The following is a 72089-nucleotide window of genomic DNA, read 5'->3' as shown; positions in this document are numbered from 1 at the left end:
TGTGAGATGAAATTCTTCTTTTTAATTCTAGAACCAACTAAATTTTAAACAGAAAAGGGAAAGTGCAGTGTTCCCTTCAACTTACAAATTGGTTTTCTTACAGTAGCTCTTATTAGCTATGATGAAATGGGAAAAATTAAGTCAAAAGTGATTCCAATGTTTCTATACTCAAATGACTACATATCAAATGACTTTAAGAGTATTGAACTCAGAGGCTCCTATCATCTTACAAAGTGCTTTGTTTACATCCTGTTTCAGATGACTATGCAGGAGAAATTCCCAGTGGGGGATGTGGTGGCTGGTGAGTGACACCAAGTTGTCAATTATTAAAAAGCACAGCGTTTGGTGTGCCCTCTTCATCTGCAGACGTGCACCTGGAGTCAGGGTGAACTGCCTAAGGTATTCCCTGTCTCCTATCGTCTGCCCAACAGCCATGTGAGTCGCGGGAGTCTCCAAATTTTCTCTGTCATGCAGTACTTTTCAAGGTCAGATACAAAATGCCAGGCTCCTTTGTTTCAGGCCCTTATCCATTGTGCCACAGCTAACCTAGGACTCCAAGGGTGACCACCGTCAAAAGAAGTAAGACCTCAAAGGTGTGAGTAGCTAAATCTCTCCTTGTGTGGTGTGGACTTCACTGTCAGCAAGATCGGCTAAAACACAACTATGACCCTAGTGAGATACAAGGTCCGTGAGGGTGATTCCAATCAGAATTCACTGAGAGTCAGATCTCCTTTCAGGTAGACAGTAGCATCAAATGGGCTGGCATCCCAAAGTGAATAAAAAAGGATACAAAAGGATGCCAAGCAGAAACACTCATCTCTCATTGCTCCCAGACAGTGAATCAATGTGCATTCCACATCACAGTGGAATCCATTCCTTCAAACTATGAGCTAAAAAAATGCTGAAGTTGTTTCATGTGGATTTGCTACAGTGATAAGACAAATAGCTAGTGTGCTTTGCCTGAAAGTCCTGACAGATGTATACCTCTGGGGCGCTGATAAGAACAACACCTACTACAAGGTCACACAAATATTTCTTCTCTTTGTCAGATGGAATTGGGGTGTGTTTTGCATCTTCTGGACTGGCCTCTGTGTGAGATACATTGCTTTGTCCATTTGACATAGTCTCCAGTCACCTGAAAAAGAAATCTTAATTGAGGTACTACCCAGGTTGGACTGGCCTTTGGGTCATATCTGTGAGGAACAGTTTTCATTATTACTTTATGGTAACGGTGGGTTGGGCTTTCTTACCATAAAGTGGTAAGTGGTAGTGGTGGCGCACGCCTTTAATCCCAGCACTCGGGAGGCAGAGGCAGGCGGATCTCTGTGAGTTTGGGACCAGCCTGGTCTACAAAAGCTAGTTCCAGGACAGCCTCCAAAGTCACAGAGAAACCCTGTCTTGAAAACGAACAAACAAAAAAGAAACAGAGAGAGAGAGAGAGAGAGAGAGAGAGAGAGAGAGAGAGAGAGAGAGAGGATAAAAGGAAGAAAGGAAGGAAGGAAGGAAGGAAGGAAGGAAGGAAGGAAGGAAGGAAGGAAGCCCAATCCACTGTGGGCAGAATCATTCCCCATGCAAGGGATCCTTGTCTATATGAGAAAGCTAGCTGAGCGTGGGTCTATGAATGAGTCAGCAAACAGCATTCCTCTGTGGTTTCTGCTTGAGTTCCTAGCCTGACTTCCCTCAGTGATGGAAGTGTATTATTTCTTGCAAGTGTAACGCAGATAAACCCTATCCCCTTCCAAGTTGTTTTTGGTCACAGTGTTTTATCACAAAAATGGAAACCAGACTAAAACCTTATGCATCATGACTTCATCTAGAAACTGCAATCACAATTTGCTACAACTCCAGCTGCCCAGAGAAACAGAAACTGCTCTGAGAGGCAGGACCTAGTGAAAGGCACGAACCTGAAGGCTAGAAGAGGAACACCTAGAGAGAGATTCCCTGGCAGGGGATGGAAAAGCCCAAGCTGGACCTAGAACTGTAGTAGGACAGAGGCAACATGTCAAGGTAGTTACATGCAAGGAGTAAATCATTAGGCTAAAGACAGTTTCCCAGGAGCTAAAAAGAGGACAAGACAATGAATAAAATACTGTGGAGTTGGTTGAAACTGGAGTTACTGATTTGAGGTCATAGGTCTCCACATAGACAGACTGTATCCTCATGGATAGAAGTAAAGGCATGTGTGAATGAACACATAAATGTTATACTCAGTAACAAACTTCCAACTCCAGCCCCCAGTATGAGTCTCTCAACACAGGGATCATGGCTCCAATATGAGCCTCTCTCCTAAGATGCACCAACCTCTGGGAGAAATGGCTGGCTTGAAGCTGAAGAAGTAAACACTAGAGAAGAGCCTGGTGTGGTGGTATGTGCTTTGTAATCACAACATTTGGAAATTGGAGGCAGAAGGATAAAACATTCATGTCCACTATTATATATACAGACTTTGAGGCCAACCTGGCTTACATGAGGCCTGACTCAATGAAACAAAAGAAAGTATAAATGAAGCATACTATGGTAGAAACAAAGTCTCAACAAGTGGGGTCAGGACCAGAGGATGAAGAGGTCAGTGGGAAGGGCACACCTATGAAGTATAAGACAACAGTAACTTTGAAATAAAGATTGATAATTGAGAATTGTATTAACCTGCTAAATGAAATGTGAACTGGGCATCTGTGTTAATATAGATTATTAATTGTTTTTAGAGACAGGATCTCTCTGTGTAACAGCCATGGCTGTCCTGGAACTCACTCTGTGGACCAGGCTTGCTTTGAACTTACAGAGATCCACCTGCCTCTGCCTCCCGAATGCTGGGATTAAAGGTGTGAGCCACCAACGCCCATCTCTTAGGATAATAAATGGAGTATTTAAGCCAAAGTACTTAACTAAAAATGTTTCTTTTTAACTTAGCATGAAAACTGGCAAAAAAATCCCCTCATTTGAGTGATGATGATGACAGTCTTCTCTAGACAGATGGAGAGGAACACACACCATAACACTGCCAACGATGGGTAAATTAAATCTAATGCAGGAAACTAGCAAGGAAACCTAGTTTCTATGTGTTCAGTGCTCTCCACCTTCTTGAAGTCAGGGAAGCACTGGAGGAATGTTCTAGTCTGGAGGAGGCTGATGAGAGAGGGCAATGAAGGCATTGGTGGTCCTGAGCTGGCTCTCCTACTAAATTAACTAGCTTTGTGTTGTTATGATAAAAGACCATGACCAAGGAAACCTGAATAACGAAGTGTGTATTTGGACTTATGGTTCCAGAGAGATTTAGAGTGATTCTTCAAATTTCCATGGAGTTAAGATAGACATGACAGCTCCCAGCATCATGACCACTGGGCAATATGAGGGGCTATGAGAGAGTGGTTGCAAATGAACTTCTCTGTTGCACTGCCACCTGCTTTTGAGCCCTTGATGAAAGGCAATTATTCTCAGTGTCATCCATCTGTGATGACACATACATTGGTATACATTAGTAAATTTACCACCTGGTCTTTGGCAGGAAGGGAATGCCACTAAACAGTCACAAAGACATCAAAGGATGCCAAGGTCTACTAAAGCAGTACCCCTACCCCATCATCCACGCCGGTCCTGGGCCTTCCCCCTGGGGACTGATGAGCTTTCTCTTTTGTCCTTGTAAGAATAGGTGTGGCCTTGCTGGAAGAAGTGTGTCACTGTGGGAGCAGGCACCGAGGTCTCCTATGCTCAAGCTATGCCCAGTGTCTCCTCCTGCTGCCTGCAGGTGAAGATGTAGAACTCTCAGCTCCTTATTCAGCTCCATGTCTGCCTGCATGCCACCATGTTTCTTGCCATGACTACATGTCTGAAACTGTAAGCCAGCCCCAATTACATGTTTTCCTTTTTTAAGAGTTACGTGGTCATGGCATCTCTTCATAGCAATAAAAACCCCAACTAAAATAGTATCTAAGTAAAATATTTTGGCACTATCTGAAGTGTTTTGGGTTTTGCTTTTTCCAATCTGAGTTCTACACAGTGCATTTGAAGAATGTGTGCTGCTATTATGATGTCGGTTGTGGCCATGCATACCCCTGCAATACTCACACACCAGTCTGCAGCCCATGGGCTCTAGAGGATGAGTGAGGTCTCTGTACCAAATACTGAGACCTACAGTGCTAAACTGCAAACCGCTCTTAGTCAATAGAGCCATCACAAAGGATGAAGGAAAACTCAGGTGAGCAGGAAATGTTGAATGAGGCTCTGCACCTGCCATGCAGAGCTAGAGACATGAGTATCAGGAAACAGGGAGACCATTTCTCCTCACTCAGAGCACAGAAAATTAAATGCAGCAATAGTGATATTGCTGAAATAAATGGGCACTTGGGAGAACACAAACTGGTACAGCTTCTGGAGGGGACGTGGATAATCTCTAACGGAACTACACACTTTCTATACAGCATCTGCATATCTAGGAATTTACACTGGAGTAGTATAACTCATCAATTCACAATTGATTATAAGAGAAAAATATTTAAAAACAGCACAAATATTTTAGCATATATACATATGTGTGTGTCTGTGTGTGTGTGTGTGTGTTTGTGTATGTGTGCATGTGTGTGTGTAGGGGGAGGTGGATATGAAGAGGAAATACTACCCATTTCTAAAATAACAGTGGATTCTTCCTTGGAGCATGCGTGGAGCTATTTCCAGTATATGGTGTCATGCACACACAAACAAACACAATGGCTCACATTGTCCTTTCCACAGCACTTGGCTGCAATATGTCATTATACCATCTTCTAGTCATGTGCAAAGGCAGACATAACTCATTATGGACTTACATTTTATTCATTTTTATTTGTTTGCTTATGTGAGGAAGACATAGTTGAGTATAGGGCACACTCATCCGTTTCTGCTAGTGGCATTCTACTCCACAGAGGAATAAGGGTGTTAGATTTTCTATCTAGGGAAACCAGATTTACATGGAAATCCACAACCTGTGACTCATGAAACACATAGCTACTTAATCATTTCCTGACAAGTCAGACTTTGAAGTGTTAACCTTAGTCATGTAGTTTTCAACTTGAATAAAAAAACTGTTGTATTATTGTATTAACAGCTATTTGCTTTTCTTCTAAAAGAGACTGTACATCCGTTTTAATTATCACTTTAGGATAGTAAGTTATTTGACAAATAAGTAACAAAAGTCCACTTTTTGTTAATGGTTCTTTGCCTCTGATGACTTAGCAATAAAGTCTGAATAACTAGTGACTCATGTTAAGAACACAAATAGTCAATAATGGAGAGATGTCCTCTGCTTTATCAGTAGCTTAGAGGTAGAAATGACTTTTAATCCTATGTGGCAATAGGGAGACATGTTTAATTTAGCAATATACTTTTGCATAAGTTCTACTTACAACTTATAATGCTACCAAATTGCCTGTTTATTGGATAATTTAGGTTGAGAAGTCTGAGCAAATAGTTAGCATTTGTGTTCCCTGGGGTTGCTTTCTCTGTGGCCAAGCTGCCCAGGCCATTTGTCAAGTCAGGTGTCATTCTGGCTTAGAGGCTGAGGAGTTTCTGTCCCTGAAGACACAGTCTTCAGGGTGTTGATGACTTTTCCAATAGACTAGCTCAACTCCAGCATGCTCAGGGCCTAAAGCAGACACACAAAATCATTAGCTCATTACCCAAAATAAAACTTAGACCCTAGAACACAGTGTACACTGGTTAATTTAATAACAACAGCACCAATTCCACCATCACACACTTCCCCTCCTCACTTTCCCCACGACAGAAGTGGCTATCATTTCAAATTGCAGCCTATGTGGTTCAAGGATATTGTGTATTGATTACTTTTGTCATGAGACCAAATTAAAAACCTCAGAGCCACATACTGAAATCACACCTCTTATTTCCCCCTTGTTTTTGTCATGTAAACCTCATTAGTTATCTATTTTTCACACCTGCAAGTAGAGAGGACTGTTTATTGGAGTAGGAACAAAGATGGCTTTCTCTGCATAAACATCTAACTGGAGGAGAAAATTAGATTCATGTGAAGCATCTAAAACTCAATTCTAAATCAATAACCTCAAGGACAAGAGTCACGCGGAGCATACACACAAGACTGGACACTTGGTTTCAGAAAAGGACTGTTACAAAAGTTAGTCAAAGAACAATTTGTGGAGTAATTCCTTTAGTGACTGGACTTTGGGACAAGAGTTTCATTTGTGTTGCAGGATATTTGATCACCCTGCGAACCTTGAGATTGTGTTATTTACTGGGAAAACAACTGTTCCTAGTTGTGATGTGGCTCAGCCCTGGCACACACCCTTAATCCAAGAGCTTTCTTCTTTACTATTGTAAACAGAATTAAATAAAGGCAACTATAGGTCAAGAGGTGGAGCAAGCAACCAGTTGACAGGAAGTGAACATAGGTTTATTAAGAAAAAAAACATAGAGAGTAAAAAGGAATCAGGAAGATGGATAGAGAGGCACACAGGAAGTAGAAGGGAGGGACACTGAGTTTGAGGAGAGTGGTTTGAGACTGTGGGAAAAAATGAGAGGTTTATGGGACATTGGCTGAGGAGGAAGGTCATCTGGGTTCTTTCTCTGCCTCTCTGAGCTAGCAGGCTTCCACCCCAACATCTGGCTCCCAAGACTTTATTGGTAAAATGGATTGATTGAGATTTTGTTTAAAAACAATATATTTGTGTATACTGTTGTGATTATAGGAGGAAAGGCATGTTCAAGTGTGTGAGAAATCTGTATGTGCACACTAAGGAAATATCTGGGATTGAGTTTGGGGCCAAGACTAGACAATGATATACCAGAACAAACTTCTTCTGATATCTAATAATAAGGAGAAGTAAGCTGAGACAGCAAGAGAAAGGGCCGGGTTTGTGTGTTTGTGAGTGTCGTGATCTTGTTGAAGATCCCTGAAAGGTTGAAGAGATGTGTGGAGTCATGCCATGGAGATTGTAGAAGGGTCCTAGTGTGGGGCAGGAAGCCAAGAGAAATCGCACAGCAGTGTAAATCCCAGAGGTATGCACAGAAACTCATACAACAATCTTGTGCAATTGCTCAGTGGCACAGTGGTGGTAACCACTGATACAGAGTGTTTTGCTGGATGGAAACTGAGCTTCCAATGTGAATTCCATAGTAGAGTATGACAGAGCAGGGGAACAGCAGCTGTCCATTCTTCCCAGAAGGCAGGTCAAGTGACAAATGTACCTATTTGTAAGCGGACCCATCATGAGAAATGGTGGGACATTTAAAAGCATCCATTACCTGTTCAATTAACATTCATCTTACAGACTTTAAGGATTTAATTAAGCAAGGCAAGTTAAAGAAGCCAAGTGATATTGTTGTTGCTGTTATTGTTACCTCTCTCATTGCTGTGACCAGACCTCTGACAAGATGCAACTTAAGGATGTGATGCTTGGGTTAACAGTTGGAAGATATGGTCAATCATAGCAAAGTCATGGTGATATGAGCACGAGGTGGATGGTAGTCACATGGCATCGGCCGTCAGGGGACAGTGAGAAGAATGTTGGCTCTCTGATTTCTCCCTCTTGTTCATTCTAGATGCCAGCCCATAGGATGGCTTTGTCCACATTCAGAGTGGGTCTTCTCTGCTCAGTTAAACTTTTCTAAAAATGCCCTCACAGATCCATCTAGAGCTGTGTTTCTGTGGTTATTCAAAATTAAATCATATAGACAATGAAGATTCACCACCATCCCCAGAAAACCCTCAAGAACTCAGTTGTAGGAAGAGCTTTTCTTTCTATTTCCTTGTGTTCATGTGACTGTGAATTCATGTATCTTTGCATGCACATGTGAAGGCTTTATGTCAATGCTGGATGTCTTCTGCAATGGCTGTCAAACTTACTAGTATCAGTATTAATTAGTACTTTGAGACAGGGTCTCTAACCAAACCTGTGGCTCACCTATTCAACCATACTCTCTAGTTAGTCAACATTTGAGTCTCAACTATCAGGTATCCCTGGCTCTTTATATGAGTGCTGGGCATATAAACTCAGGCCCACATACTTGCATAGCAAGCACTTTAATCACTAAGCCATTTCCTCAAACTTGCAGTATAGCTTTGGATGAGTGAAGCAATATCACAGAACAAAATGTGCATTAATCTACTGATTAGGTGTTTTGGGCATTCCTGTTTTGCCTAAGTCCTAAGGTGCACCATTATGTTATTTGTTTGGGATTTCTTTGACTTTTTAATGTAAGTGCTTGTAAATATGAATTTTCCCTTTAGGAATGCTTTATTATATCTTTTAGGTTTTGGCATTTTGTGTTTTCATATTTTCACTAGATTCTATTAATACAATTTTTCTTTCTTAATTTCTTCTAAGACTTATTCATCAGTCAACAGAATTTTGTTCAACCTCCATGTTGCATGTTCTATAATTTCTCTTGATGCTCATTTCCAGTTTTATTCCATTGTGGTCAGATAGAATATAAGAAATTGCTGGGCAGTGGTGGCACACACCTTTAATCTCACCATTCAGTAGGCAAAGGCAGGCGGATCTCTGTGAGTTCGAGACCAGCCTGGTCTACAAGAGCTAGTTCCAGGACAGCCTCCAAAGCCTCAGAGAAACCCTGTTTCGAAACACCCCCCAAAAAATAATAAAAAGAATATAAGAAATTATTTTAATTTCTCTATGTTTGTTAGAAGGTTTGTTTTGTATTCTAGAATATGGTCTGTTTGAGAGAAAGGTCCCTGGACACCTGAGAAGAATTCTACAGCCTTTATGAAGAAGATTCTGAAGATGTCTTTTGGGTTCATTTGCTTGATGATGTCATTTAACTGAGATGTTTGACTGTTTTTCTTTTGTCAGGATGACCAGTCTGTTAGCAATCAACCAGAACAAAGAATGAAGCTTTGTTATCCACATGAAAATGATGCCACTGAAGACAATCCCACTAAGCAAACTGGGCCAGTCTAGAAAGACAAACATTGTCTTCTCTTGTTTGTAGTTCCTAGAGTTTATAAGACAGTCTACATTCTGTATAGATATATAAAACCATGTATGCATATATGACATGAGGATAAAAATGAAATTGTCTAAGGGAACAAAAGACATTAGTGATGAAGAAAAAAGGCAGAGTAGGAAGATATTAAACATACACACAAAGTATGTTGAACCCTTGTGTGTAAAATCCTTATATAACTCAGTATCATGTGCTATAAACATACATGATGATAAGATTTTGATTATATACTGTGTATCAACAAGCAGTAGTTCTTGCAGGCTTCTTTAGTCCTGAAGATTTCTGAAGATCTCTCTGAAGTAGGCTGTGAAGGCAGAGCCCGGAGGTGGGCTGTGAAGATGGGCTGTCCACATCCTTCCTTATCAATGAAGGCTCTTGTCACTTAGGCCAATATCTTTAGAAAATAAATAAGTCATATTTCTCATATCCATTTTGTAACACAAAGTTGATAGCAAAATGATATTTGGAAGTTTCTAGAACTTAAATGCATGTAACTGGTCACCAGTAAGAGCTGCAGACAACTAATTAGCTCCCAGCTTTTAGTTACCTTCATCAAAAATCTTTGCATAATTAAAACAGATTGGGCTAACACCAAAAATCTGTATTGTGTAAAACAGATTGGGCTATCATATTGGAGTGGACCTAAAGGAGAAAGTAGCTGAGCACATGGGTTCATATCTCTCTGCTTCTTGAATTACAAGTACAGGAGAATATAATGAAAGCAACATATTAATTTAAAAATACAGAACATATTATTTTGACCACTGTTGCAATATTTCATTGGAATTAAATTATTTTAAAGATTATTTTTCATAAATCATTTTACTTAAGGATACTTTTAACTTGACAGAATTTACATTAGTAATTGGTTAATCACAGCTCATTAAAACTTTTTGTATTTCAGTCAGAAAAGTTGCACACATCATCACAGTGTGGTGAATTCATGGCATAAGCCTGTCTACCATGTCCTGATGGAGACACACCTCAAAACTGATTCCAAATAGTTGTACCACAGCTCATTTTCATATCCTGTGGGATTCTGAGCTAAGAAGGCACAGCACAAAAACACCTTTGGTCATCATCTCATTGGTGTGTAGATACACCTGTGACACCTGGAAAGTTAGTGTACATTCCCAGACATGTTCAGAAAAAGCTAGACTCTGTTCATCTTTCTCACAAGCACCTAGCCTCAACCGCCATCCAACAACATGGAATGAGATGGCTGGCTGGAAACTGGCAGTTCTGTCTGTCTTTTATAGAGACAGAAGCCGAAAACCCCTGGGTTTTATGAAGACTGCTTGCCTTGGTGAGTTTAATTGCAGAAGCACATCTACCCGCTTAAAGGGAGCTAAGTGCAGTGATCAGGCAGGGCTGAGCGGCTTCGAAGTAGCTCAAACCATGACTCTCAGCTCATTGGCAGGGAACCCAGATCCTTGCCAGCAGCCAGGGCACTGAGGATGAGTCTGTCCACACATCCAGGCTGTGTAACAAGGGCCTTCTGCATGCAGAGCTGGAGCATGGCCCATCTCGGTACATCTGCTGCCTCTCTCGAAGCCTCTGTTGGCTCCTGTTCTATAAAGGCCTTTAAAACCTGGGCTGAAATCCCATCTTTATCTGGGGCAATTTGCCTCAGGGACCTTGTTCTTTACTTCAAATATCCTCTGACACTGCACTCACCAGGTTGTGAGGTGGGTTGGCAAAGCCTGTTCAAGTGGACTAATGTTTTGCTTCTCTGATGATTATGATTTGGTTAATGACCCCAAGAAACAGCTGGGAGTGTTTTTCACATGGCCTCATTGTTTCCTGCAGTATTTTAATATTATTTATTGTTTATATTTGGTTTTTCTTGAAACAAGGTCTCATGTATCCCCGGCTGGCCTCAAACTTGAACTCCTTAGCCTCTTGCCCGGAGCTCCCAAGGGCCGACAGGTTCCCATAGAACAGCTCCTTAAGCTCTGAACACACAGTGGCTTTTCCATCCTGAAGTTCTAAACACTTAGATGCTTCCCCAAAACAACATGGTCATGTTTGTCACGGCAATACACCGAAATCCTGGTACCAACTTCTGTCCTAGAGAGGGTCTTATTGCCGTGATAAAGGCCATGATGAAAAGCAACTTTGGGAGCAAAGGGTTCATTTCAATTTGCAGCTTCCAGCCCACCTGCTAAGGAAGCCAGGGCACGAGTGAAGGCGGAGACCACAGAGGAAATCCACTCACTGATGTCCTTCATTTTCTCATTAAACTCGCTCTCATGTTCAGCCCAGGCCCGTCTGCCTAGGGACAGTGCTTCCCACAGTGGGCTGGACTCTCTTACATCAATTATAGCAATCAAGAATATTCTCCACCATTGTGCCTGCAGACCACGCCAGTACACGAAGTTCCTCAGCGGAAGTTCCCTCTTCACAGGTGTGTCAAGTTGACAACTAAAATTAGCTGCCACGGACGTGCATAAGAATACATTTTATCGTCCTTCCCTTTCCGCCAACTCATCACAGACCAGGTGAGTGACCCCCTGCTTTTACCCAACTCCTGTCCTAAGTGCCATTCATCCAGATCCCTCCAGGCTTGTCCCTGCTTGAAACAGACAGGCCCAGGCAGGGAGGAGCTCCCTGAATCTGAGTACAGAGAGCAGGATGAGAGATACCATATCAGAGGGAGCCACTATAGGTCCGAGAAGAGATCTGGAACTAGAAAGATCTCCAGAGACCTACAAGGATGACACGATCTGACAGTTGGGGCAGTGGAGGAGAGGATGGCATAGAAGCCCCTCCCCTAGAATGAGATTGATAACTACTCTCTATGCTATCCTAGAGCCCTCATCCAGTGGCTGATGGAAGCAGAGACAGACATCCACAGAAATACACTGAGCTGAAATCTGGAACCTAGTTGAAGAGAGGGAGGAATGAAGAACAAAGGGGTCTGTACCAGGTTGGAGAAACCCACAGAAACAGTTGGCCTGAAAAAGGGAAAGCATATCGACCCCAGACGCTCTTTGGGAGGCCAATACGGGACTAATCCAGCCCCCTGATCATGGATGCCATCGGGGAGGCCCCTGCACTCCTGGGAGCCTCCGGAGGTGGACTGGCGTTTTGCCCTAGTGTGTGGGGGGGGACTTCGAGAGCCCATCCCACTTGATGGGATGCGCTCTGTCTCTGAACACATGGGGAGGGGCCTAGGCCCAGCACAGGAAGATTTGGTGGACTTGGTGGAGCCCCGTTGGGGGCCCTACCCTGCCTGGGGAGTGGTGGGTGGATGGGGTGGGGGGTAGGTTGGAGGTGGGGGAGAAGGAATGGGGGTGAGGGGAGGGAGAGGGAGAGGGGAATTACATGTGAAACAAGCCTGTTCCCTAACTTGAATTAATAATAATAATAATAATAATAATAATAATAATAATAATAAAAAGAGAAAAAAAAGAAAACCACACAAAAAATACATTTTATCCACAATTTCAAATACATGGGTGACACTGATGTTATTTTTATTAAATTTATATTAGATTCCCTCCAAGTACCAAAACAAATTAACACATATTTGGTGGCTTAAAAGCACATTAGTGTTTTATTTGGGGCTGGAAAAATGGATCAGCAGTTGACAGTCCTTGCTTTTTTTTTTTTTTTTCAAGAGGATCAGGGTTTTTCAGTGTTCGCAGCACCCACATTGTGGGTGACAACCTGTCACACCAGGAATGCACATTGTGCAGATTGTACACACACATACATGCAGCAAACCACACTTGCAAATAAAATAAATAGATCTTTTCAAAGTATTTACATTGTCTTCTGTGTATGTGTATGCAACTGAGTGTGAGCCGCATGCACAAAGTACCAGCAGAGGTGGAAAAGGGCGTCCGATGCCCTTGTGTGGTGCAGGAACCAAACACAGGTTTTCTGAAACAGCATGGAAAGCTTTTATCCATTAAAATGTCTTCAGCCATTTCTCTAATCCCCCAAACAAGCACATCCTTTCTTTTTTAACAATCTCATAACATTTACTTAGAATGTTATTTGTCTGTACAGGATATTCCTGAAAGAAATTTCCTTCCAAAATCAACCCCAAATTCTGCTTCACAGGTTTTCTGGAAGTTTGGAACCTTGACCTCTGATACAGAACTTGGTTGCCCATCACTGCATTTTTTATTTATTTATCTTAGAAGCATTCTTATTTTCATATCCATTGCCACATTCCCTCACCCCTCAGCATCCCATGCTACCCACCGAACCCCCAGCCCAGCCCCCACCCACTCCCTAGGGATAGTGAGGCCCTCCTGTGGGGACATCAAAGTCTATCACATCATTTAGGGGAGGGCCCAGGCCCTCCTTCCCATATCTGGGATGCAATAGTATCCTCCATAGGGAATGGGCTCCCAAAGTCGATTTGTGCTCTAGGGATAAACACTGGCTCCACAGTTAGAGGTCCCATAGTCTGCCTTGGCCTCCTAGCTGGCACCCACATTCGGAGGGCTTGGTTCAGTCCAATGCTGGTTCCCCAGTTTTATGACTAAGGTCTCCGTGCTCTCACTAAGTCACGTCAACTGTTTCTGCGGGTTTCTCCAACCCTGTCTTGGCTCCTTTGCTCATCCCTATTCCCTCTCCTAAACTGGCTCAGTGTTTAGCTGTAGGTGCCTGCTTCTGCTTCAATCAAATACTTGGTGAAGGCTCTAGGAATGGTAACCACAGTAGTCATCAATCTCATTATAGGGGAAAGGCATCAAAGGCAGGCTCTTCACACTGCCTAGATTCTTAGATGGGTCAATCCCTGTGCCAGACCTCTCTTCAAACCTGTACTGGCTCCTCTATCAAGGCATCTCCTTTCTAGTCCTCCTCTACTCCTCCCCTGTCTCAGTCCTCCTGATCTCTCCTGTTCTCCTTTCTCCTGCCCTTCTCCCCTCCCCTTCCCACCTCCTTCTGCTGCCCCCATGCTCCCAATTTGCTCAGGGTCTCTTTTCCCCCTTCCCTTCTTCGAGGAACCATACATTCTTCTCTTGAGGTCCTACTTGTTACCTAGCTCCTCTGGCTGTTTTCTAAGCTGATAATACTTTGCTGTGTATCTGAAATTCATATATGAGAGAGTACATACCATGTTTGTCTTTTTGTGACTGGGTTACCTCACTCAGGATGGTTTCTTCTAGTTCCATCCATTTGCCTGCAAATTTAAAGATTCCATTGCTTTTTTTCTGGCTGAGTAGTATTCCATCGCATAAAAGTGCCACATTTTCTCTATCCATTCTTCAGGTGAGTAGCATCTAGGTTGTTTTCAGGTTCTGGCTATTACAAACAATGCTGCTATGATCATGGTTGAACATATGTCCTTGTTGTATGAAGTGCATTCTTTGGGTATATGCCCAACAAAGGAATTGCTGGATCTTGAGGTAGACTGATTCCCATTTTCCTGAGGAACCCCCATACTGATTTCCAGAGTGGTCTTACAAGTTTGCACTCCCACCAGCAATGAAGGAGTGTTCCTTTTTCTCCCCATCCTCGCCAGCATAGACTGTCATTGGTGTTTTTTATTTTAGCCATTCTGGCTGGTGTAAGATTGTATCTCAGAGTTGTTTTGAGCTGCATTTCTCTGATGGCTAAGGATTTTGAGGACTTTCTGAATATGTCTTTCAGCCATTTTAGATTCTTCTGTTGAGAATTCTCTATTTAGTTCTGCAACCCACTTTTTAATTTCACTGATTGGTATTTTGGTGGCTAACTTCATGAGTTCATTGTATATTTTGGAAACCAGCCCTCTGCCAGATGTGGGGTTGGTGAAGATCTTTTCCCATTATGTGGGCTGTGGTTTGTCTTACTGACTGTGTCCTTTGCCTTAGAGAAGCTTCTCAGTTTCAGGAGGTCCCATTTATTAATTGTCCATCTCAGTGTCTGTGATACTGGTGTTATGTTCAGGCAGCTGTCTCCTGTACCAATACATTCAAGGGTATCTCCCACTTTCTCTTCTAGAAGATTCAGTGTGCTGCATTTATGTTGAGATCTTTGATCCAACTGAACTTAAGTTTTGTGCATGGTGACAGATAGAGATCTATCTGCAGTCCTCTGCATGTCCGAATCCAGTTGTGGCATCACCATTTGTTGAAGGTGCTATCTTTTTTCCATTTAATAGATTTAGCATCTTTGTCAAAAATCAGGAGTTCATAGGTGTGTGGGTTAATATCAGGATTTTCGATTCGATTCCATTGGTCTATCTTTATTTTTGTGCCAATACTAAGCTGTTTTCAGGACTATGGCTCTATAATACAGCTTGAAGTCAGGGATGGTGATGCCTCCAGAGGTTCCTTTATCATACAGGGTTATTTTGGCTATCCTGGGTTTTTTGGTTTTCCATATAAAATTGAGTATTGTTCTTTAAAGGTCTATGGAGAATTGTGTTGGAATTTTGATGGAGATTGCGATGAATCTATAGATGGCTTTTGGCAAGATAGCCATTTTTACTATGTTGATTCTACCTATCCAAGAGCATGGGAGATCTTTCCATTTTCTGGTATCTTCTTTAATTTCTTTCTTTAAAGACTCAAAGTTCATGCTGTGTAGGTATTTCACTTTTTTGATTAGCGTTACCCCAAGATATTTTTTGTTGCTTGTGGATATTGTGAAGGGTGATGTTTCTCTGATTTCTTTCTCATTCTGTTTATCATCTTTATATAGTAGGGCTACTGATATTTTTTTAGTTAATTTTGTATCCTGCTATGTTGCTGAGTTTATCAGCTGTAGGAGTTCCCTGGTAGAGTTTTTTGAGTCACTTATGTAGACTATCATACCATCTGCAAATAGTGAAAGATTGACTTCTTCCTTTCAAATTTGTATCCCCTTGGTCTCCTTTTCTTGTCTTATTGCTCTAGCTAGGACTTCAAGTACAATATTGAAGAGATATGGAGAGGGTGGACAGCCTTGTCTTGTTCCTGATTTTAGAGGAATTGCTTTGAGTTTCTCTCCATTTAGTTTGATGTTGGCTGTTGGTTTGCTATATATTGCTTTAATCATATTTAGATATGTTCCTGTTATTCCTGTTCTCTGCAAGATCTTTATCATGAAGGGACGCTGGATTTTTTCAAAGGCTTTTTCAGCATCTAGTGAGATGATCATGTGGTTTTTCTTTTTCAGTTTGTTTATATGGTGGATTACATTGATGAATTTTTGTATGTTGAACCATTCTTGCATCCTTTGGATGAAGCCTACTTGATCATAACGGATGATTTTTCTGATGTGTTCTTGGATTCGACTGGCCAATATGTTGTTGAGTATTTTTGCATCGATGTTCATGAGGGATGTTCATGAGGTCTGTAGTTCTCTTTTTTAGTTGTATCTTTGTGTGGCTTGGGTATCAAAGTAGTTGTAGCCTCATAAAAAGAGATTGGCAATGTCCCTCTTGTTTCTATTGTGTGGAACAATTTGAGGAGTACTGGTATTAGTTCTTGTTTGAATTTCTGGTAGAATTCTTCAGTGAAGCCATCTGGCCCTGGGCTTTTTTTGGTTGGAAGGCTTTTGATGACTGTTTCTATTTCATTAGTGGTTATAGGTCGATTTAAACTGCTTACCTGTTCTTGGTTTAATTTTTGTAAGTGATATCTATCCAGAAAATTGTCCATTTCCTTTAGATTTTTGAATTTTGTGGAGTACAGGTTTTCAAAGTATGACCTGATGATTCTCTGGATTTCCTCATTGTTTGTTGTTATATCCCCCTTTAATTTCTGATTTTCTTAATTATCCTGCTCTCTCTCTGCCTTTTGGTTAGTTTGGATAGAGGTTTGTCTATCTTGTTGATCTTCTCAAAGAACCAACTCTTTATTTCATTGATTCTTTGTAATGTTTTCCTAGTTTCTACTTTATTAATTGTAGCCATCAGTTTAATTATTTCCTGGTGTCTACTTCTCCATGGTGAATTTGCTTCTTTTTGTTCTAAAGCTTTCAGTTGTTCTGTCAATTCTCTAGTGTGACTATTCTCCAGTTTCTTCAGGTGGGCACTTAGTGCTGTGAACTTTTCTCTTAGCACTGCTTTCAGAGTGTCCTGTAAATTTGGGTATGTTGTACATTCTCATTAAATTCTAGGAAGTCTTTAATTTCTTTATTTCTTCCTTGATCCAGGAATGGTGCAATTGGGTGTTATTCAATTTCCATGAGTTTGTAGGTTTTCTGCAATTTGTATTGCTGTTGAATTCTTTTTTTTAAGATTTTATTTATTTATTATGTATACAACATTCTGCTTCCATATATATCTGCACACCAGAAGAGGGCACCAGATCTCATAACGTATGGTTGTGAGCCACCATGTGGTTGCTGAGAATTGAACCAGGACCTCTGGAAGAGCAGTCGGTGCTCTTAAACTCTGAGCCATCTCTCCAGCCCTGCTGTTGAATTCTAATCTTAAAGTGTGGTGGTCTGATAAGATACAGGGGTTATTTCAATTTTTTTTGTATATGTGGAGGTTTGCTACGTTGTCAAGTATGTGGTAGATTTTAGAGAAGGTTCCATGTGGTGCTGAGAAGAAGGTATATTCTTTTGTGTTTGGATGGAATGTTCTATAGATGTCTGTTTATCCCAATTGGATCATAACTTCTGTTAGATCTTTTGTTTCTTTGTTAAGTTTCTGTCTGATGGTCCTGTCTAGTGGTGAAAGCCGGGTGTTGAAGTCTCCTACTTTAAGTGTGTGTGGTTTTATGTGTGGTTTGAGCTTTAGTAATGTTTCTTTTACAAATGTGGGCCTTCGTATTTGGAGCATAGATGTTTAGGATTGAGACTTCATCTTGATGGGCTTTTCCTGTGATTAATATGAAATACCCTTCTTCATCTCTTTTGATTGATTTTAGTTTAAAGTCTAATTTGTTATATATTAGGATTGCTACACCAACTTGTTTCTTGAGTCCATTTGATTGGAAAATCTTTTCCCAACCCTTTACTCTGAGGTAACGCTTGTCTCTGAAGTTGAGGTGTTTCTTGTATACAGCAGAAGGATGGATTCTGTCTTTGTATCCATTCTGTTAACCTGTATCTTTTTATAGGCAGGTTAAGACCACTGACATTGAGGGATATTAATGTCCATTGATTGTTGGTTCTTGTTTGTTTTGGATTTATTGGGGGTGGTGTCATTGGGTGTGGATTTCGCCCTCCTGTTTCTTTGCCTGTTTGGTAAAGTAGGATTATCTATTACCTATGTTTTTGTGAGCATAGTTATCTTTGTTGGGTTGGAGTTTTCCCTCTAGGATTTTCTGTAGTGTTGCATTTGTGGATTTGTATAGTTTAAATTTGGTTTTGTCATGGAATATCTTGTTTTCTCCATCTATAGTGATTGAAAGCTTTGCTGGGTACAGTAGTCTGGGTTGGCATCCATGTTCCCTCAGTGTTTGAAGGACATCTATCTAGGACCTTCTGGCTTTCAAATTTTCCATTGAGAATTCAGGTGTGATTCTGATAGGTCTGCCTTTATATATTACTTGACCTTTTTCCTTTGCTGCTCTTAGTATTTTCTCTTTATTCTGTAAGTTTGGTGCTTTGATTATTATATGTCAGGGGGACTTCTTTTTGTTGTCAGTCTATTTGTTGTTCTGTAAGCTTCTTGTACTTTCATAAGCATATCCTTCTGTAGGTTGGGGAAGCTTTCTTCTATGATTTTGTTGAATATGTTTTCTGTACCTTGAGCTGTATTTCTTCACCTTCTTCTATACCTATTATTCTTAGGTTCAATCTTTTCACGGTTTCCCATATTTCCTGGATATTTTGTGTTAGAGATTTGTTGGACTTGAGATTTTCTTTGGCCAATGACTGTATATCCTCTAGAGAGTCTTCAACAACTGAGATTCTCTCTTCCCTCTCTTGTATTCTATTTGTTATACTCACATCCTTAGTTCCTGATCGTTTATCCAGCCTTTGTATTTCCAGCATCTCCTCATTCTGTGTTTTCTTTATTGTTTCTATTTCAGCTTTCATGCCTTGAACTGTTTCCAATGCTTCCTTCAGTTGTTTGTCTGTTTTTTCTTAAGATTCTTTAAGAGAATTACTTATTTCTTGAATTTCTTGTTTGTTTTTTCTTCTACTTCTTTAAGAGATTTTCTGGATTTCCTCAGTGCCATTGTTATGTCCCCCTTTTCATTTCTGACTGTGTTGATTAGCATTCTCTCTCTCTCTCTCTCTCTCTCTCTCTCTCTCTCTCTCTCTCTCTCTCTCTCTCTCTCTGCCTTTTGGTTAGTTTGGGTAAAGTTTTGTCTCTCTAGTTGATTTTCTCCAAGAACCAACACTTTGTTTCATTGATTCTTTGTAAAGTTTTCCTAGTTTCTTTCTACTTTATTGATTTCAGACCTCCATTTGATTATTACTCCTCAGTTGTGCTGTTAATTCTCTAGTGTGACTATTCTTGTTTCTTCATGTGGGCACTGAGTGCTATGAACTATCCTCTTACCACTGTTTTCAAAATGTCCCATAAGTTTGGGTTTGTTGTGTCTTTAATTTCTTTTTTTTTTATTTCTTCCTTGAACCAAGAATAGTGCAATTGCTCATTGTTCCATTTCCATGAGTTTGTAGGGGTTCTGCAATTTGTGTTGTTGAATTCTAACTTTAAAGCATGGTGGTCTGATAATATACAGGGGGTTATTCCAATTTTTTTTTGTATCTATGGAGGTATGCTATGTTGCTGAGTATGTGGTCAATTTTAGAGAAGGTTCCATGTGGTGCTGAGAAGAAGGTATATTCTTTTGTGTTTGAATGGAACGTTCTATAGATGTCTGTTAATCCCAATTGGGTCATAACTTCTGTTAATTCCTTTGTTTCTTTGTTAAGTTTCTGTCTGGTGGTCCAGTCTAGTGGTGAGAGTAGGGTGTTGAAGTCTCCTACTAGAAGTGTGTGAGGTTTTATATGTGATTTGAGCTTTAGTAATGTTTCTTTTACCAATGTTGGTGACTTCGTATTCGGGGCATAAATGTTCAGAACTGAGACTTCTATCTTGATGGATTTTTTCTTGTGATTAATATGAAATGCCCTTCTTCATCACTTTTGATTGATTTTATTTTGAAATCTAATTTGTGAGATATTAGAATTGCTACACCAGCTTGTTTCTTGATTGGAAAATCTTTTCCCAACCCTTTACTCTGAGGTAACATCTGTCTTTGACATTGAGATATGTTTCGTGTATGCAGCAGAAGGTTGAATTCTGTCCTCATGTCCATTCTCTTAGCTTGTATCTTTTCATAGGCAACTTAAGACCATTGACATTAATTGTTTATTGATTGACCATTGATTGTTTATTCTTGTTTGTTTTGGATTTGGTGGTGGTGGTGTTAACATGTGTGGATTCCCCGTCCCCTTTTTTTCCTTTGGTGTTTGGTAAAGTAGGATTATCTATTACATATGGTTTTGTGAGTGTAGTTATCTTCATTGGGTTGGAGTTTTCCTTCCAGTACTTTCTGTAGGGCTGGATTTGTGGATATGTATTGTTTAAATCTGGTTTTGTCATGGAATATCTTGTTTACTCCATCTATGGTGATTGAAAGCTATGCTGGGTACAGTAGTCTGGGCTGGCATCCATGTTCCCTTAGTGTTTGTAGGACATCTATCCAGGACTTTCTGGCTTTCAAAGTTTCCAGTGAGAAGTCGGGTGTAATTTGGATAGGTCTGCCTTTATATGTTACTTGGCCTTTTTCTTTTGCTGCTCTTAATATTTTTTCTTTATTCTGTAAGTTTGGTGTTTTGATTATTATGTAGTGAGGGGACTTCTTTGTGAGGTTCAGTCTATTTGGTGTTCTGTAAGCTTCGTGTACTTTCATACACATATCTTTGTTTAGGTTGGGGAAGTTTTCTTCTATGATTTTGTTGAATATGTTTTCTATACCTTTGAGCTGTATTTCTTTATCTTCTTCTATACGTATTATTCTTAGGTTTGGCCTTTTCATGGTGTCCCATATTTCCTGGAGATTTTGTGTTAGGTATTTGTTGGACTTGAGATTCTTTGGTCAATGACTGTATGTTCTCTAGTAAGTCTTCAACACCTGAGATTCTCTCTTCCATCTCTTGTATTCTATTGGTTTACTTACATCTGTATTTCCTGATCGTTTACCCAGGTTTTCTATTTCTAGCATCCCCTCATTCTGTGTTTTCTTTGTTGTTTCTGTTTCAACTTTCAAGCCTTGAACTGTTTAAATTGTTTCCTTCTCTTGTTTAGTTGTTTTTTCTTGGCTTTCATTAGATTCTTTAAGAGATTTGTTTATTTCTTGAATTTTTTGGTTTGTCTTTTGCTCTATTTCATGTTTTTTTTTTCTTCTATTTGTTTAAGGAATTTTCCTATTTCCTCTGTCAGGGTCTCTATCATCTTCATAAAATAGTTTGTAAGGTCCATCTCTTCTGCTTCATCTGTGTTGGGCTTTTCAGGTCTTGCTGGTGTGGAGTCCCTAGATTCTGGTGGTGTCATATTAATCTTTCTGTTGTTCAGTATGTTCTGATCCTATCACCTTTCCATCCCTTCTTTGATTGGGTGAAGGTGGGGTCTCTCCCTCTCTTCTAGTTTCCTGGTCATGTACGTGGGCCACGACTTCAGTGTCTGCAACTATGGATGGTTTGTACTCTCCCGAGATTCTGGTTTTTCTTAAAAAGTTTTATCTCACAGTTGTGGAGGCCAGAGTCAGTATTTGGCTGGGCTGCAGTCACTGCACAGGGGTCAGGGCACATACAGGATCCCTCCCTGTGCTCTTCTCATGAATCATGTTCTTGGGCATTCCTGGACTAGTTATCCCATCACCCTGAGCTCTGCTTCCATGTGAACATCTTCATCTGGCCTCTCTGTACATGTTGTTCTCTTTGTCCTCCTCTTCCCTTATAAATTTTCCCATCACTGGCTACCATGCTGTCCTATATCTAAGAAATTCATCTTGATATCCTTGACCAGCTTGTGCTGATTAATTTCTTATCAACTTGACACAAACTGGGTCATCCAGGGAAAAGGAACCTCAGTTGAGAAACTGCTTCCATCAGATTGTCTGTAGGGAAGCCTATGAGGCATTTTCTTGATTAATAATTGATATGGGAGGGCCCAGCCCACAGTGGCCATCCAACTCGGTCAGGTATCCTGTATGACATAAAATTCTATGGAGAGCAAGCCTTCCTCCATGGTGTAGCTTAGTCCTACTGTGACTTCCTTTAATGATCAAGTATGAGACATATGAGTCAAATAAACAATTTCCTCTCCAAGTTTCTTTTGTCAATGTATTATTATAGCATTAGAGAACAACCTAGAACATGCTACATCTGCGTGGACATTAGAGCCAAATATGGCGACCTTCAGTGATTCCAGATGGAAATCAGGCTTAGAAAATTCCACTTAATCTACTACATAACCAAACTCAACAAGTTGGCATTGTTCCTCTTGCTTCATTCATGCAGTTAATTTCAACAGCCCTTATAAATCCTCAAGGGTTTCCTCTTTGTAACTGAACACAATGGCTCACATCCTTTTGGGTGAGAAGCAAAAACAAGCACAGACAAAAAGTAAGAATCTAGACTGAATGTCCTGAAGCCTTGTGACTAACACTTGGTATTTGAAGGTAATTTAGGAGCAAAATGAGAGAGTAGGAAAATTTGGTGAGTTGCTGCAAACTTCTACGGCAACACTCAGATAATAGAAACTTCACCAGTGCCTTGTAGTCCACTAAGCTCAGAGGCATCTGCTATTTAAAGCATAAAACAGAGTGCAAAATATCTGCCATCCATGAGGAGCCCCATGTAGGTAACAGCACAGGCTGTACAGTAGATGTTTTCATTCTAGTTAGCTCAGGTTCGTTCATGGATAGTCCAGCACTTAATCTTCCATGGTCATATTTACTGAAGATGTATAAAGCACAATTTAGAAGCTAAATGAACAGATGTGAAGGAACCACAAAACCCTGGAGACTCCATTACTATCGCGTGCACAGCAAGGTTCTACCTATAAAGACACCCCTCATGGAGCACTGTGGTATGTTCCCAATTCCCAATCATGGCTCATCAAAGACATAACAGGACCCTCCAGAAGTAAGAGCTAGAAGGAGCTGACAATAGCTGTCTCATCATCATTGCTGCTCAAATTCTATAGGTGAGAGGCTTAAAGTAGAAGGCAGTGGTGTTTCACAAAGACAACTACCTAAAATTGGGCAGAGATATAGGGTATCTTGGCTAAATGTCTTCCTGATGCTTAAAATCAAGACCTGTGCTCCTGAGCATGAAGAAACTTGTCACAGGGAAGGCATGGTTCAGGCTCAGGGTCATATGTACAAAACTGCTTCCCCTTAATGTCACTGAAATTGTCTCAGCCTTATCAGTTGCAGCCTTCTTAGCATCCTACAGACATGGCAGAGTCCCAGGACAGTGATCTGCTTGTTCTTGTGATTATTAGTTTTTTTCTCTAGATATTTATGCACCTAGTCTTTTTTATAATTAAATGTTTACAGTAAGATTTCTTCCTATATCACAACTCTTAACTGAAGCAGCCCCTCTCATCTGACTTAATTCCTTTACCTTTTTTATTACTTTTATTTTTGGTGCTGGGGATTGAACATGGGGTCTCATGCATTGTAGGCACTCGATCACCAAGCCATATCAGCACTTTATCCCCAGCACTAGGCTTTGTGTAGGAATCACCTTTTCTTATTTGTCTCATCATGTGGGGGATTGCATGAAAAGTCAGCTCTCATTGGCTTAGGTGTTTGCATACTTGGTTCCCAGGTGGGGGCACTGTTTGGGGAAAGTGTGGCACCTTTAGAAGGTGCAGCCTGGATAGAGGAGCCACTTCCCTGGAGGCAGGCTCTGAGGGTGTAAAGCCTTGTCTCAGTTTCTGTTCTCCCCATCCACCAGGCTCTCCTTACTGCATGTAGATTAAGATGTGGTTTCTCGGCTGCCTCCATGGGCTGCCTGCTGGCATGCCATTTCCACAATTAGGGACTCAAACCCTTGGGAAGTATGAGAATAAATATTTCTTTTCTTTACATTGCTTTTGGTTATGGTATTTTATCACAACAACAAAAAGTATCTATTATACACTAAATCATGTCTTATCTCCAAAGTATGAATACTGAGAGCTAACCAACATTTATGCAGTGTTTATAAGCTCAGGCCAGTACAGAAACTAAGAGGTTGTGCAACACTCTGCTTATTTTCAATGAGATCTTAAAGAAAATGATCTTTGTATTTTCCCTCATATTGGTCACACTTGTAAAGGAAAAATAACAGTATTTTGTATGAATAGGTCACATGGCTAATTAAGTTCTGACCTCTAAAATCTCTAAAATGCCATCTCTTTGTAAAATGCCTCTAAAATCTCTAAAATGCCAGGCAGTTCTATTTATCTTTGCTTTGAAAATGTTACATCTCTGCACAAGCTGGGTTTTTTTCTTTTGTCTTTTGTTTTGTTTAAATTTGAAGTAGAAGAATCAGGTTTGTTTTTAACTAATTGGCCTAAAGTAAGGCTTACACAACCAAAAACTTCTGTGGCTGTTGTACCATAGGAATGCCAGGGCTCAGGGGTGGTTTAGTCAGTGAAGTATTGGCTGTGCAGGCATGAAGACAATTCCCAGCACCCATCCAGGCCTGGTATGCATATATAACCCCAGTGCTGGGAGTTCAAGACAAGAGGAGCTCTTGGAATTGTTGGCCATTTGGTGAGCTTCAAGCTTCAGCTCCAGTGAGAGACCCTGTGACAGAAAGTAAGACAGGAAGTAACAGAGAAAGACCTTGTAGGTTGAACTCTAGTCTCCACATGCACATGAACACACACACATGCATGCACACACACACACACACACACACACACACACACACACACACAGAAATGCCTCTATTAGGCAGTAGGCAGTTGAATCAATTACAAAATTTCAAAGGATCAAGAACTAGGAGAGTAATTTATGACTCTTACATAACTGGTAGTAGAGTACTTTTAGATATTTTGGCAAATGGGACTCCAGTATTTATAAAGAAATATTTCTCCATGTTCCAGGAACTTGGCCTGGAAAGATAATAGCAATCTCCTACTCATCCCAAATAGGGTACTGATGACAGAGAAAAGCATAATTCCAACAAAGTCCAAAGTAGTGTATCAATGAATGTATTGGGCTTACCTACAAAGCATGGGCGAAAGGCTATTTACAGCTGCACATTTGAGCCACAGGAAATCATGTTTCTATGAAGATGCAGCTGAAGTCACATCCTAGCTTTCAAACCCCAAGTGTGATGGATAAACTGTTGTCTGGAAAACATTGTTTCCTCATAGGTATCCATCTCCAGCTCTTACAATCTTTCTACCCAGTGTTCCAAAAGTCCCTGAGCCTGGAAAGAAGGGGGTGTCCATAGTCTCTTACTCCCTCCACTTCGGCCTGTAGTGTGTGTTAATCATCATCTTCTGCAAAACAAAGCTTGTTTGATGAGCGTTGAGAGTCAATAATCTATGGGTGGGTCTTTGCAGGTGTGGGCACCCTGCATAATCTGGGGTGATGCCTTTTCTTCTCTTTAAACTTGTCTCACATATGCCTTCCAGTTGCAGGGGGAATTAAACAATTCACTTGTATTATTCACTTGTCTCCAAGATGTGACAAAGCAACTCCAGGGAGACAGAGCTTGTGCTGGCTCACAGGTCACACCTACAGTTGCTGTGGAGGAATGTGAGATGATGGGTCACATTGAATCTGCAATCAGGAAGCAGAAACACACCAAAACTACTGTTCAGCTTGCCTTCTCCTTTGACTTGGTATAGAGCCCCAGGCCATACAACAGTGGTATCTACAGTTAGAGTGGCTCTTCCTTTTTAACTAACCTATCCATAACATCCCACACTGGCATGCCCAGGGCTATGACTTCTGGGTCCTGTTGAGTTGCCAATCAGTAATAACCATCATGGAGTTCATTCAATAAACAGTGTGATCATGGTGAGTGTGTGTGTGACCCCTTTGCCAATTGGCTAAATGGCCTTGAGCACCTTGGTATTTACAGCTTTTCTTCCCCCACAATAAGTAAAGCTTGAAGAAGAAAACTACCAAATCCAAAAGAGGTTTCCTCCCCGTCTAAATTTAAATCTCAGATAAAATAAGTTTGAGTACAAGAGCACCTGAACTGGTCCTATATATTTGGAACATTCCTATTGGGTTTTAAAATCATTGGGTTTTATTAAAATTTCAGTTTATCTGGGAATCCTGTATTTTATCAGGCAGTGCTATTAATTGAGCATTGTGATTATTTTTCTGTGTGTGTGTGTGTGTTTGTGTGTATGTGTTTGTGTGGTGTGTGTGTGTGTGTGTGTGTGTGTGTGTGTGTGTGTGTGTATGCAGCTGACTATTTTTCATGTGTGTGAATTCCTGTGGAGGTGTGTGCAAGTGTGCCTCTAACATTGACTTGGCTTCTGATGGTCCTGAAAGATCCCCCAGGATCTCAGCCCAGGACCATGGTCACCCCAATCACCAGGCAGAGTTGAAAGCTTGATGCAAACTGCACGAGGCTTTATTGTAGTTGTTTAACAAGCTAACTCCACCTTAACTCCATCTTTCATCCATCCACCTTGGCGGATGGCTTGAAGCGTCTGCATAGAGATCTTATAGGGCAGCAAAAGGGGAGTGTCTAGGGGTACGCACAGGCTCAGGGTTGGTGTGCCTCCAGGCTTGGAGGGCTTGCCCTGTGTTGATTGGTCAACTGGTTGTTATGGCCCATAGGCCCTCCCAGGGTGGTTGCTATGCTCTACTCGTCATTTCTGTGCACTTGTCCATAAAGCACACCCAGAGCTGTAAATTATAGCACCACCAGCTAACTTCTGACTGGTTCCTTGGCACGAGACAGGCATTTGACCCCCTAGTGACCAAGGCAAGGTCAGGCAAGTACGTGTTCGGCTGTTATGGCTGCTGAAATGGGGAGCTGGTCCCTTCAGTCCCATCTCCGGCCATCTGTCTTCTTTGGCAAATGCTCTGAACACTGAGCTATCTCCCAGCCCATCATGATACACTGTAGGGAACTCATGCACCTCTATTGACTGAGGATCTCTCTTGACCATTTTCCTTCCTTTTCCATGATAACCAAGGCACAGAACTGATAATGGCTATCTGAGCAACTCTAGCCTCTGAATTCAAGGGGAGCTTACATCTTTTGAAAACAATTGTGCTCTGAAGGGAACCCTGACTCATCCCAGAACTGTAGCAGAATACAGCAGGCAAATCAGTGGCTCTTCTTGAAATCTAGTTTCCAATCTTGAAAGGAATGGATTGGAAAAGCTACTGTAATTTATGTCAGCTAATTGGTTCTTTCAGGAAATATTACACTACTTTGTTATGGAAGGTTATTCAGACAGGGTCTCAGTGGATGCTGGTTGGGTGGTTCTCTGAAAATCTGAAGTGTTCCATCCATCCTGTAGGAGGCACAGACCAGTAGAATCCACTTTCCTGTGCCCCACGCCCCTCTAGGCCCATGACTAGGCTCATCCAGTGAGTCTTCCCCTGTTTTCATTTTAATTGAATTTTAACATTCTATTGATAATTTTTTTTTTTGCTTTTCAACTCTTTGAATCACCATTTAAGCCTCTATTTCCTGAAGTTCCCCATTTTTCATTTGTTCCAATGGAATCCATAATTAATTTATGAGTCAGTTTTAAGATGACTGTCATAAATCCTCATCAAATAAACCCAGCACCTGTTCTGTTTTTCAGCACAAAATCAGAGAATCAAGGTTACCTTCTTAGCTGTCACCTTGCCTGAACAGTTTCTTTTACTTCAAATGTTTTCTGAAATGCTTCACTATACACAAGAAACTCAGATATGGGTCTTATTATTACATTCCCCTGATAAAAAGACAGAGACTTCCACAACATAATTTAGCTGGAACTTGAAACAGGGTCTTCTGTACTGATCCCAAGTCTATGTACAAGTTCACTATGGTTTAAATTTGGTTAAACATCTTCAGTTCTTCACAATCTTAATCACAGTGTGAAATGAAGGACAGCCCAGGACACACCAACACCAAGTTCTCAACACAAAGGAGATCTGTTTGCCCCAGAGGGACAGAAGGCAGGGAATAACAAAGACAGGAGATAGAGGATGAGGGAGAAGAGAAAAGGAACAAGGGAGGGGGAGGGGTATTACCCTGAGGGAGAAAGGACTACCTCTGGTTAGAGAGAAGATAGCCATGGGCAAATGGTGGTTTATAAGGGGGGGGGTATCTGTGTTAGGATTGGTTGGTTTGTTTCGATCAAGCATGTTAATTAGGGTAGTTAGAAGGGGGTTTTTGATTGCTGGACTTCAATACTATGATAGCTGGACCTTGGTGGTCAGTCTCAAGAGGAGGAATAGCTTTAGGAATGCAATCTAACAGTTTAGGGAATGGTATTACAGAGGAATGGGGGGAAGGGCAAAACCTGCCAGAGCCATGCTTGCCATGTTCAGTCCTACTAAAACCCTTTACACTGTATGGGATTCAATAAATTGACAAGGATCAATAACTCCTCTTTGTCCTACAGGAAAAGTATATAAACAGCACCCTGTTACTGTAAAGATCTCATAAGACTTGAGTTCTAGATTTATTTCTGTTGCTGTAACAAAAGCAATTGGGGGAGAAGAGTTTGTTTGAATTATAAGTCCAGGTTGGAGCCCATCATTTGGGGGAAGTTAAAGCAGTTAGTCACATCACATCCACAGTAAGAGCAGAGAAAGAATTAACACACAGATCTTTGTCTGGCAGCCTGTTTAGGAAATGGTGCCCACCAAAGCAGGCTGCATCTTCCCACATCAATCAGCAATCAAGACAATCCCTCACAGACATGCCCACAGTTTTACCTCATTAAGATAATTCTTCATTAAGACGGTCTTCCCAGGTAACTCTATGTTGTGTCAAGTTGACAGTTAAAATTAACCAGCACAACTTAACTCATGTTTATAGAAAATTTGTACAAGGTTCTTATAAAAGCCAGCCTGTATTAGGTCTTCATTTACTGAAGAAACATGAGAAAAGAAAGGAAGGGCAGAAGGAAGGCACTCAGGGAGAAGGCATTCTGGAATTTCAAATTGCAAAATGATCAGATATATTCAGAGTCCTTGGTCCCAGGCAGATGTTGGATAAGGCTGACAGATAGTCCTGTGTACTATGGGAGAACCAATCTCATGATAGACCCTCTGGCAGGGCAAGAAACATTCAGATGTGATGCATCTAAAATCTCTCACAGGGCTTTGGATCATGAGGCTATGCACCCCTGTATGATATTGAAATTAAAACACCAAAACCTCGGAAATATACAGGACCTCCTGTAGTAGTACAGTATGTATCCCTAGCATAAGTGTGGACTTGGGGAGCCCAATCCACATAGAGGGATACTCTCTGAGCCAAGACACACGGGGGTGGGCCTAGGCCCTATCCCAAAGGATACGATAGACTCTGAAGATCCCCTATGGAAGGCCTCACCATCCAGGGGGAGCAGAAAGGATATGTGATAGACAGTCTGTTAGTTGGGGAGGGTAGTAGAGGAGGAGGGGAGGGAGTGGGAACTGGAATTGACATGTAAAACAATATTGTTTCTAATTCAAATAAAAAAAGGAAAAGAAAAAGAAATTAAAACACCAAGCTGGGTGTGGTGGTACACCCTACACTCCCAGCACTTGGGAGGCTGAGGCAGGATGGCTGCCATGGGCTGGAGGCCAGCCTACACTGTACCAAAGTCAGGAAGGGGACAAAATTAAAATTAAAGTTTGTGACAAGGTTTAAGTCTTGTAAATGGAGTTCTTAATTGGTCTAGATAATAAAAACCTGGAGTCAGATATAGAGGGAAATGCTGAGAGATCAGAAAGAAGGAGCAAGCCACCAGCACACCTTACCTCCTTTAGCATCTCAGCAGATAAGAGAGCTAGTTCCTGTTTCTTCCTGCTTATAGCCTGTTTCTGCCCAGCTACCTCACTTCCAGTCTGACTGTACAGACCTCTATGGTTAGTTAGTACCAAGCTTCAAAAGATAGAGGATCACTGGCCTTTTGCTCTTGGGTTCAAATCCATTTTTTTTCAGTGCAAAATAAAGCTGCATCAGGTTTCAATTTACTCTATTTAGGACCCTAGTGGCAGCACTCTCAGACAGAAGATTATCAGTTAAAGTCGTTTAGGTTGTAATGAAAGGGGGAGAGTACAATCCACCAAGCCAACTTTCACCTCTAACAACCCAGAGCAAGCAGCTAAAATTCCCATTGGAGAAGAGAGTCCATTGCAAATTAGAGTTGGCTACCATGCTATTTTCTCTCCAAGTGTTATTTCATCTATGGCTGACACTGTCTCAGATCTCTTTGTCCTCTTTTTCTTTCTTTTTTCCCCTCTTTCGGGCCAGATAAAACAAGTTTAAAAAGTGACTCAGCTCCAATCTCAATTTACTCAGAAGCATTTTCTGAGACAATGCTTGCCTGAAATGACCTTGAACAGGTGAGTGCAGTTGTGCCACACATTTGTTCAAAGTAAGAGTCCTTCCATGTGGAAATACCCAGTAGACCCAGCTGTGTCTGTGGGCAGTCGCCGCCTGCTTTTTCTCCATCTCCTTCACATAGGGACCATTCCCACAACAATAAGTAAGTAGATGGAGCCACTAATCAAAACTCTTCTATTGAAGAATAGTCCAGAGTCAAAGAACTGCTTGCCTGAATTCTACCAAACACTCAGATAAGGACACTATACACCCTACGGTATAAGAACACATGTGTACTCCGTTGTGTAGGAAGGAATCTATGCACACACTGATATGGTTTGTTTTATGTTAAGCTTTGTTCTAACTATCATTCAAACAACTGGCTCAGGAGAAATGCAAGATTCAGTGGGCACTGGTGTTTGGCACGCTGGACATGCTCTGGGGAGGAAATGATAGAGAGATACTATGTGCTGAAATCTCAAACAGGAGTGGGACTGGCCAGAGGAAAATGATGACACTTCAGAACCACTGACTGCCCTTGTTTCCCCTTTGTGTGCAATTGGTTAAAGACCATTGCTAACCAAGAAGTTGTGTGCAACTGATACCTCTGGGAAAGAAAACAAAAACTTTTCAACAGTGGCGTCTGACTGAATAAATGAACCACAGCTCAGAGCTGTCCCCATGCCCAGGAGTAGTCAGTCAGTCAACACAAAACAAACTCAAGAACATTTTGTAGACTTTCTGTCCTATTTTGCTTTGTTTGGGATTTCTTTGTCTTATTAGTCCTTGGCTTTCATTTTCTGTATGTTTGGGATATGTGTATATGTGTGTTTCTTGGATTTTGTTGTTTTGTTTTTTAGAAGATGGAGAAAGGTAATCCTTACTCTATGTCTAAAATCCACATATGAGTGGGTACATACCATGTTTGTCTTTTTGCAATTGGGTTACCTCGCTCAGAATGGTTTCTTCTAGTTCCATCCATTTTCCTGCAAATTTCAAGATTCCATTGTTTTTTTTCTGCTGTGTAAATGTACCACATTTTCTCTATCCATTCTTCAGTTGAGGGGCATCTAGGCTGCTTCCAGTTCTGGCTATTATAAATAGTGCTGCTATGAACATCGTTGAACATATGCCCTTGTTGTATGAATGTGCTTCTTTGGGGTATATGCCTAAGAGTGGAATTGCTGGATCTTGTGGTAGACTGATTCCCATTTTTTTTTGAGGAGTCGCCATACTGATTTCCAAAGTGGTTGTACAAGTTAGCACTCCCACCAGCAGTGGAGAAGTGTTCCCCTTTCTCCACATCCTCTCCAACATGAACTGTCGTTGGTGTTTTTGATTTTGGCCATTCTGACAGGAGTAAGATGGTATCTCAGAGTTGTTTTGATTTGCATTTCCCTGATGGCTAAGGATGTTGAACACTTTCTTATGTGTTTTTCAGCCGTTTTAGATTCCTCTATTGAGAATTGTCTATTTAGTTCTGTACCCCACTTTTTAATTGGGTTGTTTGGTGGTTTGGAGACTAGCTTCTTGAGTTCTTTGTATATTTTGGAGATCAGTCCTCTGTCAGATGTGGGGTTGGTGAATATCTTTTCCCAGTCTGTTGGTTGCCGTTTTGTCTTGCTGACTGTCTCCTTTGCTTTACAGAATCTTCTCAGTTTCAGGAGTTTCCGGATGTTCAGGTCAACAATTGATAAATGCAGAGAAGGACCAGTGAAGAGCACAGAGGTCCAGACCAGGCTAGTGAAACCCACTGAAACAGCTGACCTGAACATCCGGAAACTCTTGCTCCCCAGTCTGATAGCTGGAATACCAGCATGGGACTGATCCAGATCCCAGGAAGATGGGTTTCTGTGAGGAAACCTCAGAAATCTATGGGACCTCCTGTAGAAGCCCAGTATTTAACCCTAGCATAGGTGTGGACTTTGGGAGCCCATTCTATATAGAGGAATACTCCCTGAGCCAAGACACACAGGGGTGGGCCTAGGCCCTATCCCAAAGGATACAATAGACTCTGATGACACCCTATGGAAGGCCTCACCATCCAGGGGGAGCAGAAAAGATATGTGACAGAAAAGGTTTTAGTGGGGGGTAGGGGAGGATGGGTGGGAGAAGGGAACTGGGATTGTCATGTAAAACAATCCTGTTTCTAATTCAAATAAAAAAAGTTGGAAAAAAAAGATGGAGAAAGGAAAATGTGAGTGTGGGTAGAAAATGAGGTATGGAGGGTCAGGAAGGAACTGGGGGCGGGGAAGGGGAAGCAGGATCCAACATATTATATGAAACTTTTTAAATAAAAAGAAGTATCAAGTAGGTGCAAATTTAAGGGTGATAATCCAGTTTCCACAGCTTGCTGGTTCTCCAAATAAGTCACAACTTGGAGATTAGGTTTCTGGTTTTGCCTGTGGTGATGGGAGCAGGGTGACCCACAGTTTCAGAATAATAATTCTCATATGATTCCAAAAAGTTGGAATGGGAATAGGAAGACTTCTGAGAAGGACACTGGAGGTCAACATTCTTCACCAACATAAATACAATAGATACAATGTCACAACTGGCTGGCCTGCAACCCCAGCTACTTGGGAAAGTTAAGAAGCAGGGCTGTAGATTAAAGGCCCACCTGAGCTACAGAGCGAATTCAAGGCCAGACTGAACAACTTAGTGTGAGATCCTGTACCAAAATGAAAACATTTAAAAGGGCTGGAGATAACAGCCCCATGGAGGAATTGATGCCTAGTCTGAGAAAGAAAAAAAAAAAAGGCCTACTTTCAATATCTAGTTTTACAAAAAGGAAAAGAAAGAAAAATTCACCTTGATCAACTAGACAAAATACCTTAAGCATCATAAGGAACCACAAAAACAACCAAACAAAAAACCTAAACAGCCAACACAATTTTAAATAAAATGAAATGAAAACGACAGAATCATTTCATCACCTGGTATCAAAGCACATCGCACAAAGCAATAGCTCTCCAAGCAGAATGCTGCTGGCTTAAATATGGACATATGAGCCAGTTCACTAAAATATATAGCCTTAAAATAGAGCCACACAAGTCCAGCCAACTGAGTTTTTGAGAAAGATAATGAAAACTTGCACTGGGGAGTAACAGTCATCAATAAACAGTGCTGTGGAAACTGGAATATGCATGTATGAGAGCAGAAGAGATGTATGTTTGAACAGTTACACACGTTATCTGTAAACAGCTTAAAGACTTTGGTTATGAAACTACTAGAAGAAAACATGGAAAATGTTTCAGGACATGGAATAGGAAAAAAATGTATACAATCTCAAAAACACAGTGGAGGGGATTAAACATGACAAGTGGAACTGCATCAAAATAAAAACATTTTGCACTGCAAAGAAAATGATCAAGGCATGAAGAGACAACCTGCAGAGCTGGGCATGAGACATACAAAGCTTCCTTCCGATCGGTGGTTAGCACCCAGAAGCTCTAAGGAACTCAGTCAAACAGCAAAATAATAGCAACAATCCTGTTAAACAGGGAGCAAGAAACTTAAATAGACATTTTTAAAGATGTAAAAATGGCTAGCAGGTGCATGGATAAGTGTTTAGTGTCCCTAATCACCAGAGAAGCGCAAGTGAGACCCCAGCTTGCTATCTCCTCGCTCCGTTTTGAATAGCCATTACCAATTGTGTGTGGGAAAGCAATTGTTGGGAATAACTTAGCACAGCCATTATGCAAAGCAGCATGGAGGTCCCCCAGCAAAACAGAATAGACTACACAAATGATCCATTCATGCAAGGAAGTGATTTGTCCAAGAGAGATGAAATCAGAGTGTTGGGGAGGCAGCTGCATCCTCACTTGTTCTGCAGCCCCATGCACAGCAGCTAAGTAGTAGAAGCAATCTAGATATCCACTGAAAAACAGATAAAGGAGCAATGGTGAGCATACTCACACAATGGAGTGTGACTCAGTCCTGAAAGGAGTGCAATCTTGTCATTTTCAACCACGCAGGTGGAACTAGATGTCACTATGTTAAGTGAAAAACATCCCGCACAGCTCATGGTCTCACTGACCTGTGGGAAATGCTGATCTCACCGCAGGTGCCAGTAGAATGTGGGTCACCAGAAACTGGGACTGAGGGCTGGGAATGAGGGAAGACGTGTCAGTGGGTGCTAAGTTACAGGCATAAAGGAGCAGGAGTTAAGTAGAAATGGAAAGACATAGGATTTCCCCCCTAGGTTAGAACAGCCCTATGCCATTTCAGCACATCTATGCACAACATTTATATGGCTGCTCCTACATTATGGTAGGTGGACAATAAAAGAAAGACTTCCAAATATTTTCACTACAAAAACATAAACATTTAAGGATCTAGGCAAGCCTATCCTGAGCTGAACATATATAATATAAGCCTGTACCAAAACATCACATTGTACTTCAGTTTAAAAATATAAGAAAATAAATAAATAAATAAAAAAGAAGACTGGAGAGATGGCTCAGTGGTTGAGAGAAGAGCACACACTGCTCTACGAGAAGACCTGGGTTCAGTTCCCAGAACCCATGTTGGGCAACTCACAGACACCTGTAACTCCAGCTCCAGGGAATCCAATGCCATCCCCTGGCTCCCAAGTGCACCTGCATTCACACACAAACCCATACTCAAACACATATAATTAAAAAATAATTCTTTAAAAAAATAAATCAAACATAAGTGTTAAAAACACATAAATGAACTTGTCAGGAAATGGTGAGATTTTATGAGGTCGGCTGTTTTGAAAATGTTCTATTTTAAATGGATAGTACGGTGTTTTGAAATAAAGACTTTCTCCCATGTTATCTAACTACTGGCTTTTAATTAACCAAGAGCCCCAGAGTGAGAAAAGAGAAGAAAAACATAATCAGAGGACAGAAATGCCCGAGGTTTTTGTCCAGAGCAAACTGCCATGGCTAGAGTCAGTTGTGATCTTGGGTTGTTAACTGGAGATGGAAATGTAATGGGATATCTAGGAGAGACTTCAGCCTAGACTCCATGGCAACAGGCCATGCCTAGCAACCCGAGTCTCTGCTTCAGCAACTAGAGCAACAAACAGGAATGTTTTTAAGGGCCTGACCAGTTTAGTGCAGGAATGTTGTATTGCTTTTATCCAGGAAAATGAATCCTCTTGGGAGGAGAAGTGCTGATACAAGTCTCATCATTCCACCATCAGAAGGGGCCCACTGGGGTTATCAGCTCACAGCTCTTCCTAAGGTAGTGCCATCCCATTAGGCAGATCTATTAAGACCTAGCTGTCATGGGTCCACATGGATGTTCAACACAGTAAAACACACATTCCAGTTTTCTTTCTCTGAAGTGGATTTAAATGTCTGTTTGGGTTTCAAAGTGTCTCAACCTCAAAAAAGAGTAAAGAGAAAGCTTAGATTGGTGCAGATATTCTACTTAGTGTAAAATCACAAAACTGCTGCTTTTCTGAAATCATCTTAGAACTGGTTAGAACTGGTTCAAAGTTTTCTATCACTTACAAAATTGAACATTTTTCTTCTCTTTGAAACAATGATGTCTTCTTTTCTTTATTCTTTTCTTTCAATTTTTGAGACATAGTTTTACTCTGTGACCCACACTTGTCTGGGACTCACTATATAGTCCAGGACGGCTCATCTTCTCACCAGTAGGAAACATTAACCTGATTAAAAAACAGGCAAGGTATAAGGATAGTTATTTTTTCAAAGAAGATAAACAAAAGCCCAACTGTCTAAGAAAATCTTCAACACAACCATTTCATGTTCCAGACTTTGTGTTCCAGCTTTGTGTTCCAGACCTTGCTGGGAACTGACTGGAATGCAACCACAAGAACATACCTTCAGGCAGATTGGGGTGATTTTTGACCCATGTCCCTTGCCCTATGATCTGTGTGCCTTGTCCCATGACCCACGTGCCTTGCCCTATGACCCGTGTGCCTTGCCCTTCAGTGAGAACATTCCTATAGGTGGGGTGCTACATGAGGTATCATGCTGCAGAGATATGTTCTTTAATCCCTTGCTCTAGAAACTTTGATATAGATCCCACCAGCACAACAACTCTCTCTCTCTCTCTCTCTCTCTCTCTCTCTCTCTCTCTCTCTCTCTTCTCTCTCTCTCCTCTGTGTGTGTGTGTGTGTGTGTGTATGTGTGTGTGTGTGTAGGTCTTTGGTATCTGCTCTAATGACCCAAAATAAACTTCCCAGGCTTGCATGGCAAGTGCTTAGTTACTAAGTCATCTCCCCAGACTCTGAATACATTTTTAAGGAACGTGAAGACTAGAAGTTTGAGAGCCCCTGCTGTAGCATACCATCTTCTCTAAGAAGGCACAGAGAGACAAGTCATGGGAAGAATAAATCACCTCAATCCACCTGGAAGTGTGTTCTTGTGGTTTCATTCCAGCCAATTCCCAGCGAGGTCTGGAACACAAAGCTTAGAGTACGAAACAGTCATGATGAGGATCTTCTCTGTCATTTGTTGGGCTTTTGTGTACCTTCTTTGAAAAAAAAAAATGAAACTATTAAGTCCCTTGCCTGATTTTTACTCGGTTTGACACTGGTTACTGGGTTTGACACTGTAATAATGAATAATCTACTGGAGAGGTTGAGAACGAAGTGGTGGCTCAGTACAAAGACTGGATGCCTTAGCAGTCCCAATGTATTGTTCCCGGGCGACTCTGATGGAAGCCTGGAAAAGCTGGTTCGAATTTCAGTGAAGCCATCAGCAGAAGTAAGACGACAAATTAGCTCAGCAGCTAAAGGGAGGCTAGATGAGATAAACTAATCTTTCTCTGTCAGGCCTCTTATAATTTGGCTGCTAACACAAGGTATGGCCCACAGTAAGGGTGGGTCTTTCCACATCCATTAAAACAATCAGAACATTCCTCAGTTGACACTCCCTACTCACAGATTCTAAGTTGTGGCGAGTTTGTATTAAAACCAACCATCACTGATGGGGAATTTTAGTGTATAGTTTTGGATGCAGGACTCTTATAGATTCATGGTTGGCAAATATTTTTGTCTGAAGTGTAGCTCTCCACTCAGACACATGAACATCTAGCCTCCAGCTTTGGTTGGCTGTCTCGATGCACAGCACCATTTTTTGTCTGCTATAGTCCCACATGACTCTTGGGCTTGCCATAGCTCTGCCTGTCCATTTGGGCTTTTGAAGCTTGTGATTGGGGTGTGAGGTCCAGTATATAAATCATTGTCAGGGTAAATCATCTGTTTTCTCCTAAGAGTTCTACAGTTGGAGGTCTTAACTCAATGTTTCATTGATTTTTTTAATAGTGTAAGATTAAGGTTAGATTTCATTCTTTTGCATGTTGGTATCCAATTTCCCACACCAGTCAATGGGGTGAGCTTCCTCTTAACACCACATGTTCCTGGCATCCTGCTGTTGATGCATATATGGATTACCTGGCCTCTCTTTTTTATTCATTTGGTCCATGTATGCTCTATTATGTCATGACCACAAGTTTTCAGTTACTATAGGGTTGTAATACACTGCAATTGAAGAACAGAATGCCATCAGATTTCAGAAGTCACATGCATGGAAGAGAAGACACAGTGTTAAAACATCCTTATTATGAAAGATGATGAATAGATTCAATGCCGACAATCCCAACAAACCTCAACACTATTTTCAGAGAAATAATAAAACCCCCAAAATTCATGTGGAGTCCCTGTAGCAGTTCTGCTATCTGGTGAAGCCCCCTTCCTCTCTGTCTAATCAGTTCTTTCTCGAAGAGATCTTACATATGTTATTTTTCCAGAATATCTTATTTATTCTTTGACATTTTTATACATATATACAATGTATCTAGATTATACTCTCCCTCCCTACCCCTGATACCCCCAACATGTCCCCTTCCCACTTTTATGTCCTTTCCATTATTGTTTTGTAGTCCACTTAATACGGGAGTTCCGCCTATTAGAAAATTGACTGATCTATTGGCCTGGCCAATAGGATCAGTAACTATTTGAGCAGTGAGTCCATGAATATTATGGCCCTGCCATGTCTAAAAGACAGCATTCAAAAAGTTATGAACTCATTGTCTACCCTGAAATCAATACACACATTGTTTACAGTTTTACTACTACTATGTCTCAATACATTAAATTTACTTTTTATTATCATGTTCTCTGTGGTATCCTGAGACAAAGGGCCCATTTTTATTGTACATTTACTAAAGACTTCTAGTATAGTGGTCTGTATGGGAACTAGACTAAAGTCCACTACAGCAGCCGATGAATGCCCACCACAGGAGTTTAGCCAGCACTGGTGGATTCCAAGTCTAAGAGGACTGACTCTAATGTGACTTCTTTCATTTTTATCTGTGGCCACTATGATTTACCCCTGTGGCTTAAAACAATTCACACTAACTTCTCAGAATGTACAAAGTGGGGACCAATTTCATGAGCTGCTATAGCTTACTCTGGTTCGCAAAGTCTAGAATACAGATAAAGGATATTACTAAGCCTCCTCCCCAAAGGAAGGAAGAATCACCCTTCAGAGCATTCCACTCAACCTGTTAGTAAAGCCAGATTTTCTGTCACTAATGCCATCAGCCTTCTTCTAGAATGAGGGACAGAGGTCAAACAGTGGTCACTAATGCTGGCTCTTTTCAGTTACAACTCTGAATTGGAAGTTGAGCTCTCTTTCCTCCTCATCATGGGAGGGACATCCATTTCCAGAGCCTGAAAGCATTGCTGCTTCAACTGGCTTGGCCTCTGACTTCATCACAAACCTTCTTGCCTCAGATGAATAGATGGTACAAGCTAAGTCCCCAGAAGGAGGTGTGGATCTTTGTTTCCATGGTAACTCAGAATACCACAAACACTCAGACCTCTCTGTGGTATGAGAGCTGATTTCATGGATGGGCAGCACAGCTAATGGAATAAATGAATTACTTCAGATGTCTAAAGACACAGAATGTGAGGAAGATGGTGTTCTCAATGGCAGTGCCAGCATCTGCACATTTGGAACTTGAATTCTGGGACACTCCCGTGTCTTTGTAGAGCAAGGATAGTGGGCAAAGACTTCTGAAGTTTAAAGACGCATGAACTTCATCTTTTTGGTGAAGCGAATGTGAGGTACAGAAACAAGGGCGATGGGAGTCCCTGGGGTGTCAGGCTCTGTCCTGGATGAATAAAACACACATTATATCAGGAAAAATGGTATTGCTTGATGTTCTCAAAACCAAAGGTGGTAGGAGAAGCACCACAGAAGGTTTCTAGGCTCTTGGCACAGGGATCACTCCACATGCTTCAAGGACTGTCCCTTCATTCCAGGAGCTAGGAGAAGACTGAGAAGGCTTCAACAGTTTTGAATTAAGACATGAACCAAGTGAAAGCAAAAGAGGAAGACAGGCCCATGTCAGATGCTAACATGTCTGATCTGATTGCTTCTTGGCTTTGGGTCCCTGAGGTCTTTGGCTTTTGCATTGAGAAGGCTCAATGGTATTTATGCTAATGACGGAATGAAACTACAGTCTGCTCTTGGGAGCATCACAACACCAGGCATATCCGTGTGTGACTCTGTGAAGGCCTGTTGGGTGGGGCAGGCTGCTTGCCTCCAAGGAGAGAGAATGTGGAAGACCTGGGTAGTCTAAGCAAGACATCAGAAGACACACAGCAACAGCAACAGCCGCAGCCAACGCTGTCAACTTACCAAGTTTCCTTTGCATGGATTTACAGTGACTAAAAGAAATCTATTTCAAATATTACAAATGTTTTACAAAATGACTTGGTTTTGCAGGAAATGTCCTGTGGTTTGTGTCATCACTGTAAAAACCATAACCAGTGTTCTCTTCATCTAAGCCACTGCTGTGAGCACAGTGGACCCTTATGAACATTGTTCAGCGAGGGCACAGGGAAGCCATTTTGTGCTGTACAGGGAGGCACAGCGAAGCCATTTTGTCCCATTTGTAAAGCACAATGAGAACCTCATGTAGAATCACTGAGGTCACACTTCAGGTGATTTGACTAAGGACATTTCATGTCTGTGTCATTTTATATCGTCCCTTACAGGATGGGCTAGGATTCAAGGTGTTTTCAAAAAGAAAAACATGGCTGTGGAAGACTGCCCAGAGCATCATTCTGTCTGTGAGTGTGCTACAGTTCAAATCATGTGATGCAGAGCAACAGAAAGCTGTGAGAGAAAACTCACAAAACTATGTTGTCTCAGCACCTAACAGTGGCCGTATCAACAGAAATGAAGCAAATCATTTCAGACAGCATAGCCATTTTACATAAATTAAGAAGGCTGTTTTGAATCCCATGAGATGGTCAGTGCTGTGAACTATTTATTGTCAGGAGTGGTATCAAAACAAGTAGTCCAGACAAAATCTAGTAGGCAAGCTTTGGATAGTATATAGTGTGACTTTTCCTAAGGAGGCATTAACAAATGACTGTTCAGAGTAGATAAAGCACTGAAGATAGACAGGTGTGTGTGTGTCGGGGGTGGGGATTCCACTCAAGTCTACCTTGGTGAAGCAATGGGCTTATTAGAGTTACCTACATGAAGCGATGCACTGGGAAACTGGGTTTCTCTAGAATGTTCTGTGATAAGGGGCCGATCTCAGGCAGGGAAGACTCCCTTTCCACTGGCTTGTCTGCTCAGTTCTACAACAGTGGCCCTTCCATGGGTTACCTTCTTCCAGCAGAAGCTGGTTGTGTTAAGAGTCAGGTAGGGCTCTTGCCTATTTCACTAAAAAGCCCTAATATACCATTCAGTTCCCCTGATGACTATCGACTCCAGACTCCAGCCTACAAGAGCAACTTGAGAGCCAAGACTAGGGAGAAATTATGAGGCTATAGGTAAAGGAAATCCCCTTAAATCTAAGCTCATAAAACAGGTTCAAAGCTCCAGGAACTCTCGTATCTACAGAATGCCTAGAGGTCCAGTAAAAAGCCACTCCCCTTTCTGCCACCTCACAGATGTGAAAAACAACTCTAGAAAACTAACTCACTTCCCCATTCTGTCACGAATGAAATCACACTTCCCTACTAGTTCCTACAAAAGCCCTGCTCAGCCCCTGGACTGTGCGCTGTCCTCTACTTTCAGTCATGGCACCCCTCGTGGACTAATAAAGTCTACTTTGCCATGAAGATCTTTTCGTATTTCTACGTTTCAATTCCCTTTCTGAACTCTGCTCCCACCATTGCCATTCTTCCAACCATAGAATCTGGAAAGACTAGAAACGTTACCAGTGCCACAGGTGGGGTTTGATACCTTGATGTGGGTGAACCACAATCCATGCCCCTTACTTGATATTCTGCATGGATTTTTCTTTGATGCTAGGTTATCTGTGTGTATATTTGTCTGTTTGCTTTAACCAATGAAATTCAAAAGAGACAACAACAAAACCCAAGGAGGCAATGGAGAATGTGCATTTTTCTTGCACAGTGTGAAATGGATGCTATAAGATAAGGATTCACAATAAAGACCCCCCTAAAATAAGCTTAACTGACTACCTGCATGTCCAAATGAAGAACAGAAAGTTCATAGTTACAGTGTAACTGAAAATGCTCTAACATGGAATTCCACTGTTGTATCAGTTACTTTATGCACTGCTGGGACAAAAACAAACATATGAACGAAGAAAAACCTTGAGGAAGAGTTTATTTTGGCTCATAGTTTGAGGATATAATCCATCACCATGAAGAAGACAAGGAAGCAAGAGCCAGGTGGTCATATTGTATCCTCAGTCTGGAAGCAGAGAGAGATGAACGCTGGTTCTCTGCTCATTTCCTCCTTTGGATTCAGCCTGGGATCCCAGTCCATGAAACGGTGCCATCCATATTTAGAGTGGGTCTTTCTACATCTTTTGATCCAGTTAGGAGCTTTCATGTGTGATGATTCTCAGTCTACCTAGTTGGCAAACAAGATTAATGTTTCCAATTTCAGCTGATGCTGGGGTACAGAGTATGAAATGCTGACATATGCTGCCCTGCTGGGTCAAACATCAACCAGCATCCCGTGAGAACCTGCAAGTGTGAGGCCTCACACCAAGAATGCAGTTGTAAAACAAAGGGACTCTATATGTTTGTGATGGATACTATGGGTAGAAAGGGAGAAGGCACAACACCTTTCCACACACATAGCAAATGGGTTCTGCAGTCAGTTTCCTTGGAAAATAAGCAGCATGTGTTTCTATAAGCCAAGTTAACTCTGACTTCTTCATCTAGCTTGCCAGGTACTCTTGATATTAAGTCATTGTCTTTGAACCTGCCTGTGACCTTCACCCAGAAGGATCTCAGTTGAAACCCACACCCTCCAGCTCCACCCTGGAGAGCAGAATGTAAATGGAATCCCCATACAGAACTCTGTGAAACCTAAGCAGCATAACTTGATTGTGATTTTAATATGGCTCCAATTTTCCTTTGGTATTTATTTGATCTCGTATTCATAAAAGCTGATGAAGGAAAATGTATTTGCTTTGAACATAAAAGCTAAGGAGTACTTGAATATATATGATACCTGCCAGATAATCATAAAGCTACTATCAATCAAATACACTGAAAACAACAGCAAAATGTGTTCTCTGTTGTGCTAATAAAGCTCTATTGTCTTGATGAGTCTGCATTCCCACCATGCAAGAGAAAAATTAATATTGTCTTTTTAAAACATGCTGTTGCATTGAGCAAAGGGTTCCTTTCAGTACACATCCCTTCACTTATTCCAAGGGTCTTGTTGGTCACTATTTAGTCTGGAGCTCTGTGGCTCCTGGCTTAGACCATCCTTTTTGCTAGGATGCTCACTATCTGCAAGGTCTTTGACTCAGCCTAGGAGATCCTTGTGATGGAGAAAGAGACTTACGTGGCTCTGGGGTACCCAGAGGTACTGTCTCAGCACCAAGCAAATGAGCTGGAATGGAGGTTCAGGTAGATGGGGAACACATTATAGAAGACTGTGGGTGTGAAGATATGCACTCTTGTAGGAAGGTGTGTGAGACCAGAATTGACCTGTGGGTGCTATTCTTCAGGAACCATCCACCTTGTTTTTGCAGACAGATACATTGTTGAAAGCTTTGCATTCTGATCCACAGGCAGGCATAGGTTTCTAAAACCTCAAAGCCCATGCCCAGTGACACACATCCTCAACAAGGTCACACCTCCTAGTCCTCCTCAAATTGTTCATCAACTGGGGATGAAGCCTGAAAATACATGCAAATATATGAGCCTATGCATGTCATTTTCATTCAAACACCTCGCCATCTCAAGGTGAAGATTATCATCACAAAGACCAGCTGCCCATTAGCAGGCAAAATGTTCAATATGTGACTGTACAGTTATGTGGAAATAAGTCTGAGAAGTAATAAAGCAGTCTCCAGCCCTGCCTGGAGATCGACCCTAAACTGCATGGCTGCGAGTTAAGTTCTGTGCAGCCTATCCTATCCTACACCTTGGGGTTGGGAAGGACATGAAAATAACTATATGATCCATGGAAAGGGCTTCATGTTCTTACCTGGCTGATTTTTTTAAATCAGCAATAAGTGAAGAACTCTCTTAAAATAAGGCTTGTCTAAATTGTCTATGGAAAAGAGCTTCTGTGGATGGTTACTAGTGATCGTCAACTTGACATGATGCACACTAAAAAGAGGAGCATGTCTGTGAGGGGCTCTTTCAAGTCTGCTGATGGAGAAGGGGAGACCTGCCCTCACTGCGTGGCACCATTCTGGGCTACAGAACTACATAACAGGGTGTGAGCTGAACGCCATCCCTCGTCTCCCTCTGCTTCCTCACTGTGGGTGCAGTAGATGAGCCACCTTGTGCTCCCACACCCAAGACTTCCTCAGCATGGCAGACTGACCAACTGTATCCCCTGAATTGTACGGAAATGAACCCTTCCTACCCTGCATGGCCTCTAGTCAGGCATCTTGTCATAGCAACAAAGGACGCAACCAATACAGTTCTTGACCCTTTCTTCAATACGCCTCTCTCAAGTTTGTACCAAATGATCAGAACAGTTATAAATTCTTAAAAAAAACTTGTCTATAAATAATGAATAGGCTCAACTTGTGGTTCAATTAGAGCTGATTTCGTGGTTTTGATCAAGTGTATGTATCCTGAACATTTTTATGTTATAATTTGATATTTATGAATTTTTAAAACTTCATTTACATTAGCACTTGGATCTGGTGCATATTTTATTTATGCAGGTTTCCCTAATCATTGATCGGGGGATTTCAGGAGAAAAAAAAAACACAGAAGTTTGTGTCAAGTAAAAGAGACTGGGTAAAATTCAAATGTAACTGTGAATAGTAAGTGTTTAAGTAAAACTCCGGGTCTGGAGATGTGGCTTCAGTTGGGGAAATGCTCACAGTGAAAGCATGAGAACCCAAGATCCAGCCCAGAATCCACAGGAAAATCTGGGTGTGGCACCTGCGTATATATCCAACATGAGGAAAGCCCAGGGAGACTGATTCCTGGTGCTTCCATGCCACTGAGACACCGTCTCAAAACACAAGGTGGAGAGTGATTGGGGAAAGTACTTGAGGTTAATCTCTGGCTTACACACACACACACACACACACACACACACACACACACACACACACACACACCTCATTGAGTGTGATATGGCTTCTGAAGGCACAGTGAAAACAAAGGTTGAACTTTCATAGCTTATTCAATTTGTTTTCTTCTAGAGTGTCAAGGGCAAAGCAAAGAACAGCATCCTGTGGACAGGTTTTCCTCAGCACAGCCTGTCACACAATACAAGAAATAAAGATTAAAGGAGCTGCTGATGCTGTCCACTGCTGAAGGGACTCTAGCCGGCCTGAGCATGGCAAGAATAGCTCCAGCAGGCCTTGCCCTTGTCCCCTGTTCCCTCTGCCTTCCTAAAAATCATTAGATTGCATTCTAAAGCTAGCCAGCGAGGTCTATCCCCTTATTTGGGCAGTCCCTCCTCCTGAGGCTGACTACCAAGGTCCAGCTATCAAATTATTGAAGATCAACAATCAAAAAGCCCTTTGGTTCACCTAATTAACATGCTCAACTAAAATTAAATACCTCATGCTAACATGGGGATTGCTCTTTTACCTTATAAACTGCCGTTTTCCTATGTGCCACTTCTGTCCCCACTTCTATCCAGAAGCAGTTCTTTGTTCCTCCTGGACAAATATCCCTGACCTTTCTCTGACCCCTTCCCCTTCACCCTCAACCTCTATCTTCCGTCTTTTCTCTTATTGCCTCTTTTTCTCCCTTTGCCCCTCTAGGGCCAAAAAATCTCCTTTGTACTGAACTTGGTCTTGTGGGTCCTGAGTCGATACCTATCTCTTCCACCCACCCGTTCACCACATGCCACTCAGCCCTCAGAAGCACAGGAAAAAGAAGTGTGTCTCGCGCACACAGTTTGACATACTAGTTTACCCACCCTTATATCTACCACCAGAAAAATGCCACTGAGTGGTCCTGTTGATGGCCTCACCTCTGTGAATTCTGTGCTGTCCTCAGTGAGGCACTCACCTCTGGTGTGTCATGTAACATTACACTGTGTGTGGTCAGTTTTTGGACACACATCTAAATGCACGTGTGTAAGCAGTGCACCATAGCATTGTCTCATGGTCAGGGATATGAGAATCTCAGACGTGAAAAGCAGACACCTCCTGGGCATGCTCTTCTCAAGGGAAACTCCAGTGAGCACATCAAACACAGCAAAGGAAAGAGGGAACCGTCGGGAGCCTCCAGTGAGGGGATCAAATACAGCAAGGTGAAAAAGGGAGCCGGATGGAGACTGCAGTAAGCAGATCAAACTCAAACACAGCAGAGGAAAGAAGGAATAAAAGTAGCAGAGATCAGAGATAAAAGGCCCAGGAAGTACCAGTCCACATGGTCATCACACCTTGGAGCCAACACAAGAAGCCTCCCTGGTTTCAAACAGTGAGCCTGAGGGTGGGTCTGGAAGGACTTTAGTTTCACTTCTCCTCTCAGAAAATAAAGAAAAAGTTCCCTTAAAAATGAGCAACACAAAGAATTCCAGTCAACTCTTTCTCGCTCACAGCAACTATGAAATGAATTAAGGACAAAATACTGTCTGGAAAACAAGTGCTCTCTGAGCCTGGGGGTTTATTGCAAAATGTAAATGCAAGGAAGGACAAATGAGGATTTCATGGCTGCAGGAAGGTTAGAGGAGGAATAATCATTTATTCATGTCAAGAACAATCAATAAATGCTATTTGTGACTGTTTCCTCATAAGCCTTGGACCGAATATATCCACTGTAGAAGAGGAAAACCAGAGGCTTACTCTAACCTTAGAGACAGTGGGCCAGAAAAGAAAGCACAGACACATCACAAGCAGAGATGAATAGAGCCACCTTAGCTTCAAGATGAGAATACTTAGATAACACAAGCGAGGGCCTGTAAAAGGTGATGAATGCACATGCAATGCATATGCACGTATTGTACAGTGGGTTGGAAGATACTACTAAAAAGATGACCTCTAAGTGGTTACAAGAAAGAGACTCATTCACACTTAAGCAAGAGTAAACTGAAACCATTATCTAACATACAATCAGAAATTCAATTTTTAAACACCATTGACAAGAGCACCCAAAATGAAATATTTATGTATAAATTTTAATAAAAATGTACATGAACTATTTATGATAAACTATAAAATTCTGACTAAAAATGCAAGTATATAAATAGATACTGTAAATTTATAAATTAGAGCACTTGGTATTGGTGAAATACTAGTTCCTCGGAAACTTTTTATTAATTCATCACATTCCTATAAAAACCACAGGAGAGTATTTTGTAGACTTTGACAAACTAGTTGCAAAATCTGTGAGGACCTAAAACGCCAGGATAATGCATCCACAGTAAGAAAAAGGCAAGGAAGGAGTACCAAGTCCTTAGTATTGAGCAGATTAAAGCCTTCATCAGATCCATGAAGCTCTGTACCACCCACCACCTTCTGTGCCTAAGTTTCTCTCGATTCCTTTTGAAATCTGTCCTCTGAACAAGCAATGGTTAACAACAGATAGCACTGGCTTCCTTTAGCCACTTTACAGTGATGATAGTGAATGAGAAGCAAATTGGAAAGGTTTGAAACAGTAGCAGTCTGTGATAATAAGACACACACCAAGAAGTGAGAGGCAGGAAAATTGTGGTTGGTAAAAAGATCAGGGCCATTAAAAAGAACCCAAGTACTTTGCACTGAAACAAAAGATGTTGTGAAGTCAACCCAGAAATCCCCCTGGATTCCATCATAAGCTCAAGGGAATAAAAGCTTTAAGGGATTCAAAAGACTTAGGTTTGGTAAGAGGTCTCCGTGATTCCTTCGCCACACAGCGCCACCTAGAGAAGCATTTCCCCATATCCATCCCTCTGAACACAGAGAGCTCTATGTTCATAGACCATGGGTGGTTTAGGGATGGGTGTCTTCCTGCTTGAGCTGGTGACAGATCTCGGCACCATGTGCACAGTGTTTGTTTTCAGACTGGCAGGGAAAACATTGAAAAACAGAGATTCACATCGGGCTGTGATCTGTCTGTGTTTGGATCCATTCCCCTTTCTACACTCCTCTTCCTCTGTTTTGGAATGAGTATGTTTACCCACAGATCATTGCATGTGGGAAGCGTGATTCTCTTGTTGATTTTGCAGGGGGCTCAAAGCTTGACGTTTGCATTGACTCTCAGATGAAACAACTTTCGAATGTTGTTGGAACAGGTGTCTTTATGGGGTCCCTTTAGTGTAGACCACATGCTTCCTGCATTTGAGATGCATGTGCAGCTTATGGAAACCAGAGGAGGAATGCTAGCTTGTGAATAACTTATTCCTGCAATGGCTAGGCCCCTGAAACAGGCTTTCTCAGAGCTGAAGCTTCTTGGAAATGATTGACTCATGAGGTTTCTGTTTTCCTCGATGCATTGCCGAACAAATAGGTTCAAAATCTTAATGGAATATTGGGAGGTGGTGAAACTGCAGAGTGGAGCCTGATTGGAAGAACGAGATAGCTGGATGCATGTTTCATGGTGTCTTGGCCACCCTTTCCTGGTCACCCCTCACTCACACGATTCATGGAGTCTTGCCATGATTCCTTCCCTTAGTTCCTTGCTGCTACATGGTGAGCAGCTTCCCTTTGTCTATCCCTTCCCGGTTTCTTCGGAGATGCAGGTCCATGGACAATGGCCATCCAGCCAGAGACTATAAATGTAGAAGCTGTGAGCAAAGGAAGACTTTCCTCCTTTAAATTACTGGTCTTGGGTGCTTGCCATAGCAACAAGTCAGATGAACACCATGCTTTTGTGTGAAAAGCAGGGCTCTTTGGGTCTTCCTGGTAAGGACCCATCTGAGAATTAGGAGTAGGTATATGTCCAGTTTGAGCAAAAAGAAAGGCACTAAATAGGTCCTCTTTGTGTTCCTCTGACCTCTTCCATCCTGGACTTTTATGGGGGTCTCTCCTCTGTTGGCTAATCATCAATCATAATCTTCACTTATGAACACTGCCACACAGCACGTAACTAACATCCCATTACCCTAAGACAGACTCCAATCTCCTTAGGCTACCTTTCCAGAGAGATGGGGACAGCATCTGTTGTGAATTCTGACCTTTCTTCAAAACCCACCTCAATTCCCCAACCCCAGGGGTGCCATCCCAATGGTCCCAGAAAGCTGTGTTTCTGCTCCATTTCCACTCATGTCTGTATATATTTGTTCTCTTGAGCTGTGGGTGTAGCCTAGTAGCAGAGCACTTGCCTAGCGTCTCTGAGGCTCTCTGCTTGAGCCCTAGCACAGGGAGAAAAAGCATACATTTGTTCTGTCTCATCTCCTAAAAACAGTAGTCCTGTCATTAAATGATGACTAGAGAATAACCTACCATCCAAGCCTTTGAAGCCTTTGTCTTTCTTGTTTGTGCATTTCTGAAGCCCCCAGTTCTCTAGGCACCCACCAAAGCCACAGTTGGCAATACTTCCTTTTGGCTTGAATTTTCTATTTTCAGTAGTTTTGTTTGTCATTACTTCACTCTGTTTTGTGTTTGATGTTTTCTTGCTGTTTGTTTTGCTTCCTTTTTCTTTTTGTCTGCTAGCTTTGGTCCTTATGGTTTTGATTTTGGCTGTTTTAACAGTGTTGGAGATCAAACCCAGGACCCTGGAGGTGCTGGCTAGGAACTTTGCTACAGAGGTAAAGCTCCAGTCTCTGGTATGTTTTTAAATATTGAATTTTGAAAGTGATTTTTGAATATTTGTGGACAGAATTTCAAAGTACAGATGGATAACAGTGTTTTCACTGTCTGTTTTAGTTCAAGTATAAATGCTGGTTCCAAACCAGCCTTGTCCTACAAGATAATGAACGAGAAAACTGTTGATTTCTGTAGGTTCCAGGGGAGCCATTCACAGCAAAAGGAAAACAAAACACCTTAAGAATTCAACTACAGCCGGGCATTGGTGGCGCACGTCTTTAATCCCAGCACTAGGGAGGCAGAGGCAGGTGGATCTCTGTGAGTTTGAGACCAGCCTGGTCTACAAGAGCTAGTTCCAGGACAGCCTTCAAAGCCACAGAGAAACCCTGTCTCGAAAAACCAAAAACAAAATTCAACTGCAGTGTAAAATAAATCTTTGTATTCATATTTCAAAGCGAGCAAAAGATAAAGCTTTGATGTCACCTTACAAATGGATCAAAGTTTCTTGATAATTTCAAATCATGGTCCCTTCTTTGTCTCAATGACTTTAGATCATTTTAAGGATGGAAAATGCTATGTCAATGTTTATCAGAGTCTTTAAAAATTCATTAATAATTTAAATATCTACAAGTCTTACCTCTATCTCATAATTATTTTAAACTGTATTTGGTAGTATCTTCTTTTAATCCTGCATAGCAAGTGTTTGGACTCATTGAAATATCAAGCCACAGAGGCAAAATTCCTCACAGTCCTAGATGAAAGGAGGCTAAAGAGACATGGCAGCTAACTGCAATGCACAGTGTGACTGAGGAATTGCTACTGTCATGTAACATGCATACACAAGCACAGATGCCCACAGTTGTGCACACTCAAGTGTGAGCATAGGAAGACAAGTAAGAAAAGGGAACTGAGAATCAATTTTCTATTTGCTGATCATTGGAAGTATAGTGTGGTCTTGTGGGAGAGCAGTGTAGTTCAGAGGACAGTCATGCTGAGATATTGAGGGATGAAGATTCAGAATTTCTAGAACGAAAGCTTCCTGGCCCCCAAAAACATGAGGAAAAGAAAGGGGGTGGGGCAGTGAAATCACGTGTGAAAGTATGACAAGAGAGGGGAAAACACAGCTAAGTCCTGTGGTTAGACTATACACTGTTCATACATGATTTTTCAAGTTAAATTTTTACATGTACTTATTTCCTCTCTGTGTGACTGTGTGTATGCATATGAGCACACACATGCCACAGTGTGCCTAAGGTTGTCATAGGACAACTTGCAGGAGTCAATCTGCCCTTTCACCATGTGGGTTGTGGAGATAAAATTCAGATCATTAGGCTTGATGGACAAGCACCTTGACCTGCTAAGCCATCTCTCCAGCACCAACTTTCTTAAAGTGATAGATGTTCATAAAATGAAACACATTTAAAATTTTTCATTAAAATGATTGACTCTACCTTGGTTTATTTTGAAATGGTTCTTTTCCTTAAAACAATCCAAAAATATTATTTACTTCTTCAAGTCTAATATAAAATCCTTGAGTCAATTTTTTCCTGGGTAATACTGAAGATCAACAACTAATAAATTGTATTCAATTTCAAGGGCATGTATTTAGTCATTTCCATTTTTGTTGTTTAATAATTTTTAAAATTAAATCTCACAAGTTGTAAGCTATGTAATGGTTACTTAAATTCAGGGACATTCAGAACATTTTCATGGAGGCAATTTTTAAATTCTCAGAGACACATTTAACAGAACTTCTCTATTGAATGTGCCATAGCTACTGACTCAAAAATTATTGCATAACTCAAGACAGAGTTCACTACAGAAATTTCCAAGCTTTACAATGAAAGATGCTTGAAACATGGAGAGGGCCACAGTCTGAGAATGAGGATAGAAGTTCCCTTGACTCAAAACTGATCACAGCTCTTTCCTGGAGAAGAGCCTACTAGTGACAATGGCTGGATGCAGTTCCCCATTAGTCACCCTCTGTTCAGCAGAGTATTTGAACTGCCATCTAAGAGATGATGGACAGGGGCTGGAAATACCAGCTCAGCTGGCCTGGCCCATCACCTGCTTTGTAAATGAAGTTTAATAGAAAATAGTTCCGCTGATCACTTATACATGAACTCTGACTGTTTTACTTTTTGACAAGCAGGAGTAGGCAGTTTACAGCAATCAAATGACCCAGAAACACCAACATAGTTATTATTTGGCCCTTTACCAGCAGATAAACTAGGTTGGAGAATATTCAAGGGAGACTATGAAGGACTATTAGGGCTTGTGTTCTGGGGTAATTTTGAGAAAAAAATTAACTAAAGTGAAGATTAATTAATCCCCACTGTCCCCACAATTCATCATCTATCGTGGTCATTGTTCTAGCAGAGTTCAGTTCCATCACAGCCAACTGCCATTCATTGTGACCCTCAGTCTGGCAGAGCTGTGGCTACTGACTTGAAACCACTGATCAGAAATGTAGACCCCAGCCTTGCTAGAAGCCCATGCTTCTTGCGTCCTCATGTGGAGTGTCACCTTTCCTTTCCATGAAGCAAATGAGACAAATCCCCAAGAACAGAATTGTGGGCTTTGAAGAATGGGAGACCCAAAAACAGAGCCTGCACAGGGTCTGGTGATCAATCTTCCATCAGCTTCCACATATTGGGGACTTCAAAGAACGAGAGTAACTTTGTCACTGCATGCTCCATCAAGATGGAGTCTCTAAGGATGGTGCCACCTGTTTCCACCATGTGCCCTCCTTCTCCACACTGTATAACACCATGATCTGGGATGATATCTTTGAGTTTGTACTATGTGAGGAGACAATGGCGTCCCCCAATATCACTGAAACAATAATCTTAAATACCCTCTGGCAGCATTTACAACAACCAGATGATAAGTCCTGGTCTTTGAAATGCAACCATTGCATTTCCCATATACTAAAAATGAGGGTTCCCAAAGAGCCAGCAAGGAAAACATTGACCAATAAACTCTAATACCTCAGATATCATGTGAACGATGGTGTGATTTGTAACCTATGGGCAGCGACACACTGTGTGTTGGCAGTAAGCAGCACTGACATGCAGGAGCACACAGTCTTGTGCATTTCATTATGTTTCTGTGGAGAGTTCATGGCACAACTCTAGGCCCCTGGATATCCACACAGAACTATCAAGACCAATTGTAAGGTGATCTGCCCCACAAGTTGAGCTGCTCCTAATGGGTCCCAGGCAAGCAGCACATTCCTAAGCATTGCCCCACCATAGTGAAGGACACATGACAGACATTCTAAGTGGAAGTTCTTGTGGTAAAACACTCTGAAGTCCTGGAAAATATACAATATGTGGACAAATGATCCTAAACTCACTTATGAATCTCTCACCACAAATAACAGTTTGAGTGCAAGAAGAATCAGCTTGTGTGATTTTCAGGTATGCAGCCTCCCTTTCCACAGAGCTCTGAGATGGTCTAACAAGTTCTTTTAACACTTTCCTTGTGCCTTACACAAGATCTTGAATTAGATCTGAGCAAAAAGTCATATTGAGAATCCAAAATTTCATTTTAAAAATTCATAGCTGTCACGAATTTGGGTAAGGATGTCTGGAAACTTCAATAGGCTAAGAAATTGGAACTGCTATTTGCCATTTTTGTTAGATTTATAGAATTATAGATATATACAATCAAGTTGGCTCCCAATACCATGTGCTCACATTGCTCAGGGTACAAAACAGGATGGTTTCCTGGTTTTTGTCTGAATCAAGATTTGTGGCATTCTTCGTGTTTCCAGATGTAGCCCAGGCTGTCTCCTCTTGCCTCCTGAGTACTGGGGTAATGGAAGCGGACTGTCTTCATTTTAAAGATTATGCACAAAAGAAATTGATATGAAATTTACCAACAACAGAGGAAGATTTTTATAACATTTCAACACTGACCAAATGTCTGTCGTTTGATTGCATAATAATTAGTATAAGTATGAAGGAATAACATTTACTGATACTAGAAGACCCTCAGACATTCGTCAAGAGAAAGAAGCCAGGCACATGCAAGTCCACTCTGAGCCACTGTATTTATGTGAATATTAACTATAAGTAGAATGTCTGTGCTTACAGATGCTGGAATGGCAGATGCCACTGAAAGGTCTGAATCGGAAAACAGAGCTTTGAAAGATGGTAGAAATAGTCCATTTCTCTTTTTAAATGTATTCTTCTTTTTCAGTTTACAGCTAGAATTGTGTGTCCTGTAGACACAGTATGTATGCATTATGTAACATTAGGCTCAGCCACCCAACCAATCCAGCACTTCACTGGTAACCACACTTACAATGAAAACATTGAACATCTCTTCTCTTGGCCTTTCTCAAGAACACAGTTTTTCTCATGAAGATCTGGGTATGAGGTAACAAGGTAATCGCCACCGCATCTCCTCGATAGCTGTGATAAGAGTCAGCCTTACACCATGGCAAAACTACACCATAGCAAAACTACAACCTGATCACATAAGTGTGTTTGGATCCCAAAGAAGTCAGAGGAAGGCACTGGATTCCCTGGAACTGAAGTTATAGACAGTTGTGAGCTGCCATGTAGGTGCTGGGAATCAAACCTGCTACATACAGGTTGAGATTCACTACCATTACTGGGCAGCTGGGAGCCAGCGAGAAGCCACACAGCTGTGTGTTCATCTAGCAGAGAAACCCTGGAGTCATTTTCTTAATGTTTTCAGCTTATTGATCATTTCTTTCACACATGGATTTTTCAAGGTACTTTACAGTGTTTCAGGCTATGTGAAGCAGCATCTTAAATGATTATTTTTCTATGCATGCTTATTTCTCCCAGCATTGCTTCCAGCTTTACAAAAACATCCCATGTCTATGGAAACAAAAAGCAAAAATAAATACATGATATTCAGAAAATGTGTCTTCTAGTTTTATGACTTTTTGTGTTGTTACCAAAATACATGTGTTTATCCTTTAGTGTGTTAATAAAATGCAAAACTATGCATTTCAAAGTCATGTTATCTTTTAAATTAGCCTCATCACATTCTTCAAAGTTTTGTTGTAGAAAAATTGACGCTTATCTCCTGTTGTTCAATTATTCCATTGACAAATAAGTTTAATGCCTACTCTAGACACGGCAGAGAATTTATCACAGTGCAGTGAGGATTTTTGAGACTTAAGATGTGGACAAGAACTGTTGGGTGTGTGGCTGATGGTGCCTTTGTTACTAAGAAGTCAGAATAAAAGCAGAATTTTAATTGACATTTTCAGAAAGATGGCTTAAAGGTTGCATTTCTAAAGAGATGAGGGCTTACTGTAGGAGGCAACTGCTCACATCTGTCAGTAGCTAAGCATCTCACTTGTTCCTGAAGGCTAAACATTATTATTTCTAATTCTGAGGGCAGAAGGTAAAAGAACCCTAAAATACATAGCAAGAAAGGCATTAACGTCAGGTTATCTCAGAAGACTCAAGCTGACCGAGTACGAGGCGCAGGGCAGCACCTATCCCTCGCTTCCACACTAGCCTAAATCCTCACCCTGCGTGATTCGGTGAAGAGTCCCTGGTGCAGTCTGCTGGGAGGTGACTCACTTCACCGCTTACCTTAAAGCTTGGGTTTGTTTTTCCTGTTTAAATAAAGTTGTACCTGTTTCAATGCAAAACCATAATCCAGACCAAATGAAAGACATTCATCTTATTGAAGGGCCCTTTTCAACATGATACAAACAATTAATTGGATGCTAAGATATGTGTTTTCAGCACTACATAATTATTCATTATGTGGACACCTGGAACTTAATTTGCAAACAACGTGGGAAGGAAGCCGGGGAAGTGACCAGACTTTCTCTTTAGATGAAGTACACACAGCCAGGACTTGGCAATGATGTGGTATAATTGAGCCATAATGAACAAAAGCCCAGTTTCCCTGTGCAGCATTCACACCTTCCCATGGCAAATTACAGCTTTGCTCAGTGTTTTGAAATCCCTTTCAGAAAATTTACTCTGGCCCTGTCTGGTAGGAGGCAGAGCAGGAGAATTATGGTTTTCAGGCCTTGTGTCGAAAGGAGGGGAGAGCAGACTTGACTTGAAAGCAGAATATCTTCCTCATACTATTTGTTCTTCTACACTGACATAGCATATGTTCAATAAATAAATCTTAATTGGAGAATGGTCTTACGAGTAAGAATTAGCCAGCAAAAAGCAGTACTCAGCCATGTCACCAGGACTCAGCCATATCACCAGGACTCAGCCATGTCACCAGGACTCAGCCATATCACCAGGACTCAGCCATGTCACCAGGACTCAGCCATGTCACCAGGACTCAGCCATATGTACACTTTAGACTTCTCCCACAGTACAAGGAACAACACAATGCTTTGTGAAAGCTGAGAATTAACTGTACAATTCACAAAATCACAGGCTTAAGTCAGATTTCTCTGTCTAAACCTTCAGTGATCTTAATTTAAAAGATTAAATACCTATTTTTCTCTAAAGGGTGTTAACTCCACATTAGTGGAGAAATTATAGTATTTCTCTGAGTTTTGTAAATGACTAAAGTCTACTTTTTCCCATTTGAGAGATTACTGAAAGCCTTGGAGATATTATGACTTATAAAGTAAATCATTATTCTTCCAAGAAGAAATATTGTAAAAGTAAGTCTTGAATTGGAGCCCACTGTGAACACTGTAATTTATTTTCCTGTGAAGCCATCCTTGACAATGAGCTTTAACAGGAGCCAGATGAGCTTGCCTGCATTCAGCCTCTCCAGTGACACATCGCTGCTAATAAGATCTGGGGATACTGAGCAGCAGGCAGCAGCTAGGATAATTTCAATACTCCTGAAATCTGTATGATACCTTATTTGTGACTATGCTCTGTATGTTTTCCAGGCATATAATTGCATATACTCACATAATGTAATGTTAAGTGGGTCTCTACTAAGCAGAAGTCAGAGCTCCTGATGAAGTCAGCATGCATAGCAATTTTTAAAACACCCCACTAACAGCCCCTGATGATATTTATTAGCTAATTCATTGAGGTAAGGCAAACAAGAATGAAAACAGTGTTTCTAAGGAAGCTGGTACGAATGACTAATTCATTTTAACAGCATGGTCAAAAGTCTGAAACACGAGGGTGTCTACAGATCACCCTCTGAATAACTTTGGCTGAGCACACTCATATCCAACAACTACCCCAGGGTTGGTAACATCTCTGTAGAATTCAGATGAGGGTAACAATAGTCCACAACTGGGCAGGAGGGCCAAGTGAGGGGACAGTCTTAAAAGGCAACTGTCAATTTTTCTGTAGGACAAGCATTCCCTTCTAACATCCCTCCTGCCACATACCCATTCCTTGGCTCATCTCTGGGTTCTGATTTGTCTTAGTTAGGGTTTACTATCGCTATGAAGAGACACCATGACCATGCATCTCTTATAAGGAAAACATTTAGTTGAGGGTGGCTCACTTACAGTTAGTTTTAAAGGCTCAGTCCATTATGATCATGACGGGGAACATGGCAGCCTGTAGGCAGACGTGGTGGTGGAGCCAAGGGTGCTCCATCTTGCAGGCAACAGGAGTCGACTGAGAGAGACTTGAGAAAAAGAGATCTCAAAGCCCACTCCCCTCAGCGACACTCTTCCTCCAACAAGGCCCCACCTCCTAATAGTGCCACTCCCTTTGGGGGCCATTTTCTTTCAAACAACCACATGACTTAATGGTTAAATGCACTTATACCATAGTCCATGAACATCTAGCCACCTCTACCTTGCTCATCTACCAGGACCACAGTGAACAGGAAATGCAATCCATTTAGCTACTTTGTAGAGTTGAATTATGGGCCACTCACTGGCCAAGGCCCAGCACCAGCCTGGTACCACATACACAAGATGAAGGTGACCTCCAGACTTATACAGGAAGTCAAGGTATGTGGGGACCCACTTTGTCTTTGCTGTCCTCTGGACATCAGTCCACAAAGACAAAGGGGCAGAAGCAAATGACAGACACCCTTGTATGACCCACAAACATGACAGACAGCCCTCTGGGAGATAGACTTCAGTAAGTCAGCTCAACTATATTCCAGAGCATAGACAATATTTAGGATTAAGGAGCCTGGGAACAAACCCTAATTCCCATTAAATGGCATGGCCCTATCCTAAGTCTCCTAGCACAAGTCTCAGTTTCAAATGTGCAGCAGGGGATGCGTCTAGCAGAAATCTATACCCTCCCTAGGCCCCAGAGCATAATTGCAAAGTCCATCATGGAAGAGCTACTGGAAGGAGTTGAGAGGCCAAGAGAAAGGGGTTGCGGCCAGGGGCTTCTGCCGAATGGGTCTGTAAAAGAGCAGCATCATTGCAGGATGACTTGTCCTTGAGGATCTTGGGTGTGACTCCAGGTAGAGCTGTCTGGTTTGTCCTTATGGACCATCTTCCAGTGAGGTAACAGTAAGATTTTTGGGTGATACTGAGCATGAAGGTGAGGGCATAGCTATCTATAAATGGATACTGTTATAGGCTAGCTTAGACATGTCCTGGGTGGTTTCAGATAAGCCATTTACATTTCTCTGCTAATGACTAAAATTGTCTGTTCCTCCAAAGAATCACTCTCAGCCATTAGGAATCACCTCATTCTAGATGCCTAGAGTGGCTGCCCTCCTCCAAACTGGAGGTCCCCAGCCAAGCATCTTAGGGAAACAGATAACTGCTCCCCCTGTAGTAGGAACACTGCTGTCAATCGCACTGCAGAGCTCCTGAGATGGACCCATGAGAGACCACAGCTGAAGCCAGGCTAGATTTCTCCCACCTTCCTTGCTTGGCCTCAGACCACTCACCTCTGGGGGTCCATCGTTTGCAAAACCAAAGCCACAGACCAAGTGTTTTCATTGACCCCCAAAGAGAGGCAGAGGAATTGTCCCATTGAAAGTTAGACTGTGCCCAGAGTCCCTAACAGCATAGAATAAGAAAACTACATACAGTTTTTACTGTTAAATCTCCCCAAAGAATTATGTGGTAAAGGCTTAGTCCCAGTGTAGAATGTGGAATGCTGATTGCCTTTAGCAAGGTCCTAGTTTAGTTTCTGTTGCTGTGATAAAACATTCTGACCAAAAGCAACTTAGGGAAAGAAAGGGTTTACTTTATCCTACACTTCCATGACACAGTCTGCCATTAAGTGAAGTTAGGGCAGAAACTCAAGTAACAACTTGATAACAGAACAAGGGAGTAATGCTTCATGGTGGCTCACTCTGCAGGCTCCCCCTCAGCTAGCTCTCTACATCCCAGGTCCACATGCCTAGGGAATGATGCTGATCACATGGGAAGAACTTCCTGTATCAATTAACAATCAAGACAATAATTCACAGATATGCCCACAGGTCAGTCTGCTCTCTGTACCTCCTCAACTGAGACTCTTTCATCAAGTGACCCTAGGCAGTGTCAAGCATTAGAACAGTTCTTTCTCTGTCTTTCACTTTGGTTTGCTGACCATACTGAAGTTTCTCTACCAGAACTTGGACCACAATGCACCACTTTACCAAAAGATACAGAAGCCATGGGACCAGCCAAACATCAGCCAGAACTTCTGAACCTTCTCTCTTTATAAGCTGATTGTGGCTAACCTTCACAAAGGTGATGGAAACTGACTCACACAATTAACAAGGGGGAAAGTTTAATCTGGGACTATATTGGGTGAAATCAGAAAGGCAGTCAATTTTGGAGAGAAATAAAAGTAGAAATGATATCTTTAGATCCAAATACAGTAAAAGAACAGATGAGCTGTTTCGGCTATTGAGTAAACCTAGACGAACGTACAGTCAAGGAGTCACCCCACCTTCAGAGGCTGAGCAGTGTCAGTGATGCTAAAACAGTGCAGGGCACACAGGATTATTAAATTTTCATCCAGCTTCAACAGGGTCTGATACATTTAGGAAATAACTTTGGGGAAGTGAGGATCCTGGCACTCTCATTAGTCTTCAAGTTCCCAGTCAACTTTGCAAGATGCAGTCCTTAACTGCAGGGTTGCTGCACAGGCTTCTAAAAGACCTCGCTTCCTGCTGTCATCTCTCTCCTGCACACACTTACACTCTGTTCCACACCATCCCACTGCACCTGGAAAGTGGGTTTGTATTGCAACCTTGCCATTCCCAATATCCTTCCCATGTCTCAGAAATATCCCTAAATGTAAATGTCACACCATCCAACAACCGGGATTACCTGTAGAATAAATTCCAGGATCTTCCTCCTAACAACCAGGTCAGTTACCTAACTCTTACCTCTCTCTAATTTTATACAGGCCATTTTCACATTCTGGGGATCTTGTCCCTGACCTAACACCCTCAGTGTTGTGAATCTAAGAACTCAGAGTTGAGGGTCCCTATTTTCCTACATGAAGGGACTGTTTCTATTACCACCTCCTTTTATATCTTCTGAGCACTTGTGAATATCTTATGGAACATTCTCATACACACTGTGAAACCGAGGGCTTGTGCAGGGGATATCGTTCACCTCAGAAGTAAGTGGGGGCACTAATGTCTCAGGCTCATTCTGATGGAGAGGAGGAAAAACATCGGGAATCCTGCTGCTGACGGGCAAGACGACACTCAGAAAGGCAGAACTGACACCATGGCAGCCATGATCGCAAGCCACGCTGCTATTTCTCAGTTTTTCCATGTGGATGAGGAGGCTGGGAAAGTCAACATGGTACTTTCCCTAGTAAAATTGAAAGCAGGGCTTTTTTGTTCCCATTTAAAACACATTAAAGAAACTTTTAGTAATTTTAATCTAAGCCTAGATGGAATTAATGAAAATAACAAATACAAGTGTGTTTAGGGGAGGTGATGTTAAGGGAGTAAAGACAGTTCAAGGTTGAATTACATAAAGAATATGTTCTTCCACAAGGCCTTCTTAGTAAACTATCATACAAACACTGATGTGAGACACAGGACACACCGACTCTGCTCTGAATGCCTTTCTCACACACTCCATCCTTCCGTTCCTCCCAGAATATTTCTTGTGGTTTCCCTTCTCCTCCTCCCCATGGTGTGGAGCCCATGGGGATACTGCAGGAGGTGTTCAGTGTACCATCCCAAACTAACAGATTCAGTCTTCCATGCTTCTTTTCATCAAGAATGCTTGGCAAACTAGCTGCATTTTATCATTAGCCAACAATCAGCATAAGCAGCGCTGATAAAGTGGAGACCGTTTGTAAGTAAAATACTCTCTACTGGCAGACATGATTCTTCTCCTCCAGATGAGGCAAGTGAACGAAGCTCTGCAACAACCCCATCAGCCATTTGGCTTCTATTGCTCCTGCTCCTGCTCCATGGACAGCCCGACATGAAGCTACACTCAATTCCAGAGCACCATTCCCCAAGGGTCCAAGGGGAACCTGGTGATTAACTCAAAATATGCTAGAAAAGTCTATGTAACTTGTGCCCAACAATAACATAGAACAAGAGTGAAGAAAGTAAGAAAGTAAGCTCCATAAAAGTTTGTAAGAATTGAGTTTCCTTCCTTTGTAAGACTCTCTCCCACCCTCCCTCCCTTCCATCCCGTGTGTGTGTGTGTGTGTGTGTGTGTGTGTGTGTGTGTGTGTGTGTGTACGTGTGTGGTGTATGCACTTGTGTGTATGTGGGTACACTCACACATGCACACATGTAAGGAGGTCAGAGGTTGACATCAGGTGTCTTCCTAGATCACTATTCAACAAGGTTTGAGGCAGGGTCCCTCACTGAGTCCAGTGCTTCCCGCTTGAGGTAGGCTGGCTGGTCAGATAGCTGTAGGGATCCTCTTGTCTCTGTGCCTCAGCATTGCAACCAGATGCATGGACAACCACACCTGCTATTTACCCAGGTGATGAGAACTTGAACTCAGGTCTTCATGTCTGCACATCAATCACTTTACCCACTGAGCCAGCTTCCCAGCTTTCTACGTGTATCTGTGCCCTTTGGTAAACATTTAACACCTGTTCTTTGTCACTATGGGCTCTTCCCTGTTAAGGGAATACTATTTGGCTGAATAAATGAGGTTATATTTTTTCTAATGGTTGAACTATAAATAGATTGTGTAATTTCTTCAGGACAGGGCCTTATATTTCTAGAATTTCAGATTGCCCCTATAATTACATTTCAGAAAAGAATGCTTAGGCTCTGATTGCTGCACTGGTTTCTTTCCTGAAATCCAAGTGAAGAACAATGCTGGAGTATTTTTAATGTAATTGGCCCTGTAGGTTTATAGGGAGTGGCACTATTAGGTGTGACTTTTTTAGAGTAACTGTGGCCTTCTTGGAGGAAGTGTGTCACTGTAGGGGTGGGCTTCGAGGTTTCATATATGCTCAAGTCACACCCATTGTCTCAGACCACTTCCTGTTGCCTGTGGGCCAAGATGTAAGAATTCTTAGTTCCTTCTCCAGCATCATATGTGACTGCATGCTGCCTTGCTTCCTGCCATGACAGACAATAATGAACTAAACCTCTGAGCTGTAAGTGAGCCTCCCCAGTTAAATGTTTTCCTTTACCTCCAAAGCTACACAGAGAACCCCTGTCTCATAAAACCAAAATATGAAAAATAAAATGTTTTCCTTTATAATTACTATGTTCATGTTGTTTCTTCACAACAATAGAAACCCTAAGACAAATGTTAACGTCTGTTGTTTAAAGATATATAGATTAAATGAGCCCTCTAAGAAAGTAGATGCTGATCCCAGGGCTGGGGCTGGGATAGGCAGCCATGTGCCCTGGTGAGTACATGGGCTACATCACTCTCTAGAAGAACAAAGAGTAAATGTTTTGCAAATTCAAAGACTGTTCCTAATGCAACCAGCCTACTCCATGAGCCCTTTCAGATATCTTCAATATTAAACATTTTAAAACAAATTAAACATGAAGCCAAACAAGTTCATCCTTGGGCTTTTTCTGTTTCTGAATCAAATTGGTTATTTTGTTGGCATGTTTTGCTCATGAGCAGTAGAAGATATGGCCACCATCGTGCTGATGAATAAGCCATGGAAAACCCTATAGTTCTAGTTTCCCTGGCTCTTCTTACTACTTCTATGCCATCCTCTCCAGGGATTCTTCAAGCCACCTAGAACAGAGAAGAAATGGCCTCTTTTTCTGTATTGCCCTCCACATACATTTATCTGCTTTTTTCCCCTTGAAAACTCTAGAAAAAGCATGTATTTGCAAAGACAAATGCATTAAGTCCACAGCTGAAGACAGTATGATAATGAGGATTATGATGAGGGATGGTGTTGTAATTAAATGTGAATGGTTGCCATAAGCTCATATATTTGCATATTTGCAACTGTTTGGGAAGAGTTGAGAGGTGTGGCCTTGTTGTAGGAAGCACGGTTTCAAAAAATTCATGGAATTCCCAGTGTTCTCCCTCTGCCTCCTACTTGTGGACTAAGATGCAAGCTCTCAGGCATTCTTCCCTCTACCACCATGGACTCTAACCCTCTGACACTGTAATCCAAAAGAAATATTGTCTTTTGTAAGTTGCTTTGATCGTGGTGTTTTAGCAGCAATAGAAAAGTAACTAAGACAGCTGGCAGATAAAGACCAGTTCTGTGTGCCTGTTCTCCCTCTGTCACCAGCCTGTATTTCTGCAGTTCCTTCACTTTCCTCTGTAACACCGTCTTTTATGGTGATGTGGGTCATCTCCATGCCAGACATTTGGGTTTGAATTCATCCCTCTGCCTGTAAGCCCAGCTGTTTGCAGAGCTGTTGCTTCCTATCTTTGAATAATCTGCTTCCTTAACCTTGTAGGTGTCTCCCTTTCTTTCTCTGGTAGGCATGATGTGTCAGTTTCTGGTTTATTCCTTATGAGGACTTATCTCACTTTCTATACACTTGTTTTGTTTCTCTTGACCCCTAGATATAAAATGAGTAAATTATAATCTATGGGTAAAATTCAGCCAACTACTTGATTCTAAAAATTTGGAGAAAAATAAAAGCACTTTATATCTTACTACTGAATGAACAATTTTTTAAAAACAGCACTTTGAAACATATAAAACCTCATAGGAAGTCCAAAGGCCAGTATCCTTGAATTGCTTCTTGACCACACAACCATGGACAGCTATTCTGCACAGCTGTCCATGTGCTGGCCGAACAGGATAGAACTGTAGCAGCCAACACCGAAAGCTTAGGGTGGCAGCATTTGCTCCTGCTCAGGAAAAGCCCATGGCTTCAGCTACAAAGAATAGATCCACCCAGAAGGTTCACTTCTGCCTTGAGTACTGTCTGAGTGTCTGAACAAGATGCCTTTCACACAGCAGCCCACACTAAATATGTCATACAAAAAGTGATCGGGTCCCTTGAGCAGTGTTGTTTGTTTTCCATCCCCTCATTAGATCAAAGCTGGAGAACAGAGATGAATAGCATCTTGTGTGAAGGCTCTAAATTGTCTCTGATCCCAGTCACACCAAATCGTATACCTCTGCAAAAAATAATGCTACCAGCTAAACTAACAGAAGGCTACTGTGCCTCTTTTATTTGTCATGATATTTGCATTTATAAAGCCTCTTTGACTCACCTAAGGATGTATTATTGTCACAAATATATTGTGTTTATGCAAAGTACATGAGCAAAATTAATAGACTAAAGAATTCCTGAAACATCTTCATTTGGATACTGGCATTTTCTGATCCAAAGCCATTCATTTTCCCCACGCACTCTTGTGTGAGTGATTTCTGCCTTCTGTCTCATGTAAGATGCTGGGGATAGGGAACTGCTGAAGACAGACACCAACACTAAACTTTCAGATTAACAGTGATGCTGATCTACCCTATCAGAGCTGAGATGCATGTTCTCTTTATAATATTAATAATGTCTAGATGAGCGTTCTTGAGGCTGAAGAGGTGGCTCGGTCCGTAAGAGCACTTGCTGCAGGAGCATGAAGACAAGACCTGAGTTCAGATTCTATCACCCATGAAAAAGAGACTTCAACGTTGTAGAGAATGGAGATAGGAGGACTGCAAGGGCTTGCTGGACACAGGCCTGCAGTTAGAACCTATTTCAAAAGAATAAGAGTTACAGAGCAGGACACTCTGCATCCTTCTCTAGCTTCCAAGAGCATGAATACCTGTACCCTCATTGCCCAAGCACCACACACGTACAGCATTGTCACACCACCCACAGAGACACAAAAACAGAGTTCTTGATGCCAATAATGTAGATAACATTTTTAAAAAACTAAGAGGACTGTTTTATACTTTCTCCATAAAACAATACATATTTGCAGACATAGATATACTCTACTGTTGTGAGATATTTGTACACTGGATGAAGATACATTGCTGTGATTGGTTTAATAAAGAGCTGAGTGGCCAATAGCTAGGCAGGAGGTACAGGTGGGACTTCCAGGCAGAGGAGAGGAAGTAGGAGATGAATCAAAGTGCACAAGAGATGCCATTGAGACACGGAATGGAGTTGGACACACAGAACTGGATAGAGGGAAAAGCTTCGTGATAGATGTAGATTAATAAAAATATGGATTAATTTAACTTACAAGAGCTAATTTAAAACAAGGTTAAACTAAAAGCCAGGCTTTCATAATTAATGATATGTCTTCATGCTGTTATTTGTGAGCTGGCAGCCCAAAGGAAGTCCAATTACAGTCAACCTGATTTAGAGATTAACGGTTACAAGTATCAAAACATCACACACTGTCTTGAAAGTATATGTGCAAAACGCACAGAAACAAATCAAATTACATTATACAGAGAGCTCTTGAGCTGAATCCAACCAGTGATTTATAAGACATTTGTTGACTGGGGAATCAGGAGTTGTAGGATGCTCAGGATGCCACCAGGACTAACCAATAGATAACTCTATTTTCAATCAAAATTTCTCTTTACCTTCTCAGGTACATGGTAATATAAACACTCCCAGGAACTGAATCAGCTTGCTCATGTCCCTATGTTTTCCTCCATAAAACCCCAAGCCCTAGAAGGATTTTTCCAGAGAAAGACTCTATCCTATTGTCTGAGATTCCCTGCTATGCTTGTGAATTCCCTTGTCCTAAAAGTGATAGCTTTTCACACAATGTCTATAACACAATTGACCCTGATATGCACAGCTAGGATCAAGCTTAGGCATGCACCCACAGTACAGCTGTCACCAGGACAATATCTACTGAAGACACTCTCAAATGATGAGAGCTTATGAAATGAAAAGCATTTGTGCGGTAAAATGCTTGAGCAGGACAGCAGTTCAGAACACATGAGCGTGTGTGACATGCTGGGCATATATCCTATTTCTTCCTATTCAGTCCGTTGGTTAGTCATAAGAATGGGCAAGGCAAGGAATAATCACTGTTAGTGTTATTGTCCCCAAGAAATGTTCAGATAACGAGGGACATTTTATGCCCAGGCTACCAATCTAACTCATTGTTGCTGCATAGCAACCTCTTGTGAAACAGTTTGATATAGTTGAGAAAGAATAAATGACCTTACAATAGTCTACAAAAAGGAAAGAAACAATTCATTTAATACAATCTACTACAGGGGTGGCAATAGAAATCACAGAACATGCAGTGAAGTTGCAATTTCAGTCACGCAACCAATATTCTTTTAGCATTAAAATAGTGTATATATATATGCATATACACATATATGTACACATACATATATACATACATATACACATGCATATTTCATATATCTCATATATGATAGGAGATACTGAAACATTCATTGCCACTCTGAAATTCAAATATAACTAACAATCCTTTTGGATTCCTACTTGTTAAATTTGGCCAACCATTGTATCCTGTGACGAAGAATAAGATGTTCTTTTTTAAATAAATTTTATTTATATTAGAAACAATCTGATGTTCCCCTGGGGCAGACAGAACTTTTCCTGTCTCCTTCTTCTCTTTTGTCCTCTCAGTCTCTGTGTCTATTTACCTCTTTTCTCTTTCCTTCCCCACCACCTCCACTGCCCTTTTCCCTTTGTAATAAAACTTCTCACTAAAAAATGTCTTATTTTATGTATCAATCCCAGTTCCCTCTCCCTCCCATCCTCTCATGCCCCCCCCTCCACACTCCCATCCAACCCCGAGGGAGGGTGAAGCCTTCCATGAGGGAGCATCAAAATCTGTCAAGTCATTTGGGACAGGGCCTAGGCCCTCCCCTGTGTATCTAGGATGAGAGAGTAACCCTCCATGGGAAATGGGCTCCTTAAGTCCATTCATGCAGTGGGAATACATCCTGGTTACATAGACTGCCCAGTGCTCCTAGCTGACACCCACATTCAGGGGAACTGGTTTGGTTCCATGTTGGTTCCTCAGCAATCAGACTGGGGTCCATGAGCTCCCACTTACTCAGGTCAGCTGTTTCTGTGGGTTTTCCCAGCCTGGTCTTGACCCCTTTGTTCATCACTCCTCACTCTCTGAAACTGGATTCCAGGAATTTGGCTCAGTGCTTAGCTGTGGATCTCTGCTTCTGCTTCCATCAGCTACTGGATGAAGGCTCTAGAATGGCATTTAAGGTAGTCATCATTCTCATTATAGGGGAAGGGCATTTAAGGTAGGCTCTCCACTATTGCTTAGGTTCCTAGTTGGGGTCATCCTGGTGGATCTCTGAATATTTCCCTAGTGCTAGATTTCTCTGAAAACCGACAGGGGCTCCCTCTGTTGATGTCTCTTTTCTTGCTCTCCTCTATTCCTCTCCCCACTCAATCTTCCTGGTCCCTCATTTTCTCCTCCCCCCCTTCTTCCCTCCTCTTTGTCCTTCCCCCTCCCCACCCCGCTGCCATGTTCCCAATGTGTGCAGGGGCTCTTGTCCGTTTGCACTTCAGTGAGGGACCATGCATGTCTCTCTTACCATCTTCCCTGTTTCCTAGCTTCTCGGAGGTGTGGATTGTAGGCTGGTAATCCTTTTCTCTATGTCTAATATCCATATATGAATGAATACATAACATGTTTATCTTTTTGTGACTGGGTTACCTCACTCAGGATGGTTTCTTCTAGTTTCATCCATTTGCCTGTGAATTTCAAGATTTCATTGTTTTTTTCCTCTGAGTAATACTGTCCCATCTCTTCTTCCAGTGGGTACAGCTGGGGTCTCTCCCTCTCCTTTTTCCTCTCCCTCTCCCCTCCCTTTCCCCCCCCTCTCTCTCTCTCTCTCCAGAAGGAGTGGGCAAGACAGGAATGGCGGCTGATGATGCTGGCTGCTTTGTACTGCCTCCAGGTCCCTCTGGGGGATTCGATGACAGGAAGGGTCTCAAGGCCACAGGTCAGGGGACTCCAGACAAAGACTTCTTTATACAATTTTTATAAAAGCCCACTCTCCATGAGAATACAGGGAAAGGCCTGGTTATATTCACTGAATTACCAAACTATATTTTAAGAATAAAGCACTTACCATGTCAAGTGGCTTGTATCCACTATCAATGGTCCTACAAGTAGCTTGACATGCACAGTGTTACTAGTCTCATTATATGGGTAAGCACAATGAAAAATACAACGTATCAAACATCTTCAAGTGATATAGAAAGCAAGGGGTCTGGTGAGTACACGAACCAATCTCTCCCTGGCTGCAGAAGCCTCATGCACAGAAATGAGGCCCTTAGTGGTCACCCAGTGCTTTGTGCTTTGCATTCCACTTTCTGGAACTTTCTTTCCACGTGGACATCGAAGCTTCTATTCTTATTTTAAAAGGAAGCAGGAGGTTTCAGTGCCAAAACAAAGAGGTAGTTAGAGGTGGTGTGTCCTCTGTTGTTCTCTTACCTACTGTACCTGAAGGCCTCAGTCTAAAACTAGATGAAGGTCCACCTACTTGGTGTTCCAAGGGAAAGAGAACACTAAATACATATTGAGTCCTTGTGCTGATGGGAGGCCCACAACTACTGTGCCAAGAAATTGTGAAAAGGAAATTCACACTGAGTCCCATGCTGACTGGAGTTCTACCCACCGATGTACCAAGAATGAGTGTGCAGGAGATGTGCCTGAGCTGACAAGAGTGCCAGGCACTGGTATACTCTAGTGAGCACAAAATCACTGCTGAGTCCTGTGCTGATCAGAAGTCCAACCTCTGGTGTACCAAGAAAGAGTGAACAGCCATGCTGTCTCCTGCACTGATTAGAGATCCAACCACTGGTATATGAAGTAAGAGTGAACAGGAAATCCATGCTGAGTGCCTATGCTGACAAAAGGTCCAACCACTGAATGTGTCATGAATAAACAGGAGGTCCAGCCCCTGCATGTGTCATGAATAGACAGGAAATTCATCTGCATCTTGTGTCATTAGGAGGTCGACTCATGGGCAGGATGTACCCAGAAAGTGTGAACAGCAAATCCATCCTGCATCCTGTGTTAATGGGCAACTAGAGCAGAAATCAATAGGCACATTCTTTCCACACTGGATAGAGATAAATACACTAAGCCCATAGCCACTCTCTGATGACAGAAAATAAAAGAGAAGATAGGTTTCCCTCCCAACTTGTTTACTGACAGTGAGACACAAGGCAAAGGAACACCAGTTCAGTCCAGGTATATTATATTGGTTTCAAGACAATCTGGTCATTTCAGAAATAATTTTTTGTTTGGATACTTATTGACCCTAGGTTTGTATTAAAAACCAAATAGGAGCTCTGTTATACTTTGACCCCAGAAATCTTTTTTTTTTTTTTTTTTTTTTGTTTTCAAGACAGGGTTTCTCTGTGACTTTGGTGGTTGTCTTGGAACTAGCTCTTGTAGAACAGGCTAGTCTTGTATTCACAAAAACCTGCCTGCCTCTGCCTCCCAAGTTCTGGGATTAAAGGCATGCACAACCACAGCCCTGCTGACCCCAGAATTCTTATGAACCATTTGTACAACACTGTTCTAATGAAGGACTAAAATTATCTTTACAAGTAAGGAATGAGTGCCGAAAAGGGTTAAGCTTTTAATTCTCAGACTCCCTTTGAATTTTTCTACTGCTAAAAAGTCCTTGGTCCCCAAGTGGAGTGGGGCTTTCTGGGTCTATTTACAAGAGAAGACCAAGACAAAGAATAGATTCCCACTCTTGCCCTTGGTGACTTCAACTCTTAATGCAAATACATGTGCTGCCTGGTAAACTGAAGCAGAAGTGAGAGAGAGGATAGCCAGAAGACTCTGACCAAAAGTCAAGGACCCAGGTCAGAGTGGAGGAGGAAAGAAAAGGGAAAGAGGGGAAATACTTCCAGGAATGTCTAGGAGACGTAGGTGGTCACAGACAGCTTCCTCTGCTGAGGTCAATCACTGCATCCTGCCTCTTACTGCCCTCATCATCTTACACAGCATGGCTCATGTCGGATCCCAAGCATCCATGATAGGTGTAGGTCCTTGGCAGTTCTGAAGGCTCTGCTCCTCTGAATAGGCTGTTGTACAGTCTAGCATCTGCATCTGTCTGCTCTCCCTGAGTCCCAGTTCATTCACCTCCATGCAACATGCTCTCTGGATTGGAGGTGGGGGTTAGAATCTGCCCTTTTAAACTGAGTGGGTAAATACAGCTTTATTTCATCTGAGACAGAAGCCTGAATTAAACAGACAAACTTTGGTTTGTCTTGGGAAACAATGAAAACAAAATCTGACTTGTATTCCTTTGAAACTCCTTAAAAACAAGAGCACATGGAGCAGAGATTCAATGAGACAGGGACACCCCCGGCCCCCCGCAGCACATATCCCTTGTGTGTCTTTTATTTGCCATCCTAGCTGTAAACTCACTGAGTGGCAGCATGAAGGGGGCAATGTTATCCATCTATCTAGCAGAGAGGAAAGACATTCCTCCAAGAAACAAGAAGTCATCAAGGATGAAATAAGTGTTTTCTCAATGAAGTTATTGCATCTGAGACTCACTTATGTCCACTTTATGTGTTGGGAGAAGTGCAATTTTAATTTCATTCAAGGACGGTCATACTTGAATGGTTCATTTGATGTGTGAGAGAAAAGGCCAGCTGACTTACAAGGAATGGTACCAACTCTAGAAGGGGAAAAGGAGTCATTGAGGCCATTCTCTGCCATTACATGACTATCTCACGCTACATGTGTAACTGAAATTAATAAAAATAGTTAGCCTGGTAGTGAACCACATGAAACAGAATAAAGAGCCAAAGCCACACAGTCATCTTAACTGGCACATGAGAGCATCTTTTCAACACTCTGATGACAAAACCAAACCAGGAACAGAAGAAAGCAACATCAGCATAAATAAAAGCCAGTTTGATATGACAGACTTTGAAGATCCCCCAGGGAAAGCCTCACACTCCATGGGGAGCAGAAAGGGGTTGGGCTGGGTGGTCAGTGGGGGAGCAGGGGAAAAGGGGAGGGAAAGGGAACTGAGATTGGCATGTAAAAGAAGCTTGTTTCTAATTTAAATAAAAAAGAAATGTCACAAGGGGCATCAGATATCACAGTGAATGATTTTCATATTACAAATTAAATAAGAGTATTCATTCTTGCTACTTTTATTAACAAAGGACTAGGAATCCTAGCCAGTGTAATTAAGCAAGAAAATAAAGGCACATGAATTACGAAGGGAGAAGTAATATTACCTATGCTCTCAGATTACAGAGTGTGTTAAGTATCGCATACACACACACACACACACACACACACACACACACACACACACACACACTCATGCAGTTGCTAGTAAGTGCACACATGCATACACACACAAATTGTCAAAACTAATAAATTACTTCAGCAGCACAATGTAAAACCAACACACAAACCTTTTTTCTCAGCTAATTATTATTTTTTTCCATTTTTTGTTTAAATTAGAAACATCCCCTTCCCCACACTAACACCTTACTTATCCCATACCCTTTCTGCTCCCCAGGGAGGGTGAGGCCTTCCATGGGGGATCTTTAGAGTCTGTCATATCCTTTGGGATAGGGCCTAGGCCCAACTCGTGTGTGTAGGCTGAGGGAGTATCCCTCTATGTAGAATTGGCTCCCAAAGTCCATTCCTATGCTAGGGATAAGTACTGATCTACTACAAGAGGTCCCATAGATTTCTGAGGCCTCCTCACTGACACCCACGTTCATAGTGTCTGGATCAGTTCTACGCTGGTTTCTCAACTATCAGTCTGGGGACCATGAGCTGGGACCTTCTTCAGGTCAGCTGTTTCTGCCAACACACTAATCTTAGTGGCATTTTTGTGCAACAACAGTGGGAACTTCAAATAGAAATTAAGAAAACACTTACACTTACAACAGAATAGAATAATTTGAATAAATTTGCCCCAGATGATGAAAGACGTACATACAGAAAAAAAAATTGCTGAAATAACCAAAGAAGACAAAGTTGATGTGCTAGTGTTTTCTTTGTTTTGTTGTTGTTGTTGTTATTTTTGTTTTCTAACTTAACAGAGCTAGAGTCATCTGAAAGGAGAGAACCTCACTTGAGAAAATGCTTCCATCAGACTGGCCTATAGGCAAGTCTGTGGGAGATTTTCTTGATTAATGATTAATGTGGGAAGGCCCAGACCACTGGTGCCACTCCTAGGCAGGTGGGCCTGGGGTGTATAAAAAAAAAAAAACTGAGCAAGCCATGAGAAGGAAGCCAGTAAGCAGCATTCCTCCATGGTTACCACTTCCGTTCCTGCCTCCTAGTTCCTGCCTTGCTTGAGTTCCTGCCTGACTTCCCTTAGTGATGGACTATGATTGGTGATAGAAAAGGCAAGTAAAATAAACCCTACGCTCCTGAAGTT

This window comes from Cricetulus griseus, chromosome 2, assembly GCF_003668045.3.
Source record: "Cricetulus griseus strain 17A/GY chromosome 2, alternate assembly CriGri-PICRH-1.0, whole genome shotgun sequence".
Taxonomy (NCBI): domain Eukaryota; kingdom Metazoa; phylum Chordata; class Mammalia; order Rodentia; family Cricetidae; genus Cricetulus; species Cricetulus griseus.
The sequence above is the reverse complement of the archived record's forward strand: the minus strand, read 5'-3'. Positions refer to the sequence as shown.